This window comes from Sturnus vulgaris, chromosome 5, assembly GCF_052056855.1.
Source record: "Sturnus vulgaris isolate bStuVul1 chromosome 5, bStuVul1.hap1, whole genome shotgun sequence".
NCBI classification, from domain to species: Eukaryota; Metazoa; Chordata; class Aves; order Passeriformes; family Sturnidae; genus Sturnus; species Sturnus vulgaris.
In genome coordinates this window covers 17415877-17484111 of record NC_142247.1, presented here as the reverse complement: position 1 = coordinate 17484111, position 68235 = coordinate 17415877, and the positions used below count along the sequence as shown (strand labels likewise).

Here is a 68235-nt window from a genome sequence, read left to right as displayed (position 1 = left end):
TTTTGTGGAGTGTTTTGCCACTAAATAACGAAGAAGCACTAAAAAGAAATTTAATGCAGAGGATCACCAACCTGACAAAAAAAACAGGAAAGATCATTAAAGTGACATTCAGAAAACATATTTTGACTAAAGACTACAGAACATCTGCTGCAGCATCTGAATTTGCATACCACAAATTAAAACAAATAAAATATCCCTGAGCTGTCATCTGCTCTCTGTTATGAGAGCACAGCCGTGCCACTTCCCTGGTTTTTGGGGTGGGATGTCCTGACTGCCTGACATGGCTTTTGCCAGAAGGACAAAGTTTTGGCTGGCACAAGCTACCCCGACCCCCTCAGCACAGGCAGGCTGATGGTTTGCTGACTGCTGATGGGCACAAGCTGCAGATCCTCCCCAGAATGCTTCTGAACAGCACTGGGGACCTATGAGGGCAGAAACATGGATCTAAGGAATGGCAAATTCCCAACAGGATCTTCTTGTCACCTCCCAGCTGTCCAGCCCCAGCATCAATCCATTTTCTCTCCAGCTACACCGAAGCATAGTTTAATTGGTGGTGCACTCACTGGCTTGTCTGTTGTACTGAGTTGTTGCTGTGGTGCCTGGCTGCTGTATCCTGCTTGGTAGAGGGGCTGTTGCATCCTGAGCTCTGCAGAGGGTTTTTGTGGAGCCTCTCCCCTTACTGAAGGCCAGAAGGAGTAAATGCTATTTACTGATTTGTCACAGGTGGAGAGAAAGTTTTCAGCCAAATTCAGGGCCAGATGTGCCAACACCAAAGGGACTAGTCATCCAGACAATGCATTAGAGGCAGCAAAGTCTTAGGGGTTTGCCTCCATTCTGTAGCTTAGGAGTTTATGTAACTTCCTGCAGAAAACATGGGAAACATTAGGCATGGCTTAGATTTGAATTTATGTTGCTTGAGCCTTGCTCTGACTTTGGCACACGAAGGCCACCTGTAAATCTGAAATGATAATGAGCACAGAAATAAAACCAGCCCAGCCTGTTTTTGCCAGTGCTGTTGTGTACCTCTGGGTGCCAGCATGGGGTGCTGGGTGACAGGACAGTGACAGCAAAGCAATAAATCTCTTCAGACATAAGTTACCGTTCATGATCATAAAAAATCAGAAGAGTTGAGCATTAAGTAAAGCGCCCTAATTTATGATAGATGTGTCTCAAGCAGAGCTTCCTGCTGCCTGCAAATCAAAACATATGGATACTTTAAACAAAAAGCCCCAGTTGGGTGTGGGAAGATTCCATTTAGCATAACCATAGGACTCTGTTTCTGGAAAATTTGCCTGGTGTGTGATTTGGCCCCTGTTGCTCACCAGGCGTGGTGCAGCATCTCCCTGGTCAGTGATCGTGGTGACAAAAACCACTGCCTTGTCAAAGTTGTCTCTGCTGTGGAAGATCCTCATCACTGGCACAGGACAGCCTGCAAAGGCTGGACCCAGCCTGGCTTTGACAAGTTTCCAGTGCATGTTCTGAATTACCCCCATCATCCAGGAGCACTCAGATTAGGGCTTTGAGGAGCTCATGTCTCTGAGCTGTTCAGCCATTGAGGCACCAGCCTGACAGGGCACTTGCTGTGAGCCATCCCTGTGGTGCTGAGAGCTCAGCTGCTGTATCAGCCACAGCCAGCTAGAGTGGCCAGTATGGCTTTACCTGTCTTGCTCCTACATGCAGAAGGCCCAGAGGCCTCCACACATCAAAGTTTTGTTGCTGTTTCTCCTCCAGTACTCCCAGGGTTGGCAGTGCAGAGCCATTTACACCAAGGCCCTGTTGATGCTGCAGGATGAAGGCTATCCTAGGGACATGTGCAGTCACCAGGTGTCTTCACTGGGCTTGTGAGCTGCAGCCTTGCCAATGGCCTTTCCTGCATGCCAGGCTGTAAACAAGCTCTTTGTAGTAAGGTGGGATTTTTCTTCAGGCTGCTCCTAACTGATGCAATAAGCAATATTATTGAAACACCTTCATTGGGTGATTTTTATGCCCAGAATGACACTTATATGGCTTGAGCAGTATCTTTCAATATGTGTCTTGAACAGAAGTCATTAACACAGTTTGCACAGCAGCTGGTACCGAGTGTGTCACTAGCCCAACCTCCAGCCAAGCAAAGTCTTTCTCTGTCACCACAGCTTAGGTTTGGCATCTGAGTAGGAAACATTTTGTGCTATAGTTTTCAAGTGTGGCTAGCTTTAATGTGGTGGGTTTTCCTCTTTCTATCATATTCTGAAATCCATGGAGGACTCCTGACTGGCTTTTGGCAGAGTGCTAATTTCACCCTTGTGATTCCACCTTCATCTTTTTTCCTCTCCCTCACTGATAGAGAGGAGAAAGATTGTTTTGGGTTTTTTTTGTCCTTCCCCACTCCTACTGCTCTTGCCCAACCAGGGAAGTTCAGGAATGACTTCAAGGAAAATCAGAAAGGTCTTGGGTGGCTTTTCTTCATTCTCATTCTCATTCTGGCTCCAACTGTGGCAAAATAGGCACAGAGCCTAGCTGCCATCTGGAGCTCCTGCTGCCCAGCTGGGAGCTGCTTCTCCCAGGGTCTGTCTACAGAGCCCATGGCACTAATGCAGCAGTGAGGTTGAGACAGAGCTGAACTAGATTTGCTTCTTTATTCATGCAATGATGTGTTTATCCAGAATGAGGACCCATTGCTCACCTGTGGGGGAACCCAGCCCTCATTTATTCTCCTTTGCAATGAGGGTGAGGTATGCCAATGCCTGGACTGAGGGCTCGGGCTGAGCACAGTGCTGGACTGCATGAGTTAAGAGCACTGGGGTAGATCACAAGCTGTGTCTTTGCGGGGCACCAGGGCTTTAAAGATTCACTGCTTTTCTCTTGTAGCATATTTGGTACCTCTGTATCTGGCAGCTTCATTCAGTTCAACATAAAATGTCTCTTGCACAGGGGTAGGATATGTCAGTTTAATCAAAAAAAGGACTAAAAATGGAATTTTTGAAGCAGCTACAGGAATCGTACAGCACATCATCAGCATTGCACCAACCCTGCCTGTGTTAGTTCTGTTCTGTCCTGGGTAGTGACAGCCAGCCCACGTTGGCTGGTAGCTGACTCTCCAGTTCTCAGAGGCCATGGATCATCAATGACATCAGAGACTTTTCTAAAATTGGTTCAGACTATTAAAGGAAGGGCCGTGGCAGAAAGAGGAATGAAAAAGTGACAAGCTGGTGACATGTTCATTCAGTTCCTCTTCCTCTACAAATGAAGAAGCATATAACTGAACTTAAAAGAGACTGCTGAAAAAAATCATGTGGAGACTGTCAGTAATGAATCATCCAAGAAGATGAGCATCCAGCAACAAACTTTCTGAAGAACTGGTATCTCCTGCCATTACTGGATTATCTCCAACCCCAAACATTTCTGGGTTATGTTCTAGTGATGACCCCTACTCAAAGAGTTTGCAATCCAAGTGGAAAAATCAAATGGGGAGTTGGAAGATGTCCAAATCTCCTTTTACTTGCTCTACCTGTGCCTTGTCTCTGATGTTGGCAGGGTGGGCAGAGCCCCTGGAACCTGGCTCTGGGTGGGAGCTAGCAAGCTGGGTGTCCTGGCACTGCCCTGTGCTACCACACTGCTCTGGGTGCTGGCCAGCTCATGCCCAGCTGCGAGGAAATGCCTGAAATGTAGGTGCTGATATCCCTGGGGAAGCAGATCCACAGTATCAAATTCCCATTGACTTTGGCTCAATGAGTCCAGTGGCTGCTCCTCAGGCAGTCAGGCACTTGGAGAAACATGAGAGATGTTTTATTCCTTGCACAGTGACTTGCAAACACTTGAGCTCTCCCACAAATACCATCGTGCTGCAGAGAGGCAAAATATTGCAGGCAGCATTTTGCAGAAATTATGTTTCCCTATTAAATGAAAACCACTACTGTCTCCTTGCCTGTGACTTGCCTCTGACACACAGCACGAGCTGCTCAGGGTTTAGAGTTAGGAGCTCCTGCTGTGAGCCCCATCCATCCCCTCCTTCCCACTGCAGCCTCTCACTCTGTCTTCTCAAGCCCTCCTGCCTGCTGCCTCCTTGCCAGCTGTTACCTAAACACCTGCCAGCTGAGTTGCCCAAGGAGACCGAATAAATGTTAACACTTCAATATTTTCTAGCCCTTAGGGCTCTGATCTTGCAGCTTTTATTTACACAGAGGCAGTCATGACTTTGGGGGCTGTGGAAAGGAGCCCACCCGTGGGAGGGAGCCCACTGGGTGCCATGCCCTGCTTCTATTGCAGTGCAGAGGGACACAAAGGCATGGAGCAGCTGTGGGGTGCTGTGAGTCAGCCCCTCGAAGAAAGAGCTCAAATGAGCCGTTTCAAAGGTGGGTCAGACTGTGCAGTGTGCTATGGTCAAGTGCTGGAAGATTAAGTGATAACAGAGGATTATAAAGCAAAGCTGCAGGGTATATTAGAGTAGAGGGTGCATATTTGTACGAGTACAAAATAGAAAGGGTAAAGACGTTGTGAGGAAGCAGCAGGGAAGAGCTCAGCCCATGCATGTGATGGGGAAAGCACTTGCATACTCACTCTTGTTCCTTTTGTCACATCATTTATTCATACAAAGTGCTCTTTAGCATCTGTCTTTTTGGGTTGGGGGAATTATGACACAGCATTTTCAAAGCATTTCAGTAATGCTCATTTCCATCTGAAGGGCAACAAGGAATTTTAGGTGGGTGCAACACTGCACACCAAGTGCAGTTCCCCACTCGGGTGGGGAAAGGCCCTGCTTCATGCTTCAACCTTGTGTTTCCCTGCAGGGATCCCTCAGAGCATCATTTCACCTGTGTCTCAGAGATGCATCCCCCCGGCCCCTGCCTGCACCACAGCCTGCTGCCTGCATGGCCAGAGCTGTATTTCAATGTCAGCTTGGGCAGCCAGGCTTTGCTGCAGCATTTGACACGTGGATTTGCAGCTCCATGTCTGTGGATGCCAGTGGGCCTTCCACACAGCCCTCGAAGGATGTCCCTTGAATGGAATGTCTCTTGTCTCCTGGAAGGATGCTCCTTAGGCTGGCACATCCTTTCTTATCATGGTGAGCTGTCCCCAAAGGCTTCAGTGATCCCACCATGCCCTAGTACCCATGTTCATCCTTTGTAACCCATTGGTCTTTCCCCCTTGGTACCACCCTTGCCTTCCCCCATAAAACCCCCAGTTTTTCCCCCAGTTATTTGGGGAGCTGTCATTCCTGGCTCCCTTCACAGAGCTGCTGGATAATAAAGGAATCTCTGTGGAATTTGCCATACGATGCTCCTGTCTCTCTCTGTCCCTGAGCCAGCCTGGGATAGCCTCGCAAGCAGGGCTGGAATTGCTGAGCTGAAATCCCTGATAAGAGCTGAGCAGTGGCCACAGGCCACAGCTTGCTGAGGTTTATCTGGCTGCTAGGAGACCTGCCAGAGACCCCCTAGAAGGCAGTGCCTTGTGGGACCCTCTTTCTGGGAAGGTTGGCAGCTTCCTGATTCAGGGCATCGGATCTACACAGACCCTTGAGCAGTGTGTGCCCCGGGGTGGTGACCCTGTGCAAAGGACATCCAGCATGGCTGGCAGAGCCCCTATTGCATCTTCCATCACAGTAGTCATTCCTCCCTTTGCACAAACACTCACAGGGGCTGCAAGCAATGGCAGGCAATGCATCTCCCTGCCTGATGTCTGATTTATTAATTCATAATTCCAACTAGAAGGTGGTCCTTTTCCAAGCCCCATCTCAGTCCCATCTGACACAGGGTGCTGGTCTCTGTAGCACTGTGTGCCCTCTCCTTCTCCCTGTCTTCACATAGCTTCGAGGAGGTAAACACCTTCTTGTCCCCCTCTAGGAAAGCTGTGACCTAGCTGACAGGTGGATCAACACCTCATGTGTGAATGTCTTCCTTCAATTTCCCTGTTTCTGACATGGCATCACACTTCATTGCCAGCAGTCAAATCCTGCACCAGCACAGGCTTTCTTTTTGACTCTGAGAAGCGACTTCACAGCACATATATACACCCCTGCAAAAACTTCCCGTTTGTTATCCTAATCCCCAGCAAAATAAATCAGATTTGGGGGTAAATACCAAGATACCCAGAGGCCAGGGTAGAATCATAGAAGAGTTTTGAGTTGGAAAGGACCTCTAAAGGAAACCCAGCCTAACCCCCCTGCACTGAGAATGCCCCCACATCCCCATATTGCACAGGAGGGCATGAACTATGACACCAGGATTTGCCAATGCTCTTGTTTCTTGTTTCTTCAGCAGCAACCTATTTATGAAGCCACAGAGCACACAAAAAGCTGCCTCCAAAACAACAAATCCATGCTGGAATGCACTGGGGAAAGTAGAACATAGCAGTATGACATAGGGATACATTTCTTCCTGATCCCAGCCAGCAATTACATTATGGAAATAAAAACACATTAAGCTTTGATAATTATAAGACTATGAAGGAACTTGGGAAAATAACTCTATAAAATACTTTATAGACTTAGAAAATGTATTTCTTGGCTGAAATGTTCGTCAATAAAACTTATAGATTGGTATTAATTACAAGAAATTGCCTAATCTTTGTGCAAGTTTTTATTTAAGTATTAAACTTTATGTTTCACCGTCTAAATACTTGTGTGGCTTTTTTGCCCTGGATCTGAATCACTGTCAAAAGCATGGAAGGAAAGTAAGAAGATGAAAGAACATCTGGTGTGGAGTACTCCTTTTAAAAAATGGAAAAAGACATGAAATGCACTATAAAATTTTGTAAAATAGTTTTCACAGAATTTATGGGTTTCCTTCAGAGAAGAGCTTCCAGATTAACAAGGTTCCACAAACTAGTAGCATGATATGGCCCCAAAATGGGGTCAAAAGCCAGCAATTCAGTGAGATATTTCCCCCCTGGACTGAAAAAAGCTTTACATTCGATTTCAAGCCCCATCGTGAACTTGCAGACACGTCCTCCTGTCATGTGTGCCGACCCCTGCAATGTGAAATGGGGTGGAGCTGACAGGAGCGATGAATCCCTGTCCTCCTGCCCGGTCCTGTGCCCTCCCCAGAGAGGCTGGCTGTGGCACAGGGCTCCTGACACCTTCTGCGAGCAAATCCCATTGCCTTGTCATGCTGGAGGCCACCACCAGCTGTCTGCTCACCAGAGAGGCCCCCCTGTCTGAGATCACACCTGCCAAGTCTGCTCCCAGAGTCAGGAGACAAATCGAAAATGCAGCAACAGCAAATAACTTCTACAGTCTACAGAGGTGGAAAATATGCCAAAAGCATTTTGATATTGAACTCTCACTTAAAATCAATGATCCAAATGGGACTCAACCAGTTCTTTATTAAGGGCTAAGGGCAAACTGAATATTTTGGAATTTATTCACATATAAGTTGGATGGACTTCATGAGTAATTGCTTTATGCAGCACTTTCCTGCATCATGCATTATTAAAACCCTGCAGCTGGAGGAACAAAGATGAATGGGCCTTGCTCACCCATCCTTGTCCAGCACTACACCAGGATGGGTGACCTCCTGGCCTCCACACTTGTACCCACACCAAGTACCCAGTCCCCTGTCCTGGCCTCCCTTAGATGAAATCCCAGAGTTTTCCTTCTTATCCTTTTGCATTTAATTACTGATATGAAAGGAGAGAGGTAATCCTGGCCTTCACCCAGATTTCCCTCCTGGAGGGTGGCTGAGGAAAGGTCAGAAGGAGGCCAGGAGCATTCAAAGCACAGGTGGTGTTTTTCCCTGACGCCTGCTTTGAAGAAAGCCTTCAGCCCCAGTGATAAGCATGCAGACCTGCCTGTCGAAAAGAGGAGCTTGTCAGAAGGCATTTCTCCTTACAAACACAGCCCAGTCCTGCAGTGACCTGCCCTGGCTCCTGCTTTTCCTGCTGCTTGCACATGACACTGCTGTGTCAGCAGCCTGCAGAGAGGTCGTGTGATACACAGCCTTCATCTACAGGTTTTGTTTGTGCAATCAGCGAGGTGTCAGGGCTGGGAAATCAGTCATGGGAGCTGTGTATTTCATGGGCTGCTGCTGTACTGCAGCAAAGCCACAGTGCTGCTCCCAGCTGCTGGGTAAGTCATTGGCAGGGGACCACACGTGGTGAGTGAAATGTTCTGGAAATCCTTTAGGGAACATTGGTGGTGTCACTTCTGCATTGTCAAAAACTAGTCTAGGAAATGGTCAGGAAAAGCCTTGAGCTTTAAAAGCATCACACATGCCATGCAGAATATAAAATAAATGCCAGCCCAAGAGTATCCCACTGGTGAAAAGTCATGCTCAACATTGAACAGATCAACCAAAATACTGCAGGAACAAGCCCTGTTCCAGTTAAGCCATCCAGGTCCTTAATTTTTTCTGGTTGAGTGGTACAACTCTTTGGAAAACCTGACACATCATTATGCTCCAGGATTGCATACTTTTTACAAGATAGAATATTGAAGCATGGACCATGGCAGAAATGGCCACTACAAGATGCCACAGCACCAGACAAAAAAAAAATCATGTGTTAAACATTTGTAAGGGAAACTGTGAAGCTGGTGACCCTTTCCTGCACACATGTTTTCTAAGAGATGAAATTAGTGTTGATGCATACTGACTTTATGGAGCTTTTTGAGTTTCTGGTGGACAATCTCCAAGGCCATTGCACAAGCCCTCACAAGGCTGTGGATGTTTTGCAGTGCAGCAGTGTAGTCCTCGAGGTGTGGAGCAGCAGAGCAGAAGGAGGAACAAGGAGCTCTGTTCCCTTGTGACACCAGGGGAAGGTGCAGTGATGAAGGTGCCTCTCCCTCGTTGGTGTCTCAGCAGCCAAGCCACTGCTGGTCAGACCTGCCACTCCAGGTACCCTGTGTGTGCTCACCTCTTCTCAAATGACCCTCAAAAATAATCAAAATACCTTAAAAATCCCAAGGCCAAACAGCAGCCTGTGAGCAGCACTTGCTCAGAGGAAAGGTAAAATCCCCATATCCTTTTGCCAGAACATATGTGTGGTTTGTCCAGATGCTGCCCAGAAAGGCCTGTTCTACCTCCCTGGGCTCTTGTGCACACACAGTAAGACTTAGAAATGTATCATTAATTTTGTTCATCTAAGACCCCTATAAAATATATCTGGTTCTTTCCTTAGACTCCTCAATTCCTTAAGGAAACTAAAGGAATTAAATTAAACTAAATCAGAAAGTTCAGATTTGACCTTTTAAACAGCTTTTCCTGTAGTTCCTTTGAATGAACACTAATGTCTTTGAAAAAAATTCTTATATAGCAAAGAGAGTTTACCCATATAGCCATGACTGGGTCTGAGAAGGATCCTCTTGGCCTTACAGTGGTAAACATTGTGACAATTATTTTGCAAGGTTGTGTCCCATCGTACAGAATTGTATTTGTGATATTGTAGCCCAACAGATCCGTCTTTATCCATGGGCAGTGGTTAATGATGTACTTTTTGGGGGGTTATTTTTTTCCCAGCAGTCACTGGTGATTGAACCATTCTGGTAGTGTTCCCTTAAGATGACAAAGGGAGGCACCTTTGCAGTCTTGTGATGGAGAAATGGTGCAGTTCCTCTGATTGAATGCTGACATCTCCTTTGGGGTGAGATTAATCATGCCCTAGAAACATCTGCAGTCCTCTGATGACTTGCACCCTGACATCCTATACCCTCCCATGTAGTCACTTTAACACAAAGTGAGTTTTACCCACTTCCACTGCTCATGGATTTTCTTTCTGCCCCAATGACAATAATTTTGGCACTTGACCCCCTCTGTGGTATCTGAAGATATTGAAGACACCTTTAGATTTCAGGTTGGCCCCTCCCTGTCCCTGTTTTGGGAATTCTCGTGGCTTGGAGAGTGTCTGTGCATGTCATTTAGGGCTGTCATCTTTGAGCTGTGTTTCTAGGTCTCACCGTAGTGCTGAGGGCTCTGTGCCACCTGCAGTGCTGGCACACAGCTGCTTCAGACACAACAAGCCCGAGCCAGGAACTTGTTTGGCAAATTCTCCTCAGAAGCCCAGGGGCTGTCCCTGTGTCTCTGTGAGCATTTTGTCCCAACCCTCCTCACCACCAGTTAGACCTTCAGCACAGTTCCGTGTTTTCTGGGGTGCTTCAGCACTGGCATGCCTTTTATGAAGTCCTTCCAGCTGGGGTGGAAGGGGTAGTCTGCAATCTATACTGGGGAATGGTGTCCTTTTGGCCTGTTCTTCCATTCTCTGCTGTTTCAGTGCACTTGCAGAGAAGTGAAGCTGCTGTCTCACAATTTGCTGGGGGCATTTCTGCCCCTCCAGGCAGTCTCTGCCTGCAGGTGCTGTCACAGAGATGCACATGTAGCATCTTGTGCAGCAAGTCACCGTGTATTCACTGTCACTGCATTGAAAAAAATGACGAAAGAGTATCTGGAAGGGCACTGGAGGCAGAATTTGTTCGTGATGGCTAGAGGTACTTATTCTGCCATCCACCAGCTTCTCCTACACTAAAGAGATGCAGAGCTAAAAATAAACACATGGCCCATTAACGCTGAAGTACCTCGAAGCAATTGCCTGGGGAAAAAAGACAGGGGAAATTGGTAGAGTCTGAAAAAATAATTAACAGTGAACAGAGGCTGAAAGAAAAACATGAATGAGGTGGGAATTACAGTAAAAGACTTTTCCCAGGGGAACTCTGCTCTTTGCTTGCAGAAACTCACTTGCACCTCCCATGCAGGGGCTTGCAGCAGGACTATTTTCTTTGCAGCCAAAGGTTTTCTGGAGAAAGAGTTCTTCCTTGCCTTTTGGATTTGGGAGTGGTTACTTGCCTGCATTTTTGCTGCCAGACTGGCTCTCTGTGCCCTTAGCCTGACCACACACCTGTGACATAAGAGAACAGGTGACATTGACTGCACAGAGGGAGCAGCAGGAGGGAGGGAGGGCACCTCGGAAACCCATGGGTGTCTGGGAACCTAAAGCACGAGTCTGTGTTGGCCTTATTGACAAAATCCGCAGAAACAAAACCTCTTTTGAAAAACAGGCCTTTTTTTCCCCTATAAAATGTGGGTGGAATTTTTTTAGATCAACTATGTTTCTTATGGGGTCAAGCAGGGCTGTGAATCACACAGCTGCAGTGGTTCTTTGCATCTGGACTTGGGCTCAGCTGTTGGGCAATTCCTCTCATGCCAGCTTTGGCCCCTGCCCTGCCTTCATCCCAGTAAGGTGCTGGGGGAGCCTCCACCTTCCCCCATGCACACACACACACTCCCATGGAGCTATTCTCAGCTCCCACTGCTCAGACATTTGGCTCTGCCCACTATCCCTTTGGAAGGACCGTGGCCCAGGCTGGAGAAGAAGCTGATGCAGTTGGTGCAAACACGTAGAGATGCATTTCTTGGGCACTGCATCCCTGCAGTGCACGAGGAGGAGGCATGAGATGCAATCCTTCATCCCTTGGGCTCCCTGTGCCATCTACAAACCAACCTGGCTATTTATTACCTAATGATCTCACCTCCAGATATTGAGTGGTATTTGCAAAGGGCTCCCAAGTGCCTGCCTGGAAGACTCTGCAGGAGACCCTGTTGTTCTCTCCTGTGCCCAGTGCCCACACAGCCCTGAAACAGGAAGGGGAGCAATGCTGTACTTGGATCCATAGCACTTTATTCAACACAGACAAAAATGCTAAGAAGAAACAGGCTGTTCAAATTTTTGAAATAGCTTTTTTAAAAAGTGTAACAATTTCCTTTTTCTTATTTATTAATTTATTTATTTAAATGAACGTTTAATTACATCTGAGTAACTCAAGGCAATTTTCAAGAAGCTGGGAGGTTTTGTTCACTGTTTTTGGAGTGTTCAAGACTCAGCATCTCACTCTTTTGAATTTATCTGGTTTCCAGTGAAAGCATAATTTATGGCTACAACCATTTGATTAAATGGTGCTCTGGAGAACTTACCTGCAACCAGTCCTGAAAGAGGTGTCTTGTAAGGTTAAATTTTCCACAAATCCCACAATGATTACCATTCATCCAACAACTGAAGTGTCTGCAACAGAATAAAGCAAGTAGAAAAGCCTACACTTCATGCAGTTAGAAGAATTTTAAAAGTGTAGCTAATTTTTCTAATTGGCTTCTCTCTCCAGAGAACAGGGAAGGAAACACCACTAGGACCACTGCTGCTTCCATAGAATTAGACAATCTTTGCTTTTGTATCTGTCATAGCATCTGGGGAACGTTTTTTAAACCCTGTTAAATAGATAGTGACCTTTTCTTTCTTGCAGCTTGATGGGTATTCCCCAAAAATTAAACTCAGTTCGATTTCTTGACATTTCTTCTGCTGTATGCCCAGGTTATCCAAAGGCCATATCTACATGGAAGAGAAAGAAGGAAGAAAACAAATCACCTTCTCATGGCTCTGGGGCTTTGCATTTACCCAGCTTGGAATGACAATGGCCTCTCTCCTGCACTCTGCAACACCTAACAGTGCCTCCTATCTTTGGCTTCTGAAATTAAATTCCTAAAGATTTTTGGCTTTATTTTGGTCTAGTTTTGCTTGCTCTTTCTGGTCTTTATTTCACTATGAGTCTTTATTTTCACTGAATTGAAATTGGAAGAAAATCAAACCTTATGCCCAGACTGGAATGCAGGAATGCTTGCCTCTGTTTAAGAAAGGAACTCTATTCCTGTTCATGTTGCTGGAAGTGATTGTTTCCTAAGGATAAAAAGATTCGAGTTTTGATATAATGTAAATACTAATTTCTCAGACCATAACACCCCCTTCATTTAATACAGGTACAAAAGACATTTTTCCTAGAGGAAACTGCCCAAGAATAGTAGTGTCCAGGTTTCTTGGAGGCAGCTGTTCTAGGCTGCTTTTGAGAGAGGATACAGATCAGGAGGCAATGCCAGTTCAGTATTGCCAGTCTTCTGCTTTTTGCTGATAACTGATGCTTTATACTCTGTCTTCTGTATTTTTCCTTTTTATTTCAAAGCAGGTGTATGTAAGTAGACATGGCATCCCAACAGGACTTCCACTCTTTTCCATCCACTCTCCACCCCAAATCCCAGACTGTCAGAAAGGTGCCTTTTGCAACATTTACTCTACCATGGCAAGGAACAGTTAGATGGAAATGACACCGAGGCAGATGCCAGGGAAACCCAGCCAAAAATCCATCTCTCCTAACCACATGGCTGGGCTCTCAGGACATGCAGGAAGCAGATGTACTGTGTGCCAGTGGAAATGGGGCTGCAGGTGCACTCATGAGCCCGAGCATGGCACTAAGAACAGCACCACCACCATCACCGCCACTCTGTAGGAGTGTCTCTACCAGACACAGGTGCAGCTGCACGGGAGCAGCACCATCAGCTGTACCATCACTCAGCAGTACCATCAGGCAGGCAGCGTGGCAAACTGCATGAGGGCTCTCTTGTTTTCCACATCAGACAACATGAATTAGTCACATTTTTCTGGGTCTTCTGCAGGTAATCTTAAAAATATTTTTGCAGCCAATGCTTGTTAAATTATGCATGGTGTTTACTTTCACTCCTCTGCAGTTCTGCCACCTTTCATGAATATGAAAAGGAGAGTTCTAGAGAGCTGTCTTTCTTTTGATGGCAAAATTTTCCAGGGTGTTCAGTCTGGTTATACAGTTCTGTACTTGTGCTGTTGCTGATGTTTACTTGAGCAGGATTTCTTCAGTGAGAGGGAATCACCTGTGTAGAGTACAGGCCAGGTCTGCACTGCCTGCAGATCACTGTGGATGACTGAACCACCTCGAAACACCTCAAACAACATAACAGAGTCCAAGGAAATTAGGATTGAAGCCTCCAAATAATGGCAAGACTTAGATATAATGGCTAATGGCTGTCTGCTAGAGGACAGAGCTGGTGTTTCAACAATGGTTAAGGAAGGGGCACAATCACGGTCAAAAATGTGAAACCTGTAATAGACATTATTTTCTTCTATTTTCCATTAAAAACTGCCTATGGCTTTCTCAGGAAAGCACTGCTACATCTTCAGGCCCTGGTGCTCAATATGCAGGCTCCATGTTCCCAAATGTGGGAATATGAATTTCCCATCTCTGGAAGTGTTCAAGTCTGGTTGGATGGGACTTTGAGTACCCTGGTCAAGCGAAAGGTGTCCCTGCCCATGGCAGGGGGATTGAAACTAGATGGTTTTTAAGGTTCTTTGCAACCCAAACCATTTGATGATTCCAGGGTTCTGTGACTCTATGCACAAACAGGTAACATCAGCCAGGCATCATAACTACTTTGCAAAACAGGCCTTCAATCACTTATGGGGCATGACTGAAACAGCCACTGAATTTCCTGCTGCTGGTGTAAAACCACAATAGTGGATGTTAAAATCGTGCTTTTTCTCAGTTGTTGCCATACTGAAATTAAGAATGTGTCAGTCAAAACGAGGTTCAAAATCTGCAGCTGGGATTCTCACAAACACTCAGAGCCAGCTTACTTAAATTAGATCAAGGCTAGAAATCCCTAATTTTCATATATTTTCTGAAAAAAAATATCCAGTTTTCTAAAAACAAGTGCACAAATTCACAGTAATTAAAATCCTTGTTGTTTTTTTTTCCCAAGGAACTCTTTGAAAGAAGCTTCCAGCAAAAACACTTATTCTTAAACAAGTATTCAAATTCATACTTCAAAATTCAAAGATAGAGTTCACCCCTCGAACTATTTAGAGATTCTGAGCAAAAATAAAACTAAGAAAATAACACCCTCCCGAAAAGTAAATAAAATAGTAATATACAGAGAGGAATCTGTCTGTTTAGCAAAGCTTTCCCAGAGTCAGCTGGGCTGCCTGGCCTCGGCTGAGCTGCTGGTGGCAGGCAGGGTGGGAGCTGTTGGAGCAGATGTGGATGTCTAGCAGCAGAGTGAAACAGGCACTTCCAGGACATGGCATTCCTTATCCCAGAGTAGTTGTCTAAAATAGATCAGACACATTGCAGCTCCTAAAATACCTGCTTCTTTTCAACTTTGGAGCGAGCCTGGGTGGCAGGCTCTGAGGAAGGAGTGTGGATGATGTAGGGGCTGTCCTTAAAGGCAGGTGGGGCAGATTCCTGTTCATATCCAATCCACTGCAGTGGTGTGTGGCTGTACCAAAAACAGGACAAACTCCACACCAAAGGCAGGGGAGAGTTTGCTGTGCTGCTCTGTTTTGTATTTTGTCTCGATGTATTGATAATCTCTAACATTTATGATATTAATAATTCATAGTATCAAACTATTATAGTGCCTTAAGTTAGCCACTGTCTCGTATTTCCCTGCCTCTGGAAATACGTCCCCAGGGACCATTTGAGGCACCACACTGGCAGCTATCACACACAGTCTCCCTGGATCTGGCTGCTGTACCCAAGTGTTTCTCCTCCTCTGCAGTTTCCAGCCGATGTGCTCTGAGTTTACCATCTTATTAGTCCCCTGGTACCTGGTCCTCCACCTTGCTCTGTTAGATACAATTTGATTCCTGCTTCTTCAGCCCTCTGGGTCATCTGATTACCACACCACCATCGGCCCCTGGACCAACAAAACCTCATAAGTTTGTGTCAACACCAAATTTAATTGTCACCCTCACATACTGAGGTGATAACGGAAGGGCTGACCCCATAACACATTTTAAAGAAGCTGTTGGATTCTTTTTCCCAAACTGTAGCTTAAAAGTATTCTCGTTCTTAGACTAAAAGAATAATTTTATGATTTGTTATTTAAAAAAAAAAGTCCATATAAATGACCTCAGTATTATGTAGGATTATACCAGTAAAATTTTGTGTTTGTTGTATGTACTAATGCATCAACAGGTATTTTCCTATAGGAATCTTTCAGTATTGCAGTATGACACAAAAGTATTGTAGTACCAATTACTAATATCTTGCCAACCATCTCAGTATATTGAGATCATAATTATTTACCATTCAGCCTCCATAGCAACACCGAATGTAAATATATTTCCTAATATTCTTACAAAGGGAGATTAAGGCTTTGCACATTCCAGCTGCGAACATGCCAGGAGATAAAACAGGGACTCCATCTGCTATTGTGTTTGTTCAGTTGCCTGAAGAAAATCAAACACAAATTTAAAGGAATATTGCATTAAAGAAAAGGGATTTTATTCTTTGAAAAAATTCAAGGTTTTGGTCAGCTTCTGGTACTCTCCTAGTCCATTTAGAGCTGCTGCTGGGCAGGATAATGGCATCGATTTCTCTGGTTTTGCTGCAATTGCTGCTTTGTGCAAGCATATTAATTGTGAGGATCAGTGTGGTACTGTCAGATTTCTGTCCGGGGTGTCCCCTGCAATGCCACACCTCCCCCGCAGAGCCGGGCACTGCTCACAGCAGCAAAGGCAGCCCCACAGAAATGCTGAATTAGCACGGGAGGTGGGAATTGCTGAGCTCACTGAGAACAAACACTCATCCATCATCCCATGGGTCCAGCAAGGAGCGCCAGGCTCGCTTTTCCTAATTTATGTATTCTGCCCTCAGTGTTTAACAAACAGCAGCATCACATGCAGGTGTTTTATAAACCTTCCCAGCCCACCAGCATGATGTGAGTTTTGGCTCCTTTGCGGAGGTGGCGGGAGGCTGCACTTCTGATGAGATTCCCTGCCACTTCTGTCAGGAGCCGGGAATTTCTTGCAGCAGGGAAACAGAAGAATGCCGAAGAGAAATGCTATGCTGCTGGGGCCTGTTTCTCTTCTCCTTCCCAGCAGCTCTGTGCCAGGTTAACCCTTGCAGGCTCAGATGAGATACTCCTGATGCCAAGGGGTATAAAGGAGCTCCCAAGTAGGTTCTTGTTTCCTCTAATCTGAGTCTTTGCATAACAAAGCAAGTGCTTGGTTCGGCAATGTGAGCACTACCTGCGTACTTCCCAAAAGCAATTAACAACCCAATTTAAGAACCATCAAACAGGCTCTGCCAATCCCCAGAAGGCAATGATATTTAAGCATGTAAAGGCAAGATAGTTGCTTCCTCGTCACATTCCAGAGATGGAATAAATAGCTGCGGATGTTTGCCTTGACTGAGAAAATCGGGAATTAAGCCTAACATCTCCGGTCCCAACATTGGGGAATCTGACTTGTCGTGCAGGCACCAGGAGGGGTGAGCGCATGCAGGAGAAGTCACACATTAGGCCATTCTCTCTTATTCTTTTCTGTGAATATTATGGGGCAGATTAGGAAGAATGAAGACTACTGCCCACAGGTTTGCCCTGTCTTTGGCAAGCTGCACCCAGGTGCTCCCTGTTTCCCCCTAAGCACTGCTAGTAGTGGTGTGCCTGACTCAGAAGCTGCAAGTAAGGAACAATCTGCAGCCAACGTGCTTACACTTCTGCAAAGAGAGCACCTGGAAAGACTGATCAAATTCAAGTATCAGTGGCTCCCATAATCCTTTCTAGGCGGGAAGGATGGTCAAAAGAGCTAACAGGTTTTCCCTTTGGGATATCTATAAGCCTGAAAATGGTGCTGAATTGATATACTAAAATAGTACTTTGGGACATTACTGGGCACATCCAAGCAGTGAAGCCAGGCACAGATGTGGCACCTTGTCACCACATGCAGTCTCATGCCTGGGAGCCTCCTAGGGAGGTGGCTGTGCCAGCCAGCTGTGCCTGCAGCCTGCTCAGCACCATGCCAGGCACAGCTGGGAAGGTCCCAGTTCTGGAATAGGATCAACAGGAGCTCAGCACTTGCAGGGCTACACTGTGCTCCATGTTGCAGACGTGCCTCTTCTCCTGCCTTGCTCCACTGGCAATGTGATGCTTCTGACCTCCCAGGAATAATACCTCGACGGGTCTTGTGAAAACCAGGTATTACAGCAGTGGGAGCATTAGAATGAATCACAAGACAAGGTAATTTCCAGGCCTTGTTATAAGAAAGAAAAAGCTATCAGGAAAAGGGGCAGGAAGATGCTGCTGGGAGCAATAGGACTGTGTGACACCATGACCTTGTCAGCACAGCATCTTTCCAAAAATAGGACTAAGGCTGCAGTGGGGAAGACCAAGCTCTCCAGTCTTGCTCACCCACAGTTGTTTCTTGACTCACTGTCTCTTGCAAGCAGAAGTATGTGCTGGCCTTGAGTTTCACCTCCCAGCCCACAGCCTCATGTGCCAATCTGCCTGCCCATGCGATCTGTGATCAGCTGCTGGTGGCTGGGCTCCTCAGTGCCACTCAGCACAGGGATTCTGCCCTGTGCCGTGGCCTCTCATGAACTTAACGTGCTACACATTAGTCTGATGTGTTAAGATAAGCCCACGTGTTCACTGCATGGCCCAGCACAGTGGAAAAGAAGATACTGGCATGGCAGGGAACCAGGAGATTGGGCTGGAGGTAGGCAGTGAGCACATCTGGGGTGACCACAGAAAGAGAAGCACAGAAGCTGCATCACTGTAGCAAGGTTTGGTTAATTTCACTTGCTTAAACACGTCTCAGCATTGATCAGGAGATCACACATAGTTCATATCTGGGGGAAAAAAGCATCTTATCAGCCTGTGATTTTATGCAAACTAATCAATAAATGGTGTTTGACTGATAGCATTTCTAAATCTCTAAACATCCCTGCAGTCTGATGTCAGCAGAGCCTTGTACTCAGCCCAAACCCCATCTGTCATCCTGTCTGTAATTTAGTCTTGCTCAGAAGATGAAACATCTTTTCAAAATTCATAGTGGTTAGGGAAATAGAAATAGCTACATTTTTATTCCCCTCTTTTAATATTTTTTCTTTGGCTTTCTACCCCCTGCCCCATTCTGAGAGCATAATAACCACTAGGAAAAGCTCTTTCAACAAGCAGCTCTTGATTCTCTGGTGCTTGGTTAGGACAGACCTGTACTATTCTTTTCCTTTCACCCTCTTGTGACCAGATGAAGAATATGATTTTGCTGTGGTTTTCTGAAAATTTAGGATTTCACTTGAGCACTTCCAGCCTTGCCCTCTAGACGCTTACATAGGAATTATTTCTACTGAGCCGTTCTTTGAGTAAAAAAGAAAAAAGTAACTCTTCTTGTTTAAGAAGGAAAATGACCTTTTATCTGTAGTGGAGCAGGGATCCTTCCTTTGATCTTACTCCTGGAAATGTTGCAAAATAATAATAGGATAATCCTATCCATACACTCACATTTTTGTTAGCAGCCTGGGTAGGGCTCTGCATATTCAGAAGTGTTTTGCAGCCATAAATGAGCACTGATTTTGCTATCTTGGGGGACAAAAGTATGCCTCCTCTCCACCTGTCAGTACCTGTCATTTTCTAGCTAAGCTCTTCAAACAGTAGTGCCCTAGATTCCCTTTCCCCAAAAGCCATCTCTGCCCCACCCGTTGCCTGGTCTCACACTTATGCCATAGCCCTCTGTCCTTGAACAGCTGTCTCTGCAAACTCTATCTTTCCATTTGCTTTTCTCTGGTGCAGCCTTGATGCCAAGTTTTGCCAAGGTTGTCCAACCATCCTGGAGTAAGAGTAGACACAGACCTTGACTCTGGTGTCCTCAAGGTCCTGCTTTTATTATTAGACTTTGCTCACTGCTTGGCTACCATGTTTGAAACCCAATGTTTGAAACTGAAATGTTAGCTCCACCTCAGCCTTCCTATTACACAAACCAGGTAGAAATCTGCTGATCAGAACTTCCATGTGCTTATACGAGGCTAGGATTTCAGCTGGCTGTCTCTTTGAAACACATCTTTCAGTACTGGATCCTTGCCACACACTTCTGGGGAGATCAGTCCTTGGGAAAGGTCACTGGCAGCTTCCAACTCACCTATTTTGTTGTTTCTTGTGTTTCTGAAATCCTGTACTGACAATGCACTGGAGTACAAAGATAACCTTTGGTCTTCAACCAGTACACTGCAGTGAAACCTCGAGCCAAAGTGTTTCACTGGATTTTCATGAGGACCATACACGGTGCAACCCCACCTCCCAGTAATGCAAGTTTAAATATTAAAGAACGCAGCATTTCTTTGAAGATGTCTGCCACAATCTGCCGCTGTAAAAGCACAGGAGCACACTGCCAGCAGTGGGACAAGACAGATGCCCACCATGCCTGCCAGGGCTGGTGCAGGCTGTGCAGCACAGAGCCCACCTGCACTCCTGTGAGCTCTCCCTGCAGCCGTGCAGCGGGAGGTGCGCTGTGTGCCAGGGCAAGCAGGGGGATTTTGCCACATTCCACTTAGCTCTGTAGCTGAGACGGTTTAGAAAGATCTGGGTCAGGTTCAAAGGAAAAGCACTTTAGCAGTCAAAGCACTCTTTTTTGTTTCAGGATGTATTTGTGAAAACAAGGCATGATATACAGCCAGGAGAATCTCTCACCCTGCACTCAGCAGAGCTCACAGGAAAAAGCACAGCACCTTGTCCTGCAGTCTATCCTGCTAGGGTGCTATGGCTCTGACCCATAGAATGCTACAAAAGAACCCAGAGAGAACAAAGGAAAGGAATAAAGAGACCAAGTGCTTTCTCCTGTACTATACAATACCTTACTGGGTCACTCTGTGCGTGTCACTGTAGCTTTCTGAGATTTTTTTTCCTGTTGGTAAAAATAAAACTGGTGTTACAAATTTCCTCACTCACCTTCCACTGGTCAGTCATGCATTTGCATTAGCACAGTTTTGTCATCTTTAATGTTGCATTTGCATACCTGGATCCTATGGCCCCTACTTACTTCTGGCTTGACCTCCTTGGTCCTATTCCCTTTGTATCCAGGATAATCACAAGCATCTGCTACCCACAGTCAGCAGCTTTTCCAGATTATGCAGCTTCTGAGAGAGTGTTGGCCTATTTTATTTTGTCAATATGAAGACAGAGGCTGTGTTTACCACCCGAGCTGCTGCAATGCCCTCTGAGATGTATTCAGGCAAATGTGTGTCTCGTGTTTTTGTGCTCTAGTGGGTACAGAAATAGAGAGGGAAGAAAATTCTGTGAAGAAAGGACAAAAACTTAGTTTACCTGCTATTGAAGGTCTGTACCTTAACATTAGCTTGATACAAAGAAATAAATAATAAATAATAAACTCGGGGTGCTTTGTAGGATGACACTGTATTAGAACTGGGTACTTCAAAATAGCCCAGAAAAAAGGGGGTCTAGGCAGTGCTGCATGGTGCTGGTGGTCTGGAGGGTAACAAACAAATGAGGGCATATGGATTCAGATCCCAATGCTGCAGGTGAAGTCCAGCTCTTGGGGAAAAAAAAAAGACAAGGGACCTGAGAGAGTGCTGTGACACCTGGCTGAGTCAAAGACAAAACACCTATTTATTCAGGACAAATTATCTTCTTTTTCTTTTTTTTCCCCTGGAGGAAATACAAGGTAATTCTGTTGGTAACACTGGAGATATCTGCAGATTCAATGGTGCACATGGGCTCAGTAACTTCCTCTGTGTAAGCTGAGGGCTGTGGAAATGAAGAGAGCGTGAGAAAAGTGAGAGTTCACCTCGCAGAAAGTGATAATAGCAGGGATAAGGAGATTTTCAGAATTCAGGCCCATGGGTAACTGGTTCCACATATATTTCATAAAAAGCTTTTAGATCCAAAGTTTTACTCATTTTTGAGTAGCCCATATCATCACACTTTGCCTTTTGTATTTGCTTGCTTGCCAGGTTATGTTAGTTGTTAAAAAGACCTTGCCTCTAAGGCTTTCTGTGCCCACTATGCTGCTGCCCAAAACGGTAATATTCTCACCTGTTCCTGAAATGTCAAGGTGCATTTTTTTCTCCTATGGGACAGAAATAATTTCTGAAAACCAGACATTTAAATACTTGGCTAAAGTGAACACAAAAACTTCTATTCCTATTTTTATTTTCATTTTCTGTACTGTGTTTTTGTATGTAGCATCCATAGGCACAGCCCCAAGATACTAAAAGGAGATAGTAGTAGTTAAAGACAGTATTGTGACCATTACTTCATGGCAGTTTACAATTTATTTCCATGGAAACTCATTAGTAGTGATCTTTTAGATCATCTTCTGAAGGGTTGTCCCAAACAATTTGTGTTCTGGTGTCCTGAGCAGACAACTTTTGAGTTCCATGCAGCTTGTTAAAGTTGGATTAAACAGCTAGGTAAGATAAACAAGGTCATTTGTATCACCTTTAGCCATCTGCAACTCTATCCCACCAGAAAAGGACACACCCTGCCCAAACCCTGCAATCTAATTCTTCAGTGAAATAGTTTAGAAGATCAGATAAAATTTCACCCAAAAGCTTTCACAGAATACCTGAAAATAATTTGATGAGCTGCTGAACCACAATGTCATCTTATCTGTCTTGACTTTGTTTGCACTCACTATCATAGATTTATATCAGAAATTTGTCATTGGAACAAGTGTCTGAGACAGATTACATGGGGTTACACTGGTGCCATCCTATCAGCTGGGTCATTGTGCTTCACATCATAAACTGCAAGTGTGCAACTGAGCAAGACTTAACTTTTAATGCAGCAAGGATTGCAGCAAATGGCTACATAGATTCCATATATAGTATGTTACCTTAGAAAGAAACAATAAAAAATGGACTACTTCTAAGAAATGAAGTGGCTTTTTCTTTGTAGAAATGGAACAGTGTGGTAGATTGACCTTGGCTGGATGCCATGTGCTCTCCAAAGCTGTCCTACCCCTCCTCTCCCCAGCTGGACAGAATGCAAATCAAAGATTCCTGGCTGGAGATAAGGACAGGGAGAGACCATTCACCTGTTACTGTCACAGGCAAAACAGACTTGACTCGGGGAAATTGATTGAATTTATTGCCAATCAGATCAGAGTAGGATAATAAGAAATAAAACCAAATCATAAATCATCTTTCCCCCCTTCTTCCCAGGCTTTACTTCTCTCCTGATTCCTTCTCCCCTCCAGCAGTGCTGGGAGATGGGGAATGGGGATTTTGATCAGTTCACACCAAGATCTTGCTATGTTAAACCAGTACAAACCAGATATCAAGTACCAAATAATCCAGTGAGATATGCACGTGCTGATGTCCCTGTGCCCCTCAGCGTGCTCCTCTCCTTGAACTGCAGATTGAGCATTTAATTTTTTTCATTCTCACCTACCAATGCCCCGGACTCAATTCTTGTACACATGCAGAATAAGAAACAGCACCATTACTTTTGACAATTTTGTCCTTCTGAAAACCGAACTGGGGAGAAAGCAAAATTCCACCATTTTCATAGCTGCTCATCAGGCGTCCCTCCTGCAGGGAAGAGCAGAGGGGTGCAGTGAATTCCCTGCTGACCAAGAGCACAAGGATGCAATTTCACCACTGCAGCAGGGAATTCAGCACAGATTCATTTGCCCTGCTGGGAAGCATCCTCTATGTATAATGCCAAGACATGGCAAAAATGAGTGGCTCTGAACGCCTTCTCACTTTGGAAGCCCCTTGTCACATCTCAGGTAGCCTCATTCAGTCTAAGGGTGGAATTTCAGGATGGATTATTGGTTTTCCTTCCCTCCTCCCCAGTGTGCCCCTTTGGGACCGCTAGTCAGAGATTTTGCAAGAGGAGCTTTAATTTGAGATGCACTACAGAAATGCCAGATTACATAGCAACTCCCCGATGGAAGATAGTCCTCTTCCTCACCACCTGCAGGAATAGTTTCAAGCCCAGTAACTTGCTCTTGTTGTGGTTTAAGCCCAGCCAGCAGCCAAGCCTCACACAGCTGCTCATTCACTCCTCCACCAGCAGGACTGGGGAGAGAATCAGAAGGGTAAAAACTGGAGAACTTGTGGGTTGAGATGAAGAAAGTTCAACAGAGAAAGCAAAAGCCACACACAGAGGCAAAGCACAACAAGGAATTAATGTACTGCTTCCTGTGGGCAGGCAGATGTTCAGCCAACTCCAGGAGAGCCCCATCTGTATAGCAGTGACTTGGGATGGCAAACTCCATCACTGCAAACATTACCCCTTCCTCCTTCTTCCCCCCGTTTTATATAACTGAGCATGATGTCAGATGGTCTGGAATACCCCTTTGGGGTCACCTGTCCTGGCTGTGTCTCCTCCCAGCCTGCCATGCACCTTCAGTCTCCTCACCAGTGTTGCAGCATGAAAGATGAAAGAAATGGCCTTGGCTTCCAGTGCTGTCAGTCTGGCACCTTTTCTGAGCTCCACATTCTCCTGAAAATGTAAATGGAGGTGGTGAGGATGACAGCTAAATGGTGTCATTTTTCTGCATCAAAATTATAAAATTAAATCATTTTTAGTAAGAGCTTCCATTCTTTGAAGATTAATTTTAAATATGAGAGGCAAATATGTTGTTAATAATGGAATATTTTCTTTTTAATCATGAAAGAAAATAAACTAGCAGAGAAATTCTAGGATAACATAAACACATTTAATTAAATGATGGCATTCCATATTAAGTTTGTTGTGTTGTTTTTTTCTTGTGCTTGGGATGCTTCCAGCCAAAGATCTGGCAATTTATAAATAAACAGATCAATGCATTGCGAATGTCTATTTCCTTTCCAAGAGTGGATATAGAAACAACAACCTAGAAGGGAACAAGCACAGAATGATCTCTACAACTGCTGCAAGGACTGCCTACTCAAAGTTGGAATTTATGGGATTTTAATGCATCATCTGACCTTCCAAAAAGTATGAGCTTGTACTCATAATTTTGATCTCCCTCAGAGAAGAAAGTAGGATTGTCTGCATTTGTTCTCTAATGTTTGACATCCTGGAAGTGAAGATTTAAAATAATCCACATGGAAATTGCATCTAGGCATGGCATTGCATATTTTCACACAGCCCATTTCTTCTCTCTTTAGCATGTCTCATTCAAAAATAATGGTGCTAAATGGCACTAAGGAGGAAAAACCTTACCCAGACAAATTGCTTGACTGCTAAAAATCCACTCTACCTTCAGACCATCTTTGCTCATTTAGCATGAACTGAAACTCACACGAATAAGGGAAAAACACACTTTTCATTCCCTCCTTCTTCTCATTAGAAACCATGAGGGTGAAAAGAGCTAAAGGCAAAATTCTTTATTGCTTAGGGTTGTTTGGTGCTTCCCCAGAGAATTATTACTGAATGGAGTCACCTTGCTAAGTTTTCTCTTATAAGGAAGGATCATTTGTACAGGCCACTTGCAATGTGAATTCCAGCACTGGAAATGCTTACCCATGTTGATATAAAGCTGTAGAAAAAGGAACATAAACAAAACCTGGAAGTCCAGGGAATTTCCCTTTACTTAATGTTCAGAAAACATAGCTGTGGCCTATCAGACAATGCAGCTTTATTAAATTGCATTGATTGGGAATAAAAGAGAATTGAAAAAACATGAGTGAATAGCAAAAGCAGTGTCCTGTGAGAGTTGAAAGACATGCTCAGTCTGATGATATTCTGATTTTAAGGACTAAGTACCCATTTTATTTCAGCTGCTCCATATATTTTTTCTTACACAGTTCTACTGCATTTTTTTTTTTAGATCTTCTAAGCTGCTATGAGCTCAAAAGCATTCTTAGAGGGATTCTGATTCCTTTTTCCTTCCCATGAAAAAGGATGCTCCTCTGAAAAGAAGTAGGTAATATGTGTCCTTCCCACCACTCTTGTTCCTGTGATTGTCTATTTAATTCAAATTTGATTTATTTAAGGGATTTAGGAGCTGCTTAAATAAAATTAAATTAAAATTACCTTCTAAAAAAGATCTAAATTCAAAACGAGGACAATTCATCTTCTCCTCCAAAAAATACAAAATGCAAGCGTTTGCCTTGAGCTCAGTCCCTTCCCTGTCTCTTGATGTGCCTGGGAGACAATCCAGACCAACCCTCAAACATCTCTGTGGCTTTGAGTTGGGAGATTTTTTTAGGCCACCTTTTTTTTTAGGAACATTTTAGGAGATTTTTTTAGGAACACCTTTTCCCTAAGAACCATGTTAATCTGGAGAGCAAAGGGAGAGTTTTGGCATGTGAGCATCCTGTCCTGACCATCTCTGCTACTGACTTGGGAATGGAAATGAAACATTTCTGGCACCCAGAAAAATTCACACCTTGAGTGGCTTCCCTCTCTGAGCAGGTAACACCTTTTTAAAGAATTCTCACATTCATTTGATCAGCCCTAGCTCTATTTCATTCAAGACAACATCTGCCTCCGGAGCACTGCACAAATATTGACTTTCCACTAATTTTTGGATAGAAAGAGGGAGAAATTTTACCCAACAACCAAACCGATTAACACTTATGCAGGCTTCTGTACCTCTTTAAGTGCCTTTTGCAATTTTTATGGGATTTTTGTCCTAACTCATCACATTTCTGTTAGTACTATTATTGCTAAAGAAAAGGAAGCAATAGAAATCATAGTAATTGTAATAATAATAAAAGTATTAATAATACAAATTATGATGTCTTATATCTTGCAGTCTATAAAATCAGATTTCAGCCTTCTCTTTTTATCTTCACTCATTTTCTATTCTGGTTTTCCTTCTGTCTTCTTCCTCTTTCATGAATCTGCTGACCCATTCATTCCCTTTTCTAGCAATTTTTTGCCTCATTCTGCTCTGGCCTTGTAACTTGCACACTGGCCATTTACTTACTGTTCCTGAACTTTGTTTCTCACACTAAAAAGAACAACCCTTTGGTTCCTCTGGAACCTTCTGAAGATCACTGCTCATCTCACGTGCAAAGAGGAATAAAAACTTTGATGATAACAAAGCCTGAGTTAATATCTTCTTGGATCTGTTGGCTTCCAGCAGACTCTCCCAGCTGGATAAATGTGTTCATTTCAACATAACCATAAATCACATACTTATAATTCTTTGTTGCTCAGAACCACTATCCAGCTGAATATGCAGAAAGAGCACTGAACCATGCAGGAGTATGGAAAAAGAAAAGGAAAGGCAAAAAGCCTATAATTATTCTAAAATACTGTAAAGCATTTCAATGCACACAGAACTATGTATTGCTCCTAGGTTTACTGGAGCTTGGTTGGACTTTGGGAAGAAGGTATTGAACCAAACGACATAGCTGTATTTTAAAATATGTTTAAAAGAATTTAAATAATTTTAAAGTATACTAAAAAAGAATAATCTGTTTATTTCAGAATACAATAGATTTAATTCCATATTTGGTTGAACTGATGATGTCTGATGGTTAATCTCTGATGTTTCCTTCTCACACAGCTGTGACTCTTAGAAAATGTCTGAAACATTCATGAGAAAAATAACAAAGGTTGATGTCACTTCCCTATTTTTTTGTTAAGGTTTGGGATTATTTTTTTTTTTAAATCTGCTACATTGTGTGAGGCCTGTGTAGGAAAAATTGGTCTTGAAGGTGGGTCAGCCTAGAACTCAGTCTGTGTTAGGTGTTCCTCAGTCTCCCCTCATTCACTTTGTATGAATTGACAGGAAGAAATTATTTATCTAACATCCTCAGGAAAAACCCTCTTCATAAATATCAGCTGTGGAAAAAACATGTCAGATCGAAAACCACTTTCCCAACAGAAATCAATGAAATGCGTTTATTTCCAACAAAAACAAGTATCTTTTGAAAATTCACACTTTCCAGTGAACAGCTGTTTCACTGGAAAATTCCTGACCAGCAGTAGCATATGGAAAGACAAGGTCATCATGACTCGGTGTTGTCATCTTGTCTCCCTTGGAGGATTAATATGGATCAGTAATAATGGCAGTAGCCAGAGCAATTAATAATTGAAAATGTGCTAATGAGAGCATTGATGATGTCAGCAGAGTCAGAAATTTCTTACTCATATCTTACTCATAGTATTTTTGCCTCTTTTTATTCCTTTTACACCATGTGCTAAGCAAAGAATGGAGTTTGTCTCCTTATAAGGCCTGACCATCCTTTATAAATGGAATTCTCTTTGATTATACTATGACTGCAAGTAGATTCCAGGCCATTAAAATCCTGCCTGAGTTTTCCCAGTTTTCCTGCTTCTCTTTTGAAGTTCCATGCAGTCCATTAATGTAGGCACCTAATATTATCTTTGTTCTGTATATTACTTTATCTGTCAAATATGCAGGCCATCAAGGGGAGGTGGATGATTACACATTCCCTGTACACATCTGTCTTCACCCTTCAGGATGAGCAATCCTACCTGGTTAGGCCCTTTACACTGCTTGCATGGCCTCTAGTAAGAGCCACCAGAAACAGGAAAACCTTAATCTCTAGGTTCATCTGCCATCTTTGATGTAAAATCAGCTTGAGCTGTAATCCAGGAAATCCTTGCTAGATGCTCAGGCTGATGCTCTTAATGGTTTTGCTCTGCTGAAGGCTCTGGGCTGGATGGTGTCTTAATGAAATGACTGTGCTACACAGGGGAGCTCCTGCCTCTCAGGTTGACTCTGCAGGGAACAGAAAAACCTGTCCTTGGAGTCACCTCTTGTTGGTTAAGTGCAGGATAAGGAATGATAGGGCAAAGGAGAAGCAAGAACAAGTATGTAGCCTCATTTTCCCAGCTGCCTCATCTCTTCCCTTTGCAAAATAATTTCAAAATTACATTCTTCCTACACAAAATGTCTTTGAGGCTTTATCAGAGATACTTTAAATTACAATTTTTATTGTTCTTTTGTTTTTCCACAACTCTACATCTTATTTATGGCACCTGCAAAATGTCATCTATGGTTGACAGGAATTATTCTGAATGCAACACACAGATCAAATGGAACATCTAGAGCCCTGAAAAGTGTTCTGAATGTATGCCATAACCATGAAGTTAAGAACGGGATACACAGCCTGCAAATCTAAGACTTTCCCCTAAAATTACACAGTGGCCATTAGTAGTCACGTGCCTATTGGAGGAACTTCTGAAGTACACTGGGCTCCTGTGGAAAGGGGGAGGGAATAGAAAAAGGAGTATCAAGATGCAGTTTTCAGGGCTGCAAGCAGAAACTTCTGTTTCCAGGAGGAAGAAACTAATTTGTCAGGATAAGAAATCGCACAGAATAATGTCTCTCTGTTATCAGGAGCACTGGAACAGAGTAGTAAGTGGTCTGTCCTATCCATGAGGGCAAAGCAGCATGTGGGAAGGACTGTGTGTGGCTGATGTCATGCCATCCAGCTCCAAGCTGGACTTAAGAGCTGCATATTCCCAGCAAACATGACTAATGCAGATGAGGCAGATGAAATACACAAGCTCATACTAAGAAAAGAACTTCAATTATAGTGTTCTAGTGCAATAATCCCATTAAACAAAAGTTGCACACCAACAGGGTGAAGAATCAAAGCAAGGAGCAGTTCTAGGAATGGCTCAAAGATGCTGAGCTGTTCAGGTTGGGATCTGTGCAGGAGCACTTCCAAGGACCACTGCAAAGATGTGTAGCTCTCTTTCTCTCAGCCTTGCCTGCTGCTCAGTCCTGGGGGATTTTTAATCCTTTTCCAAGGTTATGCAGGACTTGCAATACTTGCTTTTTTCCATAGATTTCCTGCAGTGTACAGACTCTAATCCAAACACTTCAACCAGTCTTGACAATATCCATCGAAGTCCAAAGCAACAAGTGAGAATTTTATAGAACACAAACCAACTTCATAATTTTTGTTGCTGAGTAATGCATGAAGAAAATTAGGCCTGTAATCATCTATCACTGCATCTGCTTCAATTTTTTTTCCCAGAAGTCTCTGACAGCAAAAAACTAAAAAAAAAAAACAAAAAAAACCCAGAAAAAAAGCAACAAACAAAACCCCCAAACCCCACAGTGGTAAGTAAACTAGTCAGAGTAAAGAGCACATTTATAAACATAGAGAGTGCAAGTAGTTAATTAAGTGAAGCAAATGAATTAAAATTCAGGAGGCCACACATTCTTATTTCCTTTGAAGCTGTTCTTTCATTTTAGCTATGTCAAAAGTGCCTTTTATTAAGGTGCCAAAGTTCAAACAGGAAATAGTTATTGTTTTAATGGTTTGAAAAACTTGTACATCTTTCCTTACAGAACCCTCAGGTCCATGCAGCTGCACTTTGCTGTACCTGCTTTTCCAGCCACCACCTAGGAGATGTTTTCAGTTCCTCGGTAGGAGTATAGAAACAAATAGGTGTAATGCTAGTGAGACCTTAGATAACAATTATCAGTCAGTTATTGATTACAGGAACTAAAGGCTAAAACTGGAGCCAAGAGCCAGGGGTAGAGACTCCACTGAGCTGCAGTTCAGCACCGAGGGGAGCCACACAGGAGGGAGACCTGCAGGGCACACACACCAGCGTGGGGAGTAACACAAAAGCACGGCAAGAGGCTGAGTTCAGAGGGCAGCTCAGCACTGCCCATTTGGGCACAGGACAGTCTAGGACTGGGGTTAGGCTGATTGTTCAGCAGCAGGAACAGGAGCATGGCTGGGATTCTCAGCATCTAATGAGGGCCTACGAGACTGAAAAGCATTCAGGTGGCTGCTGCTGTCTGCCTCATGGGATTTGGGAGGAATAGCTGTAGATGGAGATATTTTTGGAGTAAGCAATCAATTTAATGAAGCAGGATTCCTCCAGGTCATTGACTGTCAAGAGCATATATCTGCAAAGCAGTATTTCATCAACTCAGATTTTTTATGATAAAAAAAAAAGAAATTAAAAAACTTAGAGCTTTGAGCATGCTAGACATTCATAAATATTTGGAGCACTGATTGCCTATGAGTTTATATCCCATTTACAAATTACTTAATTATTGTATTCCAACTCCTCTAATACAAGTAATTCCACTTTAATGTTATAAAATGCTATATAACGTGCCAGGTATTTTAAATACCATGACATTCTAATGAATATATTCATGTCTGAATATCTAACAGGGAACAATATTTTAAAAAACCCAGCGCTTTACCAATAGACTGCATAATAAAATGTTTATAATAGTAAATATTTATATTATATTAGTATTTTATGATACATAATGTATTGATAGGTGAAATATGACTACTTGGGTAACTACGGATAATTTAAACCCAGTATGTTACCCTAAATGTAAAACTGGTTTGGTAAAGAAATCACAAGAGCTTCAAGGTACAATTTCCTTTGTGAACAGACAAATCTTCCCTAGAAAATTCTGAATTCTGGAATTTACTGAAGACTTGTCATAAAATTTAATTGTATACTGTTGAATTTACATAGGACACTTGATTTTTATGGAACAAATGTAATTATACTTGTCCATCCCTAAATAAAAGGTGGGAATCTTTTTAAACTATGGCTGTATTTCCAGTGATGGCTAATGCTTATAAATTATTTATGTTGTAATCATATTATTTTTCCTTGTGCATTAGCACTGAATCAATGACTGGATGATCAGCTATTAAGAAATCGGAGAATCTGACCTTTGACATTTGGGGAAACTTTTTTCCAGAATCCCTTAAGGGATTTTGCAGAAAGGCTCTTTTCACCACGTCTTCTGAGTTCCTTGTTATTTTATCACCATTTATTATTCCTTTTGAGCTGGAAAAAAAAGATAGTCAACAATGATGTTTTTTCAAGAAGTTGTTTATGTAACAGATGCAGTTTTGGATTAACAAGTCTGTCTTTTCTTTCTGCATAACTTGACTGTTGCATCAGATTGCCTCTTTACCTTTAATGGTGTCTTTTTTGGATGAATTCCCCAGACTTCAATGCTGCTTCATAACCAGGTATTTCTATCTCAATGCAGATTTGTCCACCCAAGGGGCACATACACATAGCAGTTCTAGGCTGTCATCTAGACCTTTCAGGAATCTTGACCATCTTTCTTGTCCTCTGGCATCAGCAATAATATGAAGATACATTGCTTCCTAGGGTGGCAAATTAATGAGAAAAGGTATCTTGAGGACAAACACCACATCTGCTCCAAAACAACAAAGCTGTGCTAAGGGAAAGGAGAAACACATCATATAATATTTGCACATCTGCGCACACCTGGAATTTTGCAACCATCATAAATTAGAGTAATTCTGGAGCACCTGAGGAAAAGGGACTCAGGGAGCCAGGTGAAGTTGGGCAGAGATGTTATGCTTACAGATCCAAACACAAGCCAAACAATCTACTGACTGTATGTATACTCTCTGCTTTTCAGACCCAGATAACACTCTGGAAAACAGAAAGGAAAAACAATACTAATCTTGCAAAACAAATATCCCAGGCAAGTTGTGTTCCAGGCATTCTAGGGCACTCAACTTTGGCAGTACAAGCTTCCCAGACTGCTTGTAATGTTCAGCTTTCTGTTCTTCACTTTAAAGTTGAAAGCAGTTGAAAATAGTTGAAAATAGTTCACTTGTTGAAAATAGTGCTAGAGAATTTATGTGGATTCATTAAATGCACATGCATATTTAGAAGCATCCTCTAGACGTTGTCAACAGACTGAAAGAGGCATTTCTAGAGAGTAAGTCCTCCCACCTTCCAACAATTAAAACAGCCCAGGTGAATTATACTGTACGAAGGCTTATCTTTCTCCATTATTAATGCAACACAGGAAAGTGGAGATTTTGAAGTTGAGAACACCTGAAGTCACGTGGAATTAATTTCACCTTATTTTTAAAGGCTTTGGTTACTTCAGTCACCAAACTTCCTCTCCTTTGCTCTTCTTCCATACTTTGCAACTTCCCTTTATTTTTCTGCCTAGCTTCTGCCCTGCATCTTTTTTCAGCTGATGTAGCAATACCACAGAGTTCTTAAGAACCCGAAGTCTGCTTGTTGCAGTGGGAGATAAAGAAAGATGAAAAGCAAAAGCATCAAAATAAGGCAACAAAACAGAATGACAAGAAAACAAGTCAAAGCAGTTTTAGCAGTACCATCAGCTTTTAAATACCAGTATATTTTATAAGAAAGTAGCCTAAATTAGGCTACGGATATGATTTGAAATGTATAGAGATTATAAGGCTATATGATGCAGAAGCACTCTGCTCTCCTGCAGAACACAAAAATGCTATATTTATAACTGGGACTCAGCATGGCTTTCTAGAAAGATACTTAATAAATAACAGAGAATACAGCAAATTTCCTCTGCCCCAAGTATGAATTCTTTCTTTCCCCATGCAAATCTGTCATGCAAACCATAGTAAACAATTTTGATTTGCCTTCTTCATGGACATTTGTTAATTAATCAGATGACACGTGAACACTGTGTGTGTTAGGCATGCTGTGCTCCTGTTCTGGTGGTTTTAAACTAATGGTATTACATTGCATTTTCCATAATGACAACTTCAGCTGAGAGGTTTTTTTGTAGCTTTTCCATCTCACATCCTTGAACATCAAATGTCAACAAGGCTTTTATGTAAATATCATAGAATCACAGAATCACAGAATAGTCATCTAGTCTAAACTCCTGCTGAAAGCAGGAGCACGTATAGCAGGTTGCTGAGGGCTGTACTCTGGTGGGATTTGAGTATCTCCAAGGATTCAAACTGGTATCCTGCACCATTCACTCTCAAAGTGAATAAGTTTTCTCTTATGTTTAAATGAAATTTACCAAATTTCAATTTATATCTGTTGTCCATTGTCTTTTCACTGGGTGCCACTGAGAAGAGTCTGGCTCTGTCTTTTTTATTACCCCCAGACAGGTGTTCATAAATATTGATAAAATTGCCCTAAGTCTTCCTTTCTCAAGACTAAACAGTCTCAGCTCTCTCAGCCTTTTCTCATAGGAGAGATGCCCCAGTCTCCTAATAAGGACAGCTCTTTTCCAGAGCTGGTATGTATATCCATGTCTTACTGAAGAGCCCAGGATGGGGCTCAGCACTACAGATGCATCTCACCAGGGCAGACCAGAGACCTCCCTAGACCTGATGAAACTCAGGAGGCTGTTGGGTCCAAACTTTCACCTTGTCTTCAGCGACCTGGAAGTCCTGAAGGCAAATCTTATCTGTGCAAATTGAGGCAAAGGCAGCTTTGTGCATCTTGGCCATTTTTGTGTCATTTGTTTGTCCTATTCAACACAGGGCCCTTCCTACTGAGACAGTTGTAGAAGCCCTTCTGGTGGCCTTTCATGTCCCTTAACAGATTCAAGTCCTGGGAGGTTTTGTCTTTACTAATGCTATTCTTGCATGCTCAGACAGCATGAAAGGGAAAAGAGATTTTCTGTATATTCCTCATGGGTTACCTATCCCTCCTCCCACCTCTTGTGATGCTTCCTTTATATGACTGTGCTTTTTCAGGGGCTCATTGTCCATGAAGACCTCCTGCCACCTTTGGCTTTCTGCAAATCAGGATAGACTGCTCTTAAGCTTTGAGGAGGAGGTCCTTGAAAAATTAGTAAACTCACCTGAACCTCTCTTCTCTGCAGGCCCATCTCCTATGGGATTCACCTAAGTAGGTCCCTGAGCAGGTCTTTTACTATGAAAAGTGTGAGACCTTCCCTCATAATGTTGTTATCTTAGCACTTTCTTATTTGCGTGTATATGCTCGAGGTCCCCTTCAGTCCTGCACAGCAGGTTTCAAGGTCTCTCTTGTTCACCCTACATCTTTTGCTTGTCAGCCCAGCCCATCCCTTCCTCACTTGACTATGGTTGTACTTTCCCTCTCCCATCTTTCCCATTTTCAAAATGTCTTTACCACCTTGGCTAGCTTTTTGGCAAAAATGCTTTTGGTTTGCCTGCTATGGTGGGATCCCATCTTTTCCCCAATCTTTGATCCTCACAAAGGACTCAGGCTCATAAAAAGAAATCACTATCATTGACACAAGCTGCACAACCACTTGTTGATCCAAAGGATTCCTTCACTCCATGTCAAGCCTTTCCCCCTCCACAGCAGGATCAAAACCAAACCCATTTGGCCTCCGTGCTCTCACCCAGTCATGGAGACACACTCTATACACTTCATGTCGTCCCTGGTGGCAGCTTTGGTGTCCACCTGGAAGAGCAGCAGGAGTCAATATTCTGAGGGCAAGGCAAGACATATCAGTGTCTCCACAATGTCTCAGATTAAGCCTCTAGCAAGTAACAAACCTCCCTAAAACCAGTTCAGATGGGTAGAGAGCCTTGAGCAATATCAATATCCTGCACAATTTTCCAATCAAAAGTGTGCTTTGGCTATTGCAGTAAACAGGATTTAAGCATCTGAGAACCCCATTGGTACAAAGGCTTCCAGACACCCTCTTGGACAGAACAGGTGTCAGCCCCTGGCAGACTGTCCTAAGAATCTGTATGCAAGATACAATGCAGCCATTGACCCAAACTCAAAGACCTCAGCAGAATATTCTTACCTTTCCTTTTGACTCCTCTCAGCTCTAGCCCCAAGTCAAAGCTACAGAGGAAGCAGTACAGGAGCAAAGAGAGAAAATGAGCCTTACACAGAAGTTTTAAATATTCACCATTTCTTACAAATTTACTTAATAAAGCTTGTTTATATCCTTGTGTTGACATACTTCAGGTAGCTTTTGCCATGCAGCTAATCAGCCTTTGAATGTCATCTACTTGAAGTGCTGTGTTTTGAACTGTAATTTAGAGGCACCCTTAATTTTTTTTCTGACTGGAGTAGGTACAATTCTTTCCACAGTATCCTGTACTGCTATGAGGTGCCAAGGCACCTGCCATCAGGGAAAAAAAAAAAAAGTTGTGATCATGTTGTGAAGAAAAGAAAGATTTAGAAAAACGCACTGAGAAAAGCAAGTAGTGTCTGTGTCTGTGCTCATTGAAGGTTCATCATCTTCTGAGAAATCAGAAGGGGAAGGAAGTAGCTCTCCTGTGCCAGGTCATACTTTGACTAGAGATGCTGAGAATTTTTATTTTAAAGGTCAAGGTCATAGATTAAATTTGTAATTGTCAATTCATTAAAAATAAATTGCTTGTCCAAAAGGGTTAGCCTTAGCAAATGTTTCAACCTGAGGTATGTATGAGACAAAAGTGCTAATATTGTCAAACTTTTATTTTGATATTTTTAGATTATAAAATGTAAGATTTGGCTTCATTATAATTTTTAATTGCAAACATTGGAATTAAAGCTAATAAAGAGATAGTGAAATAGTAAGAATAAAACTAAACAATTGAAGATGATCTGAATGGAATGTTTGTAATTGCTCCATCTGTGATTTTTTTTTAGAGGGGAAATAGCAGGGAGGGAATTCTGCCCACAAGAACGGGTTATTGTTTTTTCCCCCTTATTCGGGATGCTATTTTTTTTTCGTATGGATCCAAACCATTTCCTGCTGCACTGTGAGGCTGAATATATATCCAGGGTGCTACTCTGGGTACTTTAACAACAACAGAGAGTTCTGGCATGGCTATTATACTCTCTTACCATGAAAAAAACAAACCAAATCAAACCCAACTCCAAACCATTAAACCTGGGAAGGTCAGAGAACCAGAGCAATTTAAGAGAGTGAGCTTCTTCCTTTTATGTATAAGGTATTGGACACCCTTTAAGCAATATATTACTTACATCCTTATGAGACCAAAGCAAACCCCTTGACTATAATGATCCATTTTCATGGCATTTATTTTATCAAGTGAAGTGACCAATAATACTAGAAACAAGAACCCCTCTGGACATAGTTTTACTGTTAATGTTAGATACATTAGTGTTAGACACTGTCTTATTGTTAGATACATTAGCACCAATCACAAGCACTACAAGAGATACAGCTTCTTTTCCTCTTATTACTTAACTAATTTACATATATTATAAAGAATTTTTTTCTAGTGCAATAATTTAATAATTGATCAGTTTTCACATACAGCTTCTTTAAAAAGTCTATTCTACAGTGACATTTCAGTTAGCACTGTTGATTTTTTTCCCAATAAAATTATTTCACAGTAAGTACAATATGCAAAAAACCCCAAACCTGAAGTGAGTGCTAGCTCCCAGCAATGACTCTAAAAACACCAAGTATGCCATACTTGGGATTTTCACTTCTGAACTACCTCAAAGTAATTGTAAATACATTTCTTCATTGCTTTCAATACACTGAATAATTTACTTTTTTTGCCCCAGTTTATCACTACACACCGTATCTCTCTATTCTCTATCTCTCCTCCAGGTCTCTGTCTTTTTTGGTTTTTTTTCTTTCTGTTAGTTTTTATTTATACCTTCTGCATCTATGAGCAATCCCTCTAATGCAAGAAAGAGGCATAATTTAGTCCCTGGACATTAAAAAATATTGAAAATGAAAGATGTTAAAGGCTTACTGTATCAAAAAGTGCATATTCAATAAAAGTGTTATTTCAGCATTTCACTTTTCTTCAAACCACATAATTTTTCTTTGTCTTGTATTACAGTATGTCAAAGGCTACACACACTGTATTTCTTTAGCTTGCTGCTACCCCTGTGTTCTCTAAGAGAAAATTTGCACTCATTCACAAAAGCAGAAGTGCAAACCAGAAACCTATGAGAGCTTTTTACTCAGCTCTACATGGGGATTTGCATGATTTGCCATGTGTTAGTTCAGCAGAACTTTCTATGCTGCCTGCGGCACTGTTTCTAAACTATGACTTGTTTTCTGGGATGATGTGTTTTCCTTTATAAAACAAGTAGCTCCTCAAAAAGTAAACAATACATGGGAAAACTAAACAGCTCTGTGCTATGTCATTCGTTGTCTAGCCATGTAATTTGGAATAATCATCCAGTAAGAGCTGAAAGAATTGCTTTTAGCCACAAGAAAGCAATCTAGTCTTTTTAAAGGAATACTCTGGACTCTCTGTTTTCACTGTGTACTGATAAACCTAGTAGTTGTGCACAGGGTTGCAGTGCTGTTTGAAATTGTACCGAGGAAAAGGCATCTCTTTGTGACACTTGTAGTTTTTGCTTTGTAAATAGTTCAGTGAGTGTTCTCATTTCCAGTGACTGATGATAACTTCCATGGTGATTGTAGTTCAGCCAGCCACCAGAGACAAAAGCAGACAAGGAGCACTCATATCATCCATTGCTGTAACTCAGTGTTCACATCTGCCAACAGATTTCAGGAGAGGGTAACCTTGGGCAATTGGTCCTTTGGAAAACAATCGGGGCAAGCTGCTCTGACATCAGCCATTATCAGAAGAGAATGTGTAGTCACAGCTTTTCATACATTGCAGGTTTGCAGTGCTGAGCAGGACATGAATCCTGTAAAACTGAGACTTTGTTAAGTATCAAACCTGTGCCTAGTAGTCTGAAGAGGTGCCTAGGTGTTCAGGTAATCACATTCAGGTTCAAACTAAGGACTTTCTGCATTTTTCTAGTAGTACAAAAGAGAATGAAAGCAACTTTAATGTTCAATGAATCACCTGCCACAGTGGAGTTCTTAATCCGAAGTAAGCATACTAAGCTTCACGACCAACACATTTTTCTAAGCTAAGGCACAGCTGCTTTAGCTTGGCTGTAGCCTGAAAGCAGCACAGGCACGCTGAAGGCTGTGCTTAGCAAGACAGCCTGGATCTCAGTGCCAAACTCATCTGTTGCAACAGGCTGTTACAGAAATACTGGTTTAGCCTCCTGCAACAGCATCACTGCTTGACCTTCTTCAGGGCCCTCCACGTACAAACCCAGAGCTGTGCTCTGTCCCTGAGTGCCCTCCAGGCTTCTGGACACAGCCTCTGCTTGAGCCCCCCTCCAGAGGCAATGAGTGAGTCAGTGATGCAAGCTCAGTCAGAAGGGAGCATTCCTGAGAAGTGCTAGGCACTGAGGGAAGGGTCAGATTCCCTGGTATTGTACAGCTCCATGTGTAAGACACTCAACTAGCACGTGAGGGACCTCATTCAAACTCTTCTTCTGCTGATTTGGAGCAGCAATTTGACCTCAAGTCACCGTCCCTGGAAGACATATCCCAGCTTCTACGCCATAGGGCAGTTCTCCTGGTGTCTGTTATCAAGGTTCTTTGTCTCAGCTGGGAGAAAACGGTGTGTCTCTGTGCACCCAGTGATCACACTTGAATGTTTCTTAAACACATGTTCTGAGTCTTTTAAAAAAGCTTGAAGATGTATTATTAAAAAAAAAAACAAAACAAAAACCAAACAGTAAAACCACCCCATGTTTACAAGGAAAATATATTTATCTCAATATCTAAGGTATTCTCAGGTGATTTTATTCCCAAAATGGTATTAGTTTGATGTTCTGTGCAATTCCAAGGCAGTACTTCAACTATCCACACAGACCAAAACTACAAGTTACAGAGCATGCACACAGGAAACACACAAAAGGCAAAGAAAAATATATCAGCCATTAAAACTCAAGTTTAACTAAAGTTTCTTGATTTAATTTTCATGACTGTACAAATGTCAGGATAAGTTGAACCGTTTGACAGCAAAACAACTCAAACTATAAAGCTTGCATATGCATACAATTCAGGTAATAAATAGATTCGTCTTTTCCTCTTTCCACACATCTGTGATGGCAGGTGCCATGTGGATGCAGGAGCTGTGTCCTTATATCTTGTCACTTGTCCCTTTCTAGCTGTTCAAAGAAACTGCTTCTTATTGAAAAATGTTTCCATAACTGATGTTCTCCAAAAACTTCTAAAAAGCCCTTGGCTAAGGACTTTGGTTTTGTTTTATGGGAAGGGGCTGACGTACTTGACTAATTCAAACCCACAAAAGACATTTCTGAATTCTTCTTGAAAAGGCATTTCCCTCCAACCTAGAGGTAAGTTTCCATCTTAGACGTGCTTAGACCTGTGCCCAGCCTTTAAGTGTGGCTGTTGACTGCCTTATGCTCTCTACTCCACACTGCTGTCTTCTGCATGTCTCATTTCTTCTACACCTCTTCACAGAGGTCACTGGGTGTCACCTCAGGGCTCTGCGTGTCACGAGGTGGTAGATCTCAGAAAGACAAGCAAGGCAAGCCAGTGCCTTGTGATTCACTTGTTTACAGTTGATTGCCACTTCAGCTGATTGAATAAAGGGAACGCCTGCAATGGCATATAATTGTTGTTACAATAATAGCAATCGACTGTTCATTTTTACCAAATGCCTTCTGTACATCTCTGCCCTCTTCATATTCCCAAGCACCAGACACCTCGGATAAATAAGACATTAGTATCCAGTACCACTTTAAAAGGGTTGCAAGTGGGGGTACAGGTATTTTAATTTTAGAATCATGTGGCATCTCCATCTCTGTTTCTCCCTAATTTCTACCACTTGGACTACACTGTGCAACCCTTGTCCTGGATCCCTCTTTTTCCTCCTTACAGCTTTGTGGTTTCAAACTACTTAAAATTCCCTTATATAAAGAAGCCCACCTTCAAAAATTCAGTATGCTGGCGAATAGGAGGGCATCCTTAAGTTGTCTCCATAAACTTCTGTCTTGCATATGGGATATAATTGCCACAAAGACATCTGCTTTTAGGGACTGAGATTTTACTGCCAAACACTGGAACAAAGATGATGTGGCACCATACGGAATAGAATCCTTCATAGTTTCCTTGTTCTTAATATAGAATGTGTTGCAGATACTTGGCAGATCCACCACTTTTTCTTCTTCTTTTGCTTTCTGTTGTCATCTCCATTATTTAAATAGATACATTTAGGCTGCAGATTGCTTAGACAAGTAGATGGAAGAGTTTGTTAAATTCCAAAGAATACCATTAAGTATTTGGCAATATATCCTCAGCAAACAGCTCTTAGGCCACCATACCATGTGTCTCGCCATCCCACCTAATTATATTTAGAATCATTGGCTCATTCCAGCTAAGGAGAGGTAGAAATCTCAAAGACATTTACATTTCTGTAAGTTTAGTGTAGATCACAGAGTGTGCTCCATGCTATTACTCAAGACCATGAGCATGGGAGAGAAACCCTAGAAAGGAATCAGTTTTAGGAACGGCTTTGTTTGGAGCTCGAAGTCAGGCATGACAGGCATTTATCTGCAGGAAACCAAGTCTCTGGCAGGCAAGTACGGCAAGCCAAAATGGGAGGGCTGGAGCTGTTGCTGCCTTTGGCTGTTCATCCCAGCCAAGGCAGGAATGGTCGAAACTCTGATGAACCACCACGGTGCTCAACTCGGTCTTTCAAGGTAAGCTAGTACTGACTTGTGGTTTTGTGGTACCTACCCCAGTAACTTTTGTTTATGCTCAGGTGCCTTCAGAAAGCCCCGAGTTCGGGCTGAAAGCAGCACCGAAACAGTCGGGGTAGCATCACACCCTGACCGGCGGGGCGGTCCGCGCTCGCCCCGCTCCTGCCGGGGCAGCACCTGGCGGGGCGCCCCGCGGCGGGGGGCACCTTCCCCTGGGCCCGGGGGTGACAGTGGCACGAGTCCCGGGGGTGACACGGGCACCAGTCCCGGGGGTGACACGGGCACGAGTCCCGGGGGTGACAGTGGCACGCGCCGGGGGGGCGGCGGCGGGGGCGGCTCGGCGCGCGCCGCCGCTCGGGCCCAACCGCCCTCGGCCAACGGCCGGCGCGCGCTCCCGGGGCGGGCGGCGCGAGGGCGCGCGCACGCGTTGCCATGGGACGCGGGCGGCGGGGGAGGGGGGTTACGTGGTGACGTTAATTCTATATGAGCGCGAGCGGCGGGAGCGCGGGTCCTTTCACCGCCGGCCGCGCGGCGCCTCCGCCTCGCTGCTCCTGAGTCACCGCCGCCCGCGGGCCGCGCAGGTACCTCCGGAGCGCGGCCGCCGCCGACGCCGCCCTGGGCTGGGGGGTGTGAGGGGCGCGGGGGGCGGACGGGGGGCGCTGGGTCCCCGCTCTCTCGCGGGGAGGCCGTGGATTCCTGCCCGGCCTAGCGGGGCCCCGGGGCTGGCGGGACGCGGGGGGCCGGTGGTGCCCGTGCCACACTGAGTGTCCCCCCGCGGGGCGGCGGCGCCGCTGCTCGCCCCCGGGCCCGCAGCGGGCAGCGCTGCTCGCCGCCTCCCGCGCGTCCCTCTGCCGCGCCCCGCGGAGCGCCCGGGCCGCGCTAGGCCGGGGCCCGTGGCGTGGCCGGCGCTGAGGGGAGGCGGGTCGGCCCCGCAACACGTGGGCGCCCGAGCGGAGCCGCGCCCGGCGCGGCCGGGGAGCGGGAGGGCGGCGGGGCCGGAAAGCGGCGCGGGGAGGAGCGGGTGAGCGTCCGGCCGGGCGCGGGGAGGGCGCGGGAGGGGCTCGGTGCCGGTCCGGCGCGGGGCCCCGCGCGGTGTGTGCGCACATGGCGGAGCGGGGAGCGGCGGATGGCAGCGCGCCCCGGCCTGGTGCCGCCTCCCGCGCCTTGTTCCCGCTCCCGTGCGGAGCCGCGGCGCGGGTGTGTTGTGCTGTGCTGCTGGCAGGGGGACCCAGAGATTCAGCCAGGGGACGGGCAGCTCCCGCGTCCTGCCTCAGGGTAGAGTGCTGTCTGGGAGTGCAACATGTCGCTTCTCCGGCTGCCTGTTAGCTGGTGTCACCCAAATTAGTGTCCCCAAGGAAGGCTGAGAAACTACCTGGAAGGTTTAGTAACTACAAGTGGAAGTATTATCTTGTGTTCAGCGTTTATCTAGCTCTGTATACTTATAAAACATACTTTGTCTGTTCCGCATTGAACGTTTAGGGGCCTTACACTGCCAATACTTGTGAAGCTTTCAGTATTAAGTAAAAGAACCTACCTCATTTGCTTGCAGAAAAAAAAAAACGCAAGCGTTTTTCAAGCTACTGGTATAGTAATAATACAGCAGCACCTTCCACACTTTACCTCCCTGCTCACTGCAGTTAGGTATATCTTTGAAGCCCTGTTGAGATACACTTAATACTTCATATTCGAACTCATTTATGGAGGGTAAGAGAGATGGGCACGGTGTCTGCAAGGTATGACAAATACTCTGCTCGGTTCCTCTTGGGATTTTAACATCTGCTGGTAGATGCTGCATTAATCAGGCAGGAGATAGTGCCTGATAATTTTAATTACAGTCATGAAATGAAACTTAAAAGAAGAGTTAAGGCCTAAGGCTGTGAACTGCTGAATGTAGTTTTTGACAAAAATGTTAGTGGCTTTTTAGCAGCCTTCCTGCTGTGCCCATTTTACAGTGGTACTCTTTAAAGAATGAGAGAAACACTGTACTTTGATTGAAGCAGGCTGAGTGGTTTCCAGTCTCTTGTAAATCCAGAAATTATATTGATCCTTAGGGGAAGGTAGCATTTAGAATATACATACATGGAAATTATGTGACTTGATTGCTTCTGTACCAGGCAAAAGTTGAGGCCTCTCATGCTTTGGGTACCTGAAACATTGATATAAGTGCTTAGAACAGCCCACTGACACCTGAGCTTGTGTGTATGTGTCCACTTAGTCCTGTGACAGTAATACATGTTAGCAGTCTTACTGCCCTCCACTTTTTCTGTGCTTTGTGACAATCATGTACTCTTGGTTTCTGAGGGGAGAGTATTGTAGAATGTTGGTCCTGTGCACAGGTGGTAGATTGGCATTTTTCAGAGCTCCTGGTCTTTCTCTGACTTTGACAAGACTAGGAAGTGCATGTTGGAAGCACACAGAAGTGCCATGCTGCATCTGTGCTGCCAGCCCAGTGTTGTAAGAAGTCCCAAAAGTGCCAGATCTGCTGCAGCGCTGTTTACATTTAAACAGTAACGCTCCCACCATCCTTGTGCATCATCTAGCCCCTGCCTCACTCAGAAACTATTCCTGGAAGCAGGTGGGGGACTTGTTAGGGTGACCTGCTTACTGAGCCCCCCTGGAAAAGGGGTGGTGTGGTTTTTTTTTCTTAGCTTTGAGCATGTGTGCAGAAGTGAAACTGAAACCAAGGTGCTGTGGAGTTTTCACAACCCTGAATGAGACCCGGATCTTCCAGGCTGAGGCCGTGTCCTCTAATACAGAATCTATGAGGAATCTTTGAGGAAAGCTATGAGGAAACTTTGACTTAGCCTGTACATTTGATAAAAACCTGTTTTCCCTAGGCTCCTAAAAGTTAATTGTAACATGAAGAGCTTGACTCATCATGGCACAAATTGTATTCCTTCAGGGAATAAAATAGCTTGAGGATATTAATTTCAACAGTGAAAAATCTTAGGGGGGGGCATAAGATAAGAATCTTATATTTTGAATTTTGGTTCAATCCTTTGGTGAAAGCAGTTTATTCCAGTGGGACAACAGGTATAATGGACTTGTCTCTGGTTTCTTCACATTTTTGCTAATGTATTATAATGCATTTCATCTTCAGGTTCTTGTGAAACAGCTGCAAACATGGCAAATCTCTAACTAAGGATCTGATTCTAAAGGAAACTGCAGGAATTGGACAGGTTACAGAAAATGGAGATGCAGGTGTTCTTTTAATGCCTGTTTGTTTTTCTGCATCCGTGTATACATTCAGTGGAACATCAGCTCTGTGATTTTCCGTGAGCTGGGAGTGCTTTGGTATTTGTGAGGTACTAATAGCCATTTACTTTGCAGACAGAAAGGAGACTTCTTAATGCTGGTTTTATTTTCATACAGCTGAGGAGTCTTCTCAACTGGTCTGGGCAACTGCATTCCATCAAGCTTCTCCTTAGGGAAGTGGCTAGTAAATAATAGAGTGGAACTTCAAAATACGTGTTGAATCCAAGAAAGAGTTGTGATGATGGGTTTAATGCTTATAGGTCAGTTTTCATTTGTAAGTTATTTAGTGTTCAAAAGTGATTATAATTAAAGCTAATTCAATCTAGCTGATTCTTACTCAGCTCAGAGGTTAGTGCATTTCCTCATCACCCAACATTGTTAATCTGGAGAGTAGGTCTGGTGTCATAATGTATTTGTCTAGAAAACCAGACATGCCTGGAAGGCATCACAGAACTTGCTTGGGGATTCATTTGATGACCTTCTGAAAAATTAAGCTATTTAGTAGCAATGTATGAGGGCTTTGAGGGCTTCCTAGACTAAATGATTCTATTATATTCTGAATCAGCAAAGTTAATGCAGAAGGAAAAATCCTAATTACTGCTGTGGCCTGGTGTATTTAGTCGTAACTTTTGACCTGAAGTTTTCAGAAAGACTTAACATATTGCAGATTATTGCTTCAGTTATTATTGCTTATTACTTCAGTTGCATTAAAAAAAAGAGTTAATATAACTTTGATACTCTAGGATTACTTAAAAATATAAATAATTTAGGATATGAAGTGACATGTATTTTCCCAAAAGATTAATCTTTTAAATGAATTTGCATCATCTGCTTAAATAAAGACATTTTCTGCATCTTAACTCCTTGCCAGAGGCTAAACTACAAGTCTTTCCTGGATGGAAAGCTGTTTAGATTTTAGTACTGGAAAATACAGATGCATTTGGGGGCTGTGTGTTTAAATATACATCTGCACAGGCATAACTTGTAATGGTGATGTCTCAGTTTAAATCTTAACTTGCCATAAAGAATAGACAGTTTGCACATCAACTTTTTCACCTGGTCGTTGAGGACTATAGAACAAAGTACTATCAGTTTCTCCTTGGTAGGTTTTTATGTTCAAAAGGTGAAAGCAAATTTCCCACCACTCAAATAACAAACAAATAATGAAGAAACCTTCACCCAAAACATGAGAGATAGTAGAACTAGCCAAGTGTTGGAGATTCTTGTTAAGAGATTTGACTAAGTGGGTGCCTGTAATCTGGAATGGACAAACCCCTAGCCTTCTAAGACCCAGGTTAGAAACATAAATGCTTTTATCTTTTCTGGCCATCTGCACTATGTTTGGTTCAATCCACTACTTTATTTAGGTATTGTTTAAATATGCAGCGTTTCAAAGAAAGGAGAAGCAGTTCTTTCAGATTTCTTTTGGGATGACTTGGCCATGAGGGCAAGTTTTAGTTTAGTTCAGGCCCTAGTTAAAAACCTGACAGGCATTGAAAAGTTAAGTTGAGGAACACAGGGAAGGTACATGAAAAAAATTGTTCATATTGAAACCAAGTTTGAGTCAGTTCTTTTTGAACTTCTTATTAATGTACGTATTTTTGTGTCATTTCTTATTGCTCTCTTCAAATACTATTAATATAAAATGTGAACTGCTTCTGTTGCTCAGGTATTCATGTTGCTCGGCCCTTAACTGAGCTAGTTCCTCTCTTCAGTGTTGAGCAGTGGATACAGTATTTTCATTAAGAATATATTACTGAAGTGCATCATGATGGTATTTTGTAGTGTGTTTTAGTCACTGTGCATTCATTTCAGATCTTGCCACTTCTGCATGCTGAGTAGAAGTCTTCAGTGGGCTGCATGCCATTATATATGTCTTTATATAGCAGATTTTTTTACCTTTTGAATTCTGAAGTATTTGGAATTGCATCTTCTTATATGTTACTTTAGATTTCAATACTATTTATTTTGCCTCACTTGGGTCACCCTTTTAAGCAGTTGTTAAGTCGTGATACTATACTTTTGGAAATGACTCATCTTTGAATGTTTAAGTGAGAGCTGCTATAGTGCTTTATGCTGTTTCTTGTGTATGCAAGGTGGCTTTATCAGAAGCATGCTTGCTATGTTTGAACTGGTGAGATCTTCATGACACAGCCTCTTGATTCTTTCACCACGATCTTCAGAGTTTTGGAGGTATCACATACTTCTATATTGGTGCCAAAGGCAAGACTGAGTGAAATTCACGAGAGTATTTCTGAAGATAACTTTGTGTACAGCGCTCAAGTTCCATGGTTCAAGTTCCCTATAGTGCTACTACATGTTTACAATTGCTTTTTAAACTGCACTGGTATTTATTTGAAAGTGACTGGCTGAAACCATAATTATGGGCATTCTTCTGTTGGGTCTTTACTGCTAGTTGTAGCATCTCATCCCAAGAGCCTCCAAAAGTTAAAGTTGTGATTGTGTTCTTTTTTTAAGTGCACACTAACTTGTTAGTTGAAAACTGGATGTTTGAAAGTCGGTAGTTCAGTAGTGGCCCTGGCTTCCATAGAACAAAATACTGAATGGAAACTAACAAGTTGCTAAATACATTTTGGGAATTTCAGTGGCTTCTTGGTTAGTGAATGATTTTAAAATTGCATTCATCAGATGTTCTGGCAAAAAGCAAACTTCTGAAACCTGTATGTATTTTTCAGTATTTTTTGACTTTCCTTTCACGTAAGGATGCTTAGATGTTTTTGAAGTCAGATTGGATAAAAATTTGAATGCTGCAGTGTGTGGGTTTTGCAGATAGCAACGTAATTGCCAATATGGTTGTTTGATTATGTGGCGATCTAGACAGCCAATTAATGCTCTCTTTCCCTTTGTTTGATGATGTGGCATGGACAAGTTGGTTTTTAAGCTGTTAAGAGTGCACCCTGCTACCTGAAGAACTTTTTAAAAAGACAATTATTTTTTTATTATTTTGCCACTTTTTAATAAACGGAATACCTGTACCAACATGAACTATATTGAGAAATACTGTCTTAGGAAATTTCAGATATTTCTTTATACATAAAGATTTTGATTTCAGCCCTCTAGGATGGCTGCTGTTCTTCCCATTATCCATGATGGGAAATAAAACCGTAAAAAAGCTATAGTGAGTAGTTTGCTTTAAAAAGAAACAAAGATCCTTGGTAATTTTTTCCTGGTTTGGATTTAAACTTGTTACTTTTCTAATAATGAAAGATTGTTCTGAATAGAAATTGTTAGGTTTTCTGCTACAGAATCTTGGCATTCAGAACAAAGGCAACATTGTGTGCTAATTACCCTATTTTTAGAACATGGTCAGGGAGCTCAGGTCGGTAGCATAGACAAGCATGCAGATATAATTTAGTCCTGATTTTAATTTGTAATTTTGTAGTCCGTCTCCTTCTTGGTATGGAGGCTCTTTTCTGCTGGAAGAGTTGATAGGCACCATCTAAAATGCAGTAAAAATACTACAAAGAGAGGAGTTCAGTATTTGTTGATTGAATCCTCATTTCCTTTTCTTTCATTTGATTGAAAAAATAGTTCATGGGAAAGCTTAGAATGGGTTTCCACATGAATGAAAACAAATCCTGCAGTTACTGATAGCTGAGTAATAATATTACTTTTATATATATATATATTAGCCCTCTGTTTTGTTTTGCAAAATGTGACTTTTTCCCATTAACTGGCATACTCATACAAGTGTCACTTTTAAGTTGAAATGTGGAAAATGTGTTTTCATGCTGTAACACACTAGTGAAATAGTTGCATTGGCTAATGACTGAAGTTGATGCCGAGTTATTATGGAGTGCAAAAAAATAGGGGAGAGAGCAATTTCAATTGTGTTGTGTTACTTGGTTCAGCATTATCATGTTTTAGTGTTCTTTTTGTTCTCTACAGCCAAATCTCTGAATTTTGCGGTATTATGGTAAGCGAGATGTAGCAGTACAGTTTCACAGTAACTTCAAATTTGCCTAACCCTTTTTGTGACTTGTTATAAAAAGTACTTGCCTGTGAGACCCTCTGTCTCTTGACCCTGTTGTTACTCATGTAACTGAAGGTGTTAACACTACAAAGAAATGCTTTGAACATTTTTTAACTTTACTGTCATTCGACATTAATGAAAGGAAGGGGGTATGGGGTTATGCATAGCTAAGAAAGACCTACAATAAGCTTTTCTAGCAGGGTTCACTTTCTTTGACTTGAAGATCATTCAGAAGAGAAACTGAGTGTTCCCTTTATGAAATGGATGTGTCTCTCACGTGGATGAGTGCTTCCCATCTCAGATATTTAAGCTCATGTGCATAGCTAGAAGTTCTGAGTGTGTTTTGTGAAACACCACTTGTCTGAATTTCTTGCCCTTTTCTGCTTTGTTAAGACACCTTACTTCAGCTTCTGGTAAAGATTCCCATATATTGCCATGTGAGTTAACATTTCTGACATTAACTGTGCATGTCTTTTGCACACAGTGGATGAGTTGGTGGTAGCACAGTAAATTGTGTCGAAGGGATTTGAGTTACTGCAAGGGTCCAGTGTCACCTTCTTGTTACTGTATTGAGGCGCCTGGATTCCTTGCTTCCACTGACCATTAGCTCCTCAGTGTCTTTATGCAGAACTTAATAGCTTTTATATTAGTATTGTGTTCTTTATTATATTGTACTCCTATTTTCTTTGCTTGTATTTGGGCAGACAGTTTTAATTATCTATTCTAGATTTGAAAATTTAAATACATTTTGTCAATTTTTGTTCCTACATTAACAGTTAAAATCTTTTGTTAATAACTTTGAGGGACTAATAAAAGAATTGTCTGGGGAGAGTGCAGTGGCTGATAATGTTTCATCACACAGATGTGGTATCTTGATGTTCTAGTGCTGCACTGCTCTGCTCATTTGATTGAGATTGGCTTTTTTTTTTTTTTTGGACCTTCAGCTTTCCTAAGAAGGCATATTTCTTCCCTAAGATGAATGACATAATCTTTAATAATGTTTAACGTGTTTATCTACCGCGTTAATCATAGAAACATAGAACTGTTTAGGTTGAAAAAGGCTTCTCCTCTGAGTCCAGCTGTTAACCCAGCACTGCTGTGCTAGTTAACAGCTGGACTCCCTGCTTAACCATGCCTCCAAGTGCCACATCAACACATCTTTTGAATGCTTCCAGGAATAGTGATTGCAGCACTTCCCTAGGGTAGTTTGAATGCCTGACAACCTTTTCAGTGAAGAAAGTTTTCCTAATATCCAATCTAAACATGCCCTGGCATAACTTGAGGCCATTTCCTCTCATTTGTTGCTTGTTAATCTGGGAGAAGAGACCACTCCCCATCTGGCTATAGCCCCCTTTTGGGTTGTAGTAGAGAGTGATGAGGTCTCCCCTCAGGATAATAATAGGTACAATATCCCCTTGTTTCATGACCAGTTTTCATGCTAGTGGTAATGGATGCATGAATTTGATCTCACAGGTATAAAGGAAACACTTGTCTTCTGCCTTTCTCCCTTTTAAAATGACATTTTTAACCAGATGCATTATTCTATTGCTTCTTTTTGAAGAAGAGCTAAATGTTCTCCTAGTTACTACTGAACTGTATGATCTTTTCTCTCATAACAATTTCCCTACCTAGTGATTGCTACCATAGCTTCTACTAACAGTTTTGAAATGAGTGATACATTTTTTAGTTGTAGTACCAAGACGTTTGAAGTGTGAAACTCTATACCATGTACTGTGCACTTTTTAAACAGTTCACTCAGTTCTCACAGAATTATTTAGGTTGGAGAGGACCTTTAAGACCACTATGCAGAGCATCTGAGCTCTTTAAAGTTACAAACTTCACAGAGGTTTTGAGCAAACTACCCCGAACAATTATTTTGAACATCTGCAGTCAGAATGTTTTCTAATGCATCTCTACACTATTCTAATTTTTGTTTTCTGTATTTAATGATTGATGTAAGGAGAAATCTTACATTCTCCTGGAATTCTAGACAAGAACATCAGTTAAAAATAACTTCTAGTGAATGTATTGCTCTTGAGTTTCTCAGTCTTTGGTGAGAGTTGAACTTGGCTGGTATGATGTCATTTGTCTGGCACCTTTGGTTTCTGCACGCATTGCAAATAGTTCACCAGACTTAATCCTGATGATTTTTTTAAATACAGCTAGCTGTCCTCCAGCCGGACCTCTCTTTTCCTCACTGACATCTGACTTAGTCCACCACTTAGTTTGTTACCTTCTATGTTGCTTCTAAATCCCACATAGGGCTTATTTGTTTTACGTGTTTTCTATTAATGTATTGCTTTCAATTGCCCAAGGCTTGCCAGGGGCAGGAAGAGGCTGATATGCTATTCTGTGAACAAGTTGACTTGTATTTGTAGTGCTCTCAATTACTGACTTCTGAGGAAATCAGTTTGGACAAAAGGTTAGTTGCTTTTAAAAATGTGACTTAATAAGGCTTTGGCTGTAGTTGGGGTCTGATAGCCTCAAAAAGCCCATTTGTGACTCTTGAACAACTTGAAAAGTTTCTTTTAATTGCTGTTCCAAGGTAATGGTGTGAGCAATTTGTCTAGAGAAGGGGAAGAGGTGTTTCCTGAAAGGGAGGGTATGAGTACTGTTTGTGGTGTGCTATGCTCAGAGATGCTGAGCACAGCTGAGCTGTGTTGTCACCCTGCCAGCCCTGGGGCTTGTGCCGTTGTTTTGCTGGAGGAGCTGTGTCTCAGGAATGTCTTGCTGCCTCAGCTGACTTGTAGTTCACCTCGCTGTGACCTGCCTTCCTGAGGGCGTGCGGATGTCCGGGTAATCTGATAGTGCTGTGCTTACTTTGGACGTGTAAAGCTGATCTGAAAAAAGGCTTCTCACCAAAGTCCTAACTGTAACATGGCTGGTGCCTCTGTGCAAATTCGGGTTAGTTCCTGTGTGGATAAAGGAAAGATTAGGAAGTGCTGAACATTTAGAGTTTGTATTTCTATCTTCACTTATGCAAAATCACTTAGTGAAGAAATGATAACCCTTGAAAACTGAAAGCTCACTAATGGCTAACTTGAAGATGAACGCATGAACATTCTGCATGTATCAAACTCCATTTCTTCAAAAACATGACAGTTTAACAAGATCAAGTGTCCTTTAAGCCTAATGAAAATAACAAATTATCACACTGTTTTGATAAGTTTTAAATTTTAGCAGGGGGTTTTGCTAGTTTTTAGTAATTCTGCAGGATGCACTTAGAACTATGGGTAAGCAAGTGCTGGATTAAGTCTTCTAACCTTTCCATTTTGATAAAGAACGTGCTTTCTTGTGATGGCAGGCAGGCTTAAGGTACCTCTATGAAGGAGGTTTTAAATTTGAACCTTTAGGAAACTTGCACTGTAGCTTTCTTTTCTGTACTTTTGCTTTCTTTTTGTAGCATGAACTTCCTACACATTCTCTTTCAAGCCCTGAAAAAATGACTGTTGTTTCTGCAAATTTTTACAATGAGCAGCAAAGCTTTATAAATTAAGCCTGTGGGCATCTCTGTATTTGACCATAATGCAGTCTACTGCATTAAAACAGTTAGTGGCTGTAGCTGTTCAAGTAACAGGGAAATAAAATATTTTACTAGTAAGGTTTTTTGCATGCTGGCTTTATACAGGGTTGTAGACTACCCTTTATTGGTACTCATAAGCCTCTTCACGCAGGCAGGAGGCCTAGATTCCATGCAGTATCTTAGTCCAAAACAGTCACCTAGACTCTGAGGCTTGAAGTAATGCACCAGGTGTATCCAGGTTTGTTATAATCCTGCACTGACAACTGGTGGACTGATATCTCCCTGGCATTACTTCAGGCAGTGATGCTAGTGGTTTTGTTGCTCACATGCCAAGGTGCAGCTGCTGTTTACGAACCTAAATGCACCTATGAATGAACTGGGAAGGACAGCTGTGTCTTATGGAAAGTGGAGTGATAAGAGTTCTATATTTAAATATTTAGTGTCGGAGAGATGCTGCAAAATAAATACTGCAGTGATCTATTCTAATGTTATTGATTGTGGTATATAGTGTATTTGAAACTCTGAAGACTAGACCAGGACCTTGAACTGGGCACTGTGCAGAGATAGTGGAGGTTGTTTGCTCTTAAAGACTGCATTTTTTCAGTGCTTTTCTGCAGTGTTTTTGTTTCTGTTTGGGTTTTTTTTAGCCAGTAGAACTGTGTTTGCAGAGAAACTTATGGTTGTTTAAGTAAATGACAGTAAACAAAATGTGATGTAGCTACATCTCTTCCATGCTAGTGGGCTGCACAGATTAGCCTAAATGTCTGCCAGCATAGTTTTCTTGGCAGTGCCTTGTAGTCTCCTTACTCAAGAACAGTTGTCTAGAGCTGGCAGATAATCTTCATGACAGACACTAGTATCTCCTCAGTTTGCAGAACTCTTCCAACTGTGTACATTCTGATACCGAGTTGTGTAAAAAGTGGAGGGAAGATTAAAGGATGGGACATGAAAAAGACTGCTGCAGGGAGAATAGGAAAAATTGGATGAGAGAGGAACACACTAGAGGGAGGCTCTGAAGTTGACAGCAGCGTGATACAGTCTATTTCAATTTCAAAAAAAATCTTTGAAAAATGTTATTCCAAGTCTTTGAGTAAATTGGGCCATAATTTGAAAACATACAGTGTTTAAGGATTGTTTAAGAGCCAGAAAGCAGAGGGCGATAACTGCCCATTGCAATGAGGAGAGCGAGGCAGATGCTGGAGTCCCACAGGGTGCTGTAGTGAGATTGAATGCCTTTAGCTTAGTCAGAAGTGATCTTGGAAAGAGGATGAACAGTGAAAGGATGGATGAAAGTTTGTGATGACAAGTAGTTGTTCAGTGGTGAAAACAAGGGCTCAGTAAGGAATTGAGTAATTAGAGACTGCTTGTGAAACTTTCTCTGCTACACAGTTGTGTAGTGTAGAAAAATCTTAAAACTGGTCTCCGAGCTGAATATTGCAGCTCAAAAACTTGAGTGATATCATTAGCTTACCTGCATGGTTTTGGGGAAAATGAGGACTAGCTTCTGAAATAAAAATGTGTTATGCCATTGTCAAATAGCTGCACTTCTGATCCAGTGTGTTTTTTCTGAATGTAATTGAAAGCTAGAAGTCTTTCCAGGGGAATTCTTACCATGTTGTTGCTTTTTTCCAAGGTACTGGCTAATGGCTCTTGTTGGAGATGGGATATCCATGCCGTGCTTCTTGAAGTTTTTAGGCATCATTTGTTCATAGCCAGTCTTGTCTTCGTTTAGGAAAAAACGTTTAAATGAACTGTGGAATTTGGTCTCTCAGAAAACCTCTAAGGTGTTTCAGCTGCTGTTTCATCTAGCCCACTGATTTGGAGAGAACACATGGTTTGTGCTGCCACTGGGTCACACCTTTGTTGAAAGAATTACCCCTTCTTTTATGGAAATGTAAGGGTTTTTTTGATAGGGAGAACAGAGAAAGGAAATGCTGGTCTCTGCAAGGAGCATCACTGTGTCATATTTGCAGAAAACGTATGAAAGGCAAGTGAGCTGTGCATCTTGTGTGCTTTTCCCAGCAATACTATCAGTATCAGGGAATTGTTACATGTGTAAAACTGAAATCACAAGACAAGCAAATGTCATCTGCATATAATGAGTCAAGAATATTGCTGTAATTCCTCTTGCTGAATTGTTAGATGTTCTTTGGTTTATAGCAGTGATGCCATTCTATTTATTAGCAAATACTGTATTTTTCTGAAATAAATGGACAAGTACTTGGTTCTCTAGTTTTTCTGCATATTAGGGAATGCAGTCTTTTTGGTTACATTCTAGATCTTTATTTGGCACTATGAAATTGTTATCCTAAATGAGGACATCAGATACTTTCTTTCCATGTAATTGTTGGGAAGTAGTTATGACACCAGAAAAATATATTTAGATTATATTTACATAAAATGTAGGTGTTTAGGTTCTAAAGTGTTTCTCCATGTTGACTGTTAAAATCCTGATGTTACTGGGATTGTGTTTTTGTGTTACACTTTGGACAGATCAAATGCAGTTTTTACTTTTTTCTGGAACACATCCGTCCAACACTTCAATAAAATTCCCATTCGAATGCATTGTAAGGAATTGAAATTCCTGAAGGAAACTTGAATTTGTTTAGCTTACAGGACAGCAGGTAAAATGGAGACTCTAAAGCATTGGTTTCCTTGCTTTCTGGACTAGTGAATTATTCCCGGTAGTTGGAGCCTCCTGAATTACTGGTAGATGGTAGTAACAGGAAAGTGTTTTCTTGTGCATAATATTGTGTTAGACTTGAAGTTAGCTAAAACATCTTTTTGGAGACTAGACTCCCAGGTACTGTTTTGCAGGTAGAAAATGTTGCTCATTTCATAACATATTTGAGAACATAGGTTTTTCACAGTATGCAAGATTTGCAATAGTCTTAATATTAAATGTTTCTAATTACTGTACATGGAATAGGTTTATGATTATACTGAGATATTTAAGAAAATTGTGATCATTCTGAACATAGGAATTAGTCGCATTAAATAGCCTGGCACCATTTTTTTTTTTTTTTTAGTAAAATGTTGCAATATTGTGGCTATTCTGAGGAACTACTTGGATTGGTTTTGTGAAGTTGGGATTAAAAGCAAAGCCACAAAAAGGCATCTTCATTCTTAAACTGTTTTAGCTGTAAGTATGCTCTGTCTGCAGTCATGCTGGAAAGGAGTAAACTGTTACCAGCACCCTTTTTGCTTCAGTTTTTCTAAGGTTATATTCCAGTTTTATACTTAGGACTAATTTACATACTAGTACAATCCTAAGATCCAAAACTCAACATGACATTTTGCTGGTACTTGGTACTTCAACTTACCTGAGTAGATCTATAGGTTCTAAACCAGAACAATGTTTTTCAATGTTTCTGTATGTTTTAGACTGAGAGCTCAACATGTGCAAGGGAGATGTACCACTTTTCAGACTGTAATATCTATTTATCATGTTTCATAAAGCTGACATGGTTTGTGTTCCTTTTAGTATTATGGAATGTGACCATAGCATTTATAACTGAAACGTTGTGCTGCTATTCTTATATGTTGTTTTGGTTTTTTTTTTTCCGTAGTGTTTGAAATCTAGCAGAATGGCAGACATAGACAAGTAAGTAAAATCTGTAGGTTACTGAGGCTCTGAGTGTGTCCTGTGCTGTACTGTGCATGGCTGGGCTCTGCAGATATTGGATAGTCAGGATCTAGATACTGACTTTGAACACTGTGACAAGACCTGGGGTTTATAGCATGTGGGAGAAAAGCTTACTTTGCTTTGTGATCTTAATTGTAAGTAAATATAAAAGTGGAAGAAGACATGAATCAACTTCCTATATTAACTGGAATTCTGGAGGGGAAAAACAGATAATATTGCCCATTCCTATTGTTTCACTCTATGTAGGGTTTTTTCTATACTTCAAGTATATTATTTTGTGGCATTTGAAGTATAGTTTAGGTGATCCTACCCACAGTTCTCAAGGCCTGCACATCTTAAGGAAGATATGTGGAGCAGAAGGAGGCTTTGGCTGGTTGATAAGAACAGGAGGTGGAGTTCTTTTTACAAAAAGAAATTCTGTAATTCTGGAAAGTTGCTAATTCTTTAAATTGTTCTGGGATTGTCAAACGTGAAACTTCTGTGTAGGTAAATTTGGCTTTGTTTGGCTATTAAGACTTGTTTGTCATAGATCAAAAGATGCAACAGTTTGTTTCTACCCACATAATCTCTAGTTTGAGGTCTTTAAGATGGTTATAGTATATTATAAATATAAATATTATAAAATTAACTTCTTGATGCTGTTATTGAATATTTTTAAAAGCAAAGAACAGTCTGAACTTGATCAGCAGGATATGGAAGATGTTGAAGAAGTAGAAGAAGAAGAAACTGGCGAAGATGCCAACAGCAAAGGTAATGTTGAAACCAGGAGTTTCTAAAGCTCTAAGCATATGTGCTTTTTAGTTAGTGTGTTAAAAGACTTTTACTGCAAAAAAAATAGCAAGTGGTAGAACAATTTCACATGTACAAGTGTATTTAGTTCTGAAGGAAGGACTTTTTTTTCAAATTGTCTGATTTTTATTAGTTGTCTGCAGTTATTCATTTTAGTCATGGTTAATATCGGGTTCAGGCAGCACTGGTCACCTGTATAATTGGAAAAGACAGGATTATTGTTGATATGTGACTGAATTGTTTCAAAACTGAAAACAGTTTAAAACTTCACACATGTGAAGCTTTGGGTATAAAAAATTAATGTGCATATATATGTGTGTGTATCTCTTACTTTTGATTAGTTGCTAATAATTTGCTGCTGAGTTGACAGTGAACAGAACAAATCATGCTTAGTGTTACAGCTCTTGAAATTAATAAATCCTTCCCCCCCCCCCCCCCCCGAAAAGAAACATAAACACATGTTAAAATACTTGTTTTGTCAGTGCTGAACAATCTTACTCATGCTTTGTATTTAAAGTGTGGGGGCACAGATGGAATCTAAAGAGCAGTTAGCCAAAAGAGAAATAACTAATAATCTCTGCAATAAAATTACTTGGACTGGTAATACTGCCATGTTATAGGCTTGCTTGAACAGAATAGTAACAGTAAAGTAGAATATTTTCCTCAGGATGTTATGCTTTGCTAGTCTATTAAAATAAGTGTTTTCAAAACTGAATGGCAGAATTTTGGGGAAGGCTTTCACTAGCTGAAGTAATTAAGTGGCATACAGTAATTAAATGGTGTTCCCACAGGAACTTAGAGATGAATAATGTCTCTTTTCAGTGATTTCCCAGCTATTATAGGTTAGAAACAGAGGGGAAATTCTACTCTAGGAATCCTGGAGGGAAACTGAATTTTATAAATCAGAAACATGTTTTGGTAGTAGGGGAAACTTCGCACAGTTTTAAACAGTTCTTCTGCATCTGTAATGCTTGTCTAGTTTTTTTTATGCACAGTTCTTTCTTTCAAGATTGGTCCAAAAGATGCACATTGTGCTTACCTAATTTTCTTTTTTAATTTAGCTCGGCAGTTGACTGTGCAGATGATGCAAAATCCTCAGATTCTTGCAGCCCTTCAGGAAAGACTTGATGGTCTGGTAGGATCATCTACAGGATATGTAGAAAGGTACAGCATTTGCTTAGTATGAGCAGAGTGTTAAAATGGTTCTTTTGTTTTCTGGACAGTGTTGCCTGTGACATGAGTGGTCATAAACCACTGTGCTGCTCAGATAGCAAAAAAAACTAATATAGTCTGTCTGTAGTGCATCACAGAATTGAAGAGTTTATTTGAGGTTTTGTGAAGAAAAGAATGCTAATATTTACAGTGACTAATGTTTTCCTCTGCAGTTACAGTATGGCACACTTCTTAGGATACTTTCCTGCTCCTTGGCATCTCTTTTGTAGCTTTGCCTTGGTCATGAAATATCAGTTATTTAAACTATAGTGGTGTCTCTAATACAGTGATTTTATGCTTAGACTGTAACCATTAGCTGGTACAGAAATGTTATTAGCAGTACTTCATACGGTTTTCTCATCTATCAAAACTTGCTATAAATTCTTGCCAAAATTTTCTGTAGTTCATCTGCATTTATGAGGCATGCAGTAATTGCTTTCCTTGTACACATTTGTAATACAGTGGCTCATTTAGCAAGCCAGTTCTGGCTCACTTTGGGTTAGACAGTGTGTTTGAAGACAGTGCTACCAGCTGCTGCACTCAGTGAAACAAATCAGCAAATTTTGAAGATTAAATTTCTTAACAAAGAATAACTCAACTGTCCTGAACTTTTTCATAAAACTAAGCATATTAATGGGGAGACCTTTCTTAGTTGTACTCAATACTATGATTTTACTTTGTTACTCATTGATAATGTAGAACTTGTTTTTAGAATGAAGATTTATTGCACAAATTTCTCTCATGATTTACCCAGGTGTTTGGAATACTTTGGTTCTAACTGTGCTTGAGTCTCAGTTTAAGAGCTTGTGCTGAGAATTTCAGTCTCATTGGTGAAATTGGTTGCAGCTTTGATTTAAACTTTCTAAAGCTTAAAATAGAGTGTAGTATGTGTTGTGGTAAAAGTTGGTTGATTTGCAAGGGGTCTGCTTAAGGAGAGATCAATATGTGCTTAAAATGCAGTGTTAGTAACAGTTCTGTCACTGAATTTTTCAGCTTGCCTAAAGTTGTTAAAAGACGTGTGAATGCTCTCAAGAACCTTCAAGTTCAGTGTGCACAGATAGAAGCAAAGTTCTATGAGGAAGTTCACGAGCTGGAAAGAAAGTATGCTGCTCTCTATCAGCCCTTATTTGACAAGGTATTGTAATGCCACTCTGATTTGTACTTTAAAGCTTCATCTAAAATACAAGGGGATATTAAAACCAGAAAACTTACTCATTTTCCAAATAACTTTGGTCTCATATGTGCCACTTCAATTCAGTTGATACAATTTTGCTGTCCAAGTGAATATCAACTAAGATGAAGAGAGTGAAAAGTTAAGTCTGTTCCATAGTTACCAAAACGACTTCAGTATATCAGACCTTATTTTTTAATCGAGCAAATGTCAGATGATACTGTAACTTTTCTGGGACTTTAATGTTTATTTTAGTGTGTTGAAAACCTCCTAACTGCTGAATCTATCTTCTAGAACCAGAAGAAAAAGTTTTGATAAGTAGTTAATGTATTACTAACTGTGTAATTTTGGATTAGGAATTTATTGGTTAGGGCATTGCTGTTTGCAATGACAAGGAAATTTGAAAATATTCTTCGTTTAATTTTCCAGCGAAGTGAAATCATCAATGCCATTTATGAACCTACAGAAGAAGAATGTGAATGGAAAGCAGATGCTGATGAAGAAATTTCAGTGAGTATCTTAACTGGTTCTTACGAATATCTCAAGCTTTAGCATGAAACAAGATTCAATAAGCTGAAATTGTTTAAAAAGCAGGTTTTTTATTATTACTTGCTATTAATAATGATGCTAATACTTAATGGTTCCGTCAAGCATCCATATGACAATCATAGTGGTATCAACAAAGAACTGATGAACCTTATGGGCTCCCTTAAAATTAAGGAAACACAATATTTTTATTTTCTCAAGGAGGAAATGAAAGAGAAGGCTAAGCTCGAAGAAGAAAAAAAAGATGAAGAAAAAGAAGACCCTAAAGGAATCCCCGAGTTTTGGCTGACAGTATTCAAGAATGTGGACTTGCTCAGTGATATGGTTCAGGTAGGTGGTGGTCTAGCTTTGGTTAAAGTTGTTTTGATAGTTAATCCAAGTGTATTTAAGAAAGCAGTAGAAACACTATGATGCTTGATATGTCTATTGGAGATCGATAATGGAGCTGTTACTTGGATGTCATCTCTGGTAACTTTTCAAATAAGAGTACAGAGCACTGAAATACCTTCCTGCTGTTTTACTTTTTGAATCTGTTCTACGTTATTAATAAACTTTTAGTGCTTATGGAAGTGTGTGTGAAAAGTGTATTAGATATTACTAAAAACTGTGCATGGTGTTTGCATGGGTTTTGGATGTGTGCTGTGTTGGGCCATTGTTGCCATCTGCTGGTCATGTTCACGGAAGCATTTCAGTGTTGTAACAAGGTTTTTTCCTAAGGAGCACTTGTTCTAAACACAGCTTTCTCTCTGCAAGACCTTAAATCTGTGTATAATTGAATGTTATGAAAATTAAATGCACTGTGTTTTCTCTACAGGAACATGATGAACCTATCCTGAAGTACTTAAAAGATATAAAAGTGAAATTTTCAGAAGTTGGACAGCCTATGGTTAGTTGACTTACTAAACAAGATTACTTTTGTGTTATCTTAAGAATTATTTGTATTTTAGCAACGTGGTCTGTGATAGCCAATTGTCTTATGGAAATCATGAGAAAATATACAGCTGCTGCTTTGGGGAAAGCAGTACAAGGACTACCTATGAATGAATGTATACTAAATTTAGCCTTCAGCTTCTGATGAGATTGGCCTTAATATCTAATAATTTAAGTTTCACCATTGCATTTTGATACTTTTGGGCAATTTTTGTGTAACTGCTGTAATTTCATATATTTCCCTGGGAGAAATCAGTCAGTTTTCTATGTTCTAATATTTTTAAATTCTCCCTCTACATTAGTACTAGGAAAGCTGTGTGCTGGGAGATCTGTCTTAGTGCAAGCAGTATGATAACTGGGGAGTGCAAGATCAAGTAAATGAAAAGATTTGAAGATGTACTGTACAACTTGGGTAGAAAATTCTAGAATAAGTTATGGATGTATTGGAGAAGGGTGCGTTCCTGTTGCCTGTGTATTGTTTGGATTTAGGTCTTAAGAAGTTAAAAGTGTTTATAAATAAGTAAAGTTACTGTTCTGTAATTCTCTTTTAGAGTTTTACATTAGAATTTCATTTTGAACCAAACGACTACTTCACAAATGAAGTGTTGACAAAGACGTATAGAATGAGGTCAGAGCCAGATGATTCTGATCCCTTTTCCTTTGATGGACCAGAAATCATGGGTTGTACAGGGTAAGTGCTAATAGATAGCTTTAAGCCAATATAACAGTTTTTTTCCTTAGCATTATCCAACTGTAGAATTTTACAGTATCTTGGGGAGGTGCTGGAAAAGATACTGCCCCTAGTAACTTGTGAACAGCTAGGTTTGACATGACCAATAACTTCAATACAATATAGAAAAACACATGATTTGTATTGCATAATTTATAAGCATGTGTATTATATAGGCATATAAATTAAAAATGTAGTAGACATTTATTTAGAAATACTCTTTTGCAATCACTAAAGATGAATTGGAAGTTGGATGGTGGTATCTTTTAGTAGGCCTTGGATATTTTTGCTAAAATTTGATTGACTACTTCTTTTATTTTTTTTTTTTTGTATTTCTGACATGCAGCATTTTGGGGAGTTTATTCCAGATTTACTTCTTATGTTGCAGTTGTCCATTTTGTTTTATAAGCATTTAATGTTTGCCTTTGAATGTCTGTCTATTTGAGAAATGGAGAATAGTCTTCATAATTCTCGGTTTCTCATTTTAAAAAGCTGTTACACTCCTTTTTTAGTGAAATCTTCTGTTTTAAATTACTTATCTATATGTCTTTTTCTTTGTGAACAGAGGGATGAGAGAAAACGATGTTGTACATAATTATCCTTATGAGTACACTTGGGCCTGTTCGTAGCTTTTGTGTTCAAGTCTCCAATGTTGTGACTGCTTTTCTGAGTGATAACAACTAAGTTACAGCCTATCACTGTGTAGTCAGTGTTGGTTTTACTCTTAAATTAATCTCCAGTTGTTCATATTGACTTATTTACTTCTTTATTTCCCAACCACTTAACATACTTTGCAAAGTCCTGTAACAATTAGTATTAAATGCTTAGATAGCTTTGGTTAAACTGTTTTGTCTTCCGCGGTTTGGACTGATTTTAAAATCATGAATCTTGGCAGAGTTTGGTGTCGGATGCCACTTCTTCTGTAAAAATTATTAACTCCTAGTCCTTGTTTTCTCTTTTAGTTAAGATAGCCCCTTCTTGTCCCAAAGCATCTCACTCCATTTCTTTGGGTCTGTAAAAAAATCTCATCAGAAACTTCTGCAAATGCAGTTAGTTTCCCGTATGTGACTTTCATTTATGTGTCACCAGAATGCTTTGACTGTTAGAGAAACCTGTAGGCATGATTTTGCTGTTTCCCCAAAACAACAAAACCCAAACAAACGAATATAACACAAGAAGACAAAACCCGCACAAACAACTCAGAATCAGCCAAGAACTACATGCCTGCTTGGTGCATTGTTTTAAGGACTTACTGGTTATAATGATAGATGTGGTGAGCTTTGGCATATTACTAACATGCCCAAATATGACATTTCTTTATAATGGAGGGGTGGCTTTAAAAATGGTGCAATACTAGTTGTTGATAGAAAACTAGGCAGTACTTGGTAGCTAATGAAAATTAGCATTTCAGAGATAGAGTGGGGAAAGACAGACAAACTTCTGGATGGAAATAATCCTAAGATGAACCTGTTCCTCTTGTTCTCAATCAATAAACTACTGAATAAATACTGCCATAGTGTTTTCTCTTCCCTGTATCTTGCAGTTGTGATAGTCTCAGTAGATACTTGTTACAAGGTGAATGGTTTTTAAGCTGCAGGTGGTTGTGGGGTTTTTAGTGTCGTTTGTTTTTTATTTACTCTTTAGTTGCCAAATAGACTGGAAAAAAGGCAAGAATGTTACTTTGAAAACCATTAAGAAGAAGCAAAAACATAAGGGCCGTGGAACAGTGAGGACAGTGACAAAAACTGTTTCCAATGACTCTTTCTTCAACTTCTTTAGTCCTCCGGAAGGTAAGCTGAACACTAGTTTACATGTATTAACTTTAAATGTAGAATGTATCTCACTCACTTGTTTCTTCTGTTCTTTTTTTTACAGTTCCTGAAAGTGGAGACCTGGTAAGTTGGCTTATTTAAAAAATGATGACGGAGTGTTTATGGAATTTTAGAATTTGTTAAATAGCCTCAGCTTTAACTGCTCCTGTCTTTAACTGAGAAGACTAGTATGTGAGTTTTTCTTTTTTAGAAGGAGTGTTTGAGTTGAATGGTAGAGTTTAGTTTAGTCAACTTTAACAGTTTATGTTTCCTGAAAGCTACCTTGTAAATTGTTAACAGTTGTAGAAATGTAGTGATCTACATTATTAGTCTTTGATTTAACGGGTGGTGTAAGTCTCTCCCTTCAGGTGTTCTTTGGATGATTTTATCTAATGGTTGAATGTATCCAGTTTGTGTTTTATTCTGTTAAAAATTTCTCAAGCTGTTTGCTCTTAAAGAAAGTCATAAAACAAGAACAGAAAACTGCAAGAAGTAAGGAACTGTAAGGAGAAAAACTACCAAAAATACTTAGCAGTAGGGAATCTATTATGCAGTTTGAGTGAGAAATTCAAAATTAAAGCTTCCAGAAACATGCTGTTAGAACTCCAGTTGGCATGGACACCAAAAGCTGTATGTTCATAACATTTAGAAAAACAAAACCCAAAATGAAGTCTTTTGAATTGAAAATAATTGCTCAGATTGGACACAGCAGAACACTTGATATGAAAATAAGGGGAGTGAAAGTCAGATTGGATCAGAGAGCATTTTTAGGTGTTCAGATGCTTCAATAGTGGCTTTGTCTAATGGGAATCAAGGGGATGCACTGTAGGAATCAGAAGTAGGTTGTAAAATCTTTAATGTGATAGGTTCACCTGGCTGTTGTTCAGTTCTTTAAGACTATTGTGCATATGAACTGCAAGTCTGTGGGAGGTACTAAATAATCTTTATATTTGGAACAAAAAAATCTAGAATTGTATATGATTAGGCTTAATGAAGCAGCAGCTCCTCACTGTATGATGTAGCTGGGCTGTTGAAAGTGTCAAACTTGGCCCCTCAGTTTCAGTTCTGTAAAACAGCTCCTGGAACAAAAAATCAGCTATGGGATTTGTGTAAATCTGGCCACATCAAAATCCATTTAACTTGTATGTGTCAAAAGTAGTTACCATCTTATAGTTCAGGAAATAATATTGTTTTATGCAGGATGATGATTCCGAGGCAATCCTTGCTGCAGACTTTGAAATAGGTCATTTCTTGCGTGAGCGTATAGTCCCCCGGTCAGTACTGTACTTCACTGGAGAAGCTATTGAAGATGATGATGATGATGTGAGTATAATGTTCATTCAGAACACTAAAAAATTTGAAAGAATGCTATTTCAAGACCATGTGTAATTTCTTACATTGGTATCTTTAGAATGGGATGTACCAACGTTGGTTGCAGCAGAGCTTCCTAGATTGTTCAGGAAAAAGCAGCATAAAAAATAATTAATCTTCAAAGTAGTGACTTCAGAGTTTTGTGGTAAAAGCAGTGGTAGAAGCTGATCGTCTAGAGGATGTCGTAGTAGCGTTTTGTGTATAAGGCATTCCTAGAGAAGTGTACCCAATACTTGTGGAACTGTAATGAGCTGCCAGAGAAGAAATGAAATTTTTTCTAGCTGCTCAGCCTGTTCTTTGTGCTTACAGTGATATTAGGCTATGAAATTTTAGGGGATTCAAGCCTCATCCTTTCAAAAGTACTTTTACTAAAAAGAAAAGCACAACAGATAACCACATTCATACCATGCCAAAATAATCAAAGCAACTTCTGCATAAGCCTCAAGTGTTTTAAGTGTTTTAACTGTTTTAAAAGAGCTAAGCTTGAAACTGACAAACCACGAAGCCTCAGAACTTTATACAGGTGTAAAATATTTTATGTCGCTGCCTGTGCTCAAATAGGGACAGTTTGACTGTTAAGATGGCTTAGATACTTCCTGCCTTAAAAATAATTTTTAGAATCTAAACTCTGTTGGCCCTTGTTGCAAAGGTTTGGCTGGGGCTGTGGAGGGGGGGTGTACCGCCAGGAGGGGTTGCCTTGGGCTCCGCTGTCCCCTGCCGTCCCCAAGTGGTACCGCAGTGTAATCAGCTCCTCCCGGGCTGCGTGAACAGGGACAGTCTGCTCTGCCAGAACTCAACAGGGGAAGCTGAGCATTGCTCATGCGGATAAAAAAAAGCATTTTTGAATCTGACAGACACAGGAGCTTCTGGGTTCAGATTGAAAGACTAGGTTTAGATTAGATATTAGGAAGAAATTATTTACTGTGAGGGTTGTGGACACTGGAATAGGTTGCCCAGAAAAACTGTGGATGTCCCATCCCTGCAGATATTCAAGGCCTGGATGGATGGAGAGGTTTGGATGAGATTCTGAGCGGCCTGGTCTAGTGGAAGGTTTCCCTCCCTCTCTGGCAGGGTGGTTGGAGCTAGATGACCCTCAAGGGCCCTTCCAACCCAAACTATTCTGTGTTTCTCTTAAGATCACAATACTGAGTGGTCTCTGACATCTACTTGAGCTGTAAGTGGCTGCATTTAGGATGCTATCAAAACTATTTATTTTCTCTTCTAGTATGATGAAGAAGGTGAAGAGGCAGATGATGAGGTAAGGTGACAGATGCCCTTGATTGAAATAGTTTCCCTGTTGTAGTTTGTTATCTGGAATAAGAGTTTCTTTAGTTTTTGAGTGCTCTGGACATTGTTTGAGAATTACTTCTGAAATAAAATAGAACATACTGTTTTGTGGATCTCAGATGAGTAAGTGAAAAAAAAAAACCAAACCAAACAATCAGCAAGACAACAACAACACAAAAACCCAAACCAAGCTAAGACAACCCTTGAGGTATCTTAAAAATTAAGCTGCCACTGGTGTTGAAAGATATGCTTTATGGAGGATAAACTAATGCAATATATATAACACAAAATGGTAATTAATGTATTTCTGAGTACAGTTGAATCTTAATTTTCATGAAAATGGCTCAGGAAGCTGAATGTGGATAAGCTAGAGAAATATTAAGTGTTTTCTTTCAGGAGGGGGAAGAAGAAGCAGATGAAGAAAATGATCCTGATTATGACCCAAAAGTAAGGAATTAAAATGAATGTTTAAAGTTTGTGTATGCATACAGACATGTAAAATTTTATGTATGATGAATCTTGGTTTTAGTTTAAGTATTAAACCAATAATCGCTTTGCGTGAGCATGCTTTGTTTTGAGGCTGTTTAGGGCCTAATTCTGACAAACTAGAATTGACAGCATATTTTTTACAAAGCTTTTTCTCCAGCAGTCACTTTGTAAAAGTGACTTTTGGCTTTGAGCGCTGAGGTTAGTCAGGCTTGGTTTTCTTGTAAGCTTGTCTTGCACCAAGTTGCTGCTGAATGATGAAAATTGCAAAATGGTTATGAGGACATGGAGAGAGCTGTGTCATCCAGCTTCCCTTTTTGGGAACTTGCTACAAGCTGGCTCTGGCACAGGTTTTCCCAGCAGAATACAAAATAGACTCTTTCACATTAGGTAAATAGCAAGTCTTTCATTATTTGAGGTACCAGAAGTCAAGGTTCAGGAATGCAGCTACAGCCAAGTCCTAAAATGTGAACAGCCAAGAGCAACTGGGAGCTTTCTTACTCCATGGGAAGGGAAAATCACTTATCAGGCTGGAAAAAAAGATAGTGAGCCACTCAATTCATAGCTTTTTAATAGCTGAGGGAAAAGTACATCTGGCCACCTGAAAGCATCTGATGTGGTAGGTGAAAGTTGCAGTCATGAAGTCTGAAATGCTCCAAAATGCTTGCTGTTCAAAGGGCTTGTCATTTCAAATTAGTGTTTTTCAGTAGGAATTGTTTGAGCTATTATCAAAGTACTGTTGAGAAAATTGCATAATCTTAGCATTGTGCATAGAAAGGCAGGGTACAAACTTGTAATCAAAATGTACATGGTGATGTTTGATCTGGTATAGTGTATTCAAATTGCTTCCTAGTCAAGAAAGTTTTGGAATCCAAATGAAACAGCTGCAAGTTGGACTTATTTCCACCATTTCAGATTGCTTTTCTCAGTGAAACAGAATTGAGAAAGGGTGAGATTATGCTCAGTTTCAGGGAGCTGCTCAAGGGCTAGAGATAGTAGTCCTAGAATAGCTGTCCAGACCAAGGAAGATAGTAGAGTAAAATCTGCAACTGCACTCTGCCCTCCCAAGAACTTTCTTGAATTCTCATATTACTGTGGTATATTACTGACTTTTTATTTCAAGACCAGAAGAAATTTTCCATGTTAGAATTTTTTAACAGCTGGAATTTATTGCAAAAGATGCTGCCAGAGCATTAGGAACTGTGATTGGGCGTTTCATTGCATTGCTCTACATTGTCTTCTGGCATAAGGCTATGCTCTTGTTACTGCCTATAGGAAGTTTCTTTTGTCTCAAACCGTGAAGAGGGTCTGCATGCTTCTTCTTAGTTGGGTTGTTTGTTACTGCACATCTCTCTTCTCCTTTTTCCAGTTACAGTGTCTTTTAGAGTACTTCACCACACTTAGTTCTGAACAGGTTTTTGTTCTGGATTGTATCCTGATGTGCCAGAATAAATGCAGTGTGGATATTGCTGCATCCAAAGACTATAGTGTTGCTAATACCAGACAATAAGTGCAAGGGAAAAGATGAAAGAACTTGAATATTGCAGCTTGAGAAAGCATGCTTAGGAATATTGATAGTTCTTTTAAAATACTGATTTCTGTAAAATGGTATTTCCTTTTTTCTCAACAGAAGGATCAAAACCCAGCAGAATGCAAGCAGCAGTGAAGCAGTGTGTCTGTGGCCTTGAGGATTACCTGCACTGTAATAGCCTAAACACAACTATTAGTTACTTACAGCCTTATGTTTTGTATCTTGGTAGAATTCAGTAACCAATTTGTTAAAAAAAGAAATTGAACACTTAAGAACCAGTTTAAAATGTAGGTTCAATCTACCTAGCATTTTAACAGTATAATTTTCTGCCAATATGTAGAATGCAGTAAATGCCCTAAAGCATGAATGTTAATTCATTGCTACATAGTTTGGTTCTTGTGAAGTCTTTGTCATGTAGCTATTAGACTGCAGCTGTGAAGATGATCAGAACTGTTAACTGAGACCAATATTTGTTTAGAGAAAACTCTCTCCTGAAGAACCAACCAAAGTATTTTTTCAGCCCAGTAGTTTGAACGGGTTTAAGTCTGCTTGCACTAGCTGTGCCTTCATTACTTTGTTATAGAAATGGCAGTCAGTGACTTGTACTAACTAGAAGATGATGATGCGTTTTGAATTTGACTACTTGAGAAGACTAGTATAACTTGTTTAATTTCCCAACGAGACCACATTAAACATTCATAACTGTCAGCTTGTTTATGCTATGGGTTTTGTATTTTATGTGACATAGTGATCTACAAAAGAAACCTAGTCATCATATTAAGGTTATTGTTTACCACAGGGGTGTGAATAAAACCTAGTATTTTCAGAAGCTAGTCTTGTTTTATTACTTGTGTATCTGCATGTGTAAACTGGTAATGCATATCTTACATGCTGCAGTTCATGTTTAACTAGAAATAAAAGCTGATAATTACTGAAAAGTAAATTATATAGTATTTGAAAAACAAACACAATAGTTTGAAAAGTTTGATCCATACTTTGCACTTGCAGTGTGATACTTGTGAATCTGAGCTCAGTGTTTCAGTGATTGGTCCACACTGCCATTTTAGAGAAGACAAGTTCTTAGAAGTGGGGCTAGATCTGATAAAGGACTTCGGTATTGCTGTGCCTGACTAAGGCATTGCCTATTCGTATGAAATCTGGAGCAAAGTGCCTTGGATTTTCAGCCTGTGAAGGTGGAGCTAGGTGGTCCTGAAGAAAACATGCCCTGCAGCCAAAGGGAGTGCCTGAAACAC

The 68235-nt window shown here is 41.3% G+C and overlaps 1 protein-coding gene across 11 annotated transcripts; it reads left to right on the top strand.

Moving 5' to 3' along the window:
• The first annotated feature begins 40354 nt into the window (after nt 1-40354).
• On the top strand, nt 40355-67811 carry NAP1L1 (nucleosome assembly protein 1 like 1). 11 transcript variants are annotated; one of them, XM_088164957.1, is made up of 15 exons: nt 40355-40700; nt 55042-55076; nt 55780-55868; nt 56969-57071; nt 58113-58254; nt 58720-58800; nt 59041-59166; nt 59651-59722; nt 60318-60457; nt 62141-62286; nt 62372-62391; nt 63508-63630; nt 64904-64936; nt 65362-65412; nt 67082-67811. In XM_088164957.1, the coding sequence occupies exons 1-15, from the start codon at nt 40596-40598 to the stop codon at nt 67115-67117; spliced, it is 1302 nt and encodes a 433-aa protein (XP_088021083.1). In that variant the 5' UTR covers nt 40355-40595; the 3' UTR covers nt 67118-67811. The 11 variants fall into 11 exon arrangements, with proteins under 11 accessions (XP_088021083.1, XP_088021082.1, XP_088021085.1 ...); XM_088164956.1 differs by having other exon boundaries at nt 59038-59166; XM_088164962.1 differs by lacking the exon at nt 40355-40700 and adding an exon at nt 41141-41281.
• Nucleotides 67812-68235: the final 424 nt, after the last annotated feature.

Coding starts and splice junctions, on each gene's coding strand:
- NAP1L1 (XM_088164956.1), top strand. CDS start 40,596: ATGGGAGGGCTGGAGCTGTTGCTGCCTTTGGCTGTTCATCCCAGCCAA. Junction 62,287..62,371: donor CTTCTTTAGTCCTCCGGAAG/GTAAGCTGAACA, acceptor TTTTTTTTACAG/TTCCTGAAAGTGGAGACCTG. Junction 65,413..67,081: donor ATCCTGATTATGACCCAAAA/GTAAGGAATTAA, acceptor TTTTCTCAACAG/AAGGATCAAAACCCAGCAGA.